This window comes from Papaver somniferum, chromosome 1 (assembly GCF_003573695.1).
Source record: "Papaver somniferum cultivar HN1 chromosome 1, ASM357369v1, whole genome shotgun sequence".
NCBI lineage: Eukaryota > Viridiplantae > Streptophyta > Magnoliopsida > Ranunculales > Papaveraceae > Papaver > Papaver somniferum.
This window is the reverse complement of record NC_039358.1, coordinates 66,169,856-66,241,944: the sequence shown is the minus strand read 5'-3', so window position 1 is coordinate 66,241,944 and position 72,089 is coordinate 66,169,856. Positions and strand designations below refer to the sequence as shown.

Below are 72,089 nucleotides of genomic sequence, written 5' to 3'. Positions count from 1 at the left end.
AGTCAGGCTTCTGAGATGTGCACGCAGCTAGACACATGGTGGAACCTGAAACATTACAAACAATGGGTCAATTTTTTTCTTCCAGATTAGTTGGGTTCTCTTCTGAAAGAATATCGAGATTGATGTATGTATTGCTACAGTTATCAAAATCAATATTTTCACCAAGAAGTGCAACACTTGATTTCTCGTCTTTATTAGAATCATAATTGTCAGACATTTCATCAAGAGTTGCAGCAAGACCTTTGTTCCCGGTGTATTTTCTACGATTTGGGCACTCGTTTGCAAAATGACCAAATCCCTTACACTTAAAGCATTGAGGCATATCCTCATCACCAGTTTCATCGGTTTTCCTGTTTTTAGGAGGAATACGATTATGAGGTTTAACTGATGCTTTAGGCTTATCTCTGGAGAACCGTTTACTTCTCTTCAACAGAAGATCCCTAAACTGTCTTGTGATCATCGAGACTGACTTGTCAAGATATTCATCTGATGAATCTGTCTCATAGTGATCATCTTCAGAGATATACACTTTTTTTACTCTTATCAAGTAATTTAGTGTCCTTTTGTGCTTTGAACGCAACATCCTTAGTTTTGGATGAATGTTCATGATCAAAGATTTTAAGCTTCCCAACCAGCGTATTTCTGGAGAGATTATCAAGGTTATTTACCTCAATGATGGCATGGTTCTTAGAGTCATATTTAGATGACAGCGATCTGAGAATTTTCATCACAATGTCCTTTTCAGGAATAGTCTTACCCAATGCAAAAGATGCATTAATAATTTCAGACACTTTGTGATTAAATTCATCAAATGTATCTTCATCTGCCATATGAAGGTTTTCCTAATCGGAATTAAGGTTTTGAAGCCTAGCTTCCTTTTCACTGGAGTTACCTTCGAATATGGTTTCTAAGATATCCCACGCATCTTTAGACCTCGTGCAATTTGACACATGGTGTTGAAGATTTGGGGTAATAGCATGTATAATGGCATTCAAACCGTCGGAATTTTGCTTTGCAGCATTTATCTTGGCAGGGGTGTATTCGCCAATATCCTTGGGAATGTTTACATCTCCATCTGCCACGACGGGAGTATTATAGCTATTAACAACATATACCCATGATTGAAAATCACGTGCTTGAAGAAAAGCTCGCGTAGAAATTTTCCACCACAAGTAATTAGAGCCATCGAAGATTGGTGGTACGTTAATTGAGATAGAACCTTTGTCCATAGAGTCAGATCGCTATAAACACAGACTTGTAAGGTCTTTAACGTGTTTGCCTGCTCTGATACCAATTGAAAAGGTGGGGGTATGTAACACCCTGTGTTTTTAGCATGGCGCATGCTAAAAGATGCGCCATGTCCTAAGATGAAGCTTCATCCAAAGCTTCTGTTGCGTAGGAAAAGGAACATTGGACCTTGGCCGATGTGTTGACAATGTTCAACCAACATGGCTGCACATCAGGCTGGCAGCAGACAGCCAATATGGCTGGACACCGAGATGGTAATGTACAACCAACATGGATGGACACCGAGTTGGCAGCGGACAGCCAACATGGATGGACACCGAGCTGGTAATGTACATCCAACATGGTTGGACATCGGTTGACAGTGGAAAGCCAACATGGATGCACATCGGGTTGGCAGCGGAAAACCAACATGGCTGGAAAATGGGTTGGCAGCTGACAGCCAACATGGCTGCACATCGGGCTGGCAGCGGACAGCCAACATGGTCGGGTATATGGAAACGACCATGAATAGTAAAAGTGGGGAGTTGATGAATGATTTTTCCTCCCCTAATCAAAGTTGTAAAAATGTTAAGTTAACATATATAGGTAGGGGTACTTGGTTGAAGGTGCATATACGGACCATGCACAAAGTAAGATAGCCTTAGAGATGTACATACATCACGGATGGACATTGGAATGGCCTATGGGCCAAAGACGGAAGTACAGCTATCACGGCCCTTCACGGGTCCTAGCTCAGGAAATGTTCAGCCGTCATGGCCGGACATTAGAACTAACCTGTGATACGGAATTGAATGTACAGCCATTACGGCCGTACATTGCAGTTGGTCAGGGTGGTAAGGTGCACCCATCACGGCCTGGGGAGTTGATGAATGATTTTTGCTCCCCCAATCTAAGTTGTAAAAATGTCTTTAAAACATATATAGGGAGGGATAGTTGGTTGAAGGTACATATGCGGACCATGTACCAAGTAAGCTTCATACCTTAGCCGGAAGAGTATAAATGATGCTTAGGCCTCATTTATAGATATGTAGCCTTACCAATGGAGCGTGTTCAGCATGGGCATCACTATGCCATGCCGCAGACCAAGTATTCATCACTTGGATGCATTTTGACGGAACGGCCTATACGGACTAGGCCATTACCTTTATTGCTTGGCCACGGCCTGGCAAACGAGTTGGTTTAAGTTCTTGTCCCTTCGTTGATGAACTACGGTCTGTGCTTGATCCCTTTAGAGTACGGAAGGGTACGTAGGCGGCCGCAATGAGTTGCAGCATTGTCGGTCAAGCACTTTGTCGCTCATATCATCTAATTGGGAGATGATTGCGATATTTTGTCCCCTCATATCTATGCTCGGTAGATCGATGCAAGAGATGAGTGTGGCCAGACTTGATGAGGCTAGTTGCATTTCATTCCTTGGATGCTCATACTTCCTATCAAGGTGTTCGACATAGGATAAAAACCCGAGTGTCATAATTTAGCTCAAGAGGAGTCCATTTTGATGGGAAACGTCCCAAAGATCAAGACATGTCGATCTATAGATCCATGGTCACTAGAATTTAGCCAAATTCCTTCGTTTGGGGCCTCAAAAGGCCGTTTTTGCAGTATTAAGAAAGTTTTTATTTTCTTAATAAAACCTTTGTGGAACAAGGGTAAGTTGGAACGGTGTGGAAGCTTAAGTAGCTGCATCATGCTATATGAGCATGCCTGTGAGGGCAAATGAGCATGAATTTTCCAAGCTTTAAGGCCCGAACCGTAACTTCATCATGGCGCATCGGGGAAGTTACGGCCTGCGGGGCAACGCGCCAAAGGCGTAATTTTCCGGTCCGTCACAGGGTACAACAATCACACCGAATATTTCGCTTAGCAATTTGTATGGACAAACTCCAATATAATTTCTAGAGAATCAAGTAGACAGTCAGACTCAATCTAGATAAAAAGTATATCAAAGAGTTTATACCTCAATCTCTCGATTTGATATATACTCAAGCAAATAGAAATCTGCGAGTCTTTATCAAATACTAGAGGGATAACTTGGATGGTACCAAAGACCAATATCCAAGTGTCAATCAATTTAAATCAACAACCAAAAGGTCGGATATTCTAATTGATTGAACAAAGAACAACCTGTGATATTTCAATTATATAACAAAATATAATGAGGAAAAAAAGTAACATAGACACCAGAATTTTGTTAACGAGGAAACCGTAAATGCAGAAAAACCCCTGGACCTAGTCCAGATTGAACTCACACTATATTAAGCCGCTACATACACTATCCTACTCCAAATTAACTTCGGTCTAGTTGAACCTCAATCAATCTCACACTGATCCAAGGTACAGTTATGCTCCCACGTCTCTGATCCCGGCAGGATGTTATGTACTTGATTCCCTTAGCTGATCTCACCCACAACTAAGAGTTGCTACGACCCAAAGTCGAAGACTTTAATAAACAAATCTGTATCACACAGAAAAGTCTACGGTAATAGATAAATCCGTCTCCCACGAATATACCTACGAGTTTTGTTCCGCCTTTTGATAAATCAAGGTGAACAGGAACCAATTGATAAACCGGACTTATATTCCCGAAGAACAACCTAGTATTATCAATCACCTCACAATAATCTTAATCGACGCAGCGACAAAAGATATTGTGGAATCACAAACGATGAGACGAAGTTTTTGTGATTTCTTTTATATCTTGCCTATCGGAGATATGAATCTCAAGCCAATTATTACAATTGTACTCGTACGATAGAAACATCAAGACCATATCACACAACTAAAAGAAAGTAGTATCGGTCTGGCTTCACAATCCCAATGAAGTCTTTAAGTCGTTAACCTAGTTTAGAAGAAGAAACCAAAGGTTAAAAGAGAATTGACTCTAGCTTAGCATAACTAGTATCACACAGAAGGTGTGGGGTTTAAGTTTCCCAGTTGCTAGAGTTCTCCCTTATATAGTCTTTCAAATCAGAGTTTGCAATCAATGTTAGCTTGGTAACAAAGCATTCAATATTCACCGTTAGATGAAAACCTGATTAGATTCAAGATAATATCTTTCAACCGTTAGATCGAAAACTAGCTTGTTACACACACATGAAATGCACGTTTATAGGCTTGTGTAACCGTACCCAAACTTGTACATTTGTTGGTTCAACAATATTCAACCAAATGGTTAGCCATATGATCACTTTTATATCAACCATATTCTTCTTCACCATAACTAGTTCAAGTGACTCAAATGAACTAGCTAGAGAGTTGTTCAATTGCAAGGAAATCTTATGTAACTACACAAGACACAATTGAAGAAAAAATGATTTGATTCACTCGAATCGGTTCATGAACTATACAGCCACGGTTTGCAATTTGCATTCCTTAGTTTATATAAGAATAAGTTCACAAACATCGTTTTTAGATATAACCTACTCTAGTTCGCGGACTGGGTCGGACTTAAGTTCCCGGACGGAGTTCACAAACTCCAGCAGAATTTCTCGGGATGAGAACTTCCGCCAGTTCGCGGACTTGGCTCACGCAACCATTCCAGTTCTCTTAATCAACAAAGTTCGCAAACTTCGGTTCAAGGAATAAGGACTTATACATATATGTGTTTCCACAACAATGGTTATGTAATCTAAACTCTTATTTCAATCATTGAAATATTCTTAGATGATGTTGATATTTTATAGTTGTTATTCACAAACTATTTTTCGTCAAAGTAAGCAATTTTCAAAGTGATTGAAACTTGTCATGACTTTCGTCACTAGGTAAAGATGAACTTGGCTAAAGTGAAAGCTTACCAACACATATTTCGAGAAATAGATATACGAGATAAACACGACTCGAAATAGCAAATGTGTATAATCTAAGTCTATATAGCAAAACGACTTTTGTCTCAAGATAGGAGATAAATAGACTTTTGAGTGATAGATAAGTTCAAGTATCCACATACCTTTTAGTCGATGAAGATCCACTAGTTCCTTGAGTAGTCCTTCGTCTTGTATGATGATTGTCATGGAGTTCTTGAGCTCAACTACACTTTCTATCCTAGTCCGATACCTTAGCTATAGTAGACTAGAAATCAAGACTTATAGTTTTGATCACTAACATTGACAAACATGCTTGAGATAGCAATGCATGCGAGTTCGACCGAGCAATGCTCTAACAGTGACCTTAGGCCTTCCAAGGTATGAATACACATTTTCCTACTTGATAAGTATGCGTACCAGTATGCATACTACAAAATCCAGCAGAAATTTTCGGAATTAAAGTACGCGTACCCGTTTGCATACTTATTGTCTTCGGTATTCGATAAAAAGCTTGTTTTAGGCACAACTTCTTCATACGAACTCGGAATGACCTTATTATTTTTGCATTATTTTTATCTTTCAATTCTATTTAAGATGATGATGAGAAATCCTTAATTTGAATGAGTTAAGATCGGTCTTTGTCCCTTCTCTTGATTTTGAGCGCTTTGCTCCTTTTCGTCGCGCTTCTTCCACTTCTCTTGGACTTAGGCACTTGGATACTTGGAATACTTCTCTTCCTAGGTCTTTTCATTAATTTGTATCTCCTTTTTGGATGGTTCACCTAATAGAGGCAAATAAGAGAAAACAAGAGTAACAATACGAGAATATGCCAGAATAATAGCTAAAACAAGTATGGAATGGACACTAAAATCATATGAATTATGCACTTATCAATCACCCTACAAAAATGATACAACAATACTCTAAAAAGATACAATAAAACATGATACAACAATCTTCATGAAAAAATCATAAACCTTACTAAAGATCAACATGATATAACCACCAGCAAAACTGAAGAAACTCATACTTCAATCAAATGAACCAAAATATATAAAGAGAAAAACAAACAAGTAATAGGTTTAGAAATTATACATGAATCTTCAAAGATTTGTACTTGAAACTTTTATACTTGCGCTTCAATCTTCTTCTGAAAGTGTCAAACACAAGATAAGAAAGAAATCAAAATTCTAGGGTTTACTTATTTCAAAAGAAACAAAATAGGGTTAAAAAATCAAAGTTATTTTGAATTCCTCAATAGGGGTTTTTCATACCCGATAGAACTTCTATAAAATTGATTCTACGACTTCAATCTTCTTCTTCTGATAGTTGAAAATCAATTTATAGATTTCTATAAAGTAGGTTTTCTATCAATTTAGGTTTACAAAATCAAAATCAATTTGTAATTTTTCAATCAATATAGAGCAGTTGATCTCTGGATGTCTCTCAATCTCTCTCTGAATTTTTTAGTTACTGCTAACCACTGAAGAAGAGGAGAAAGAAAGAGTAGGGAACTGCAACCGAAGATAAAAAAAAAAAAAAAAAAAAAAAAAAAAAAAAAAAAGTGAAGTGAAGTGAATAAGCGGTGATCTAACAACCACACCCAATATTTTTCTTAGCAATATGTATGGACTAACTTCCATATACTTTCAAGAGAATCAACTAGACAGTCAGACTCAATATTTAAGAAAAGTATATCAAAGAGTTATATCTCAATTTCTCAATTCAATCCGCAATCAAACAAATAGGAATTAGCGAGCCCGATTAAATATAAGAATTAACTTGGACGGTATCAAAAACCAATATCCAAGTGTCAATCAATTTAATCAACAACTAAAGGTTGGATTCACAATTTATTGAACTTACGCACAACCTGTGATATTTCAATTATATAAAGAAATATAATGGGGAAAACAAATAACACAAACACCAGAAGTTTTGTTAAAGAGGAAACCGCAAATGCTAAAAAAACCCGGTACCTAGTCCAGATTTGAACACCACACTGTATTATGCCGCTAAAGACACTAGCCTACTCCAAGTTAACTTCATACTGGAATTTAGTTGAGCCTTAACCAATCTCACACTGATCAAGGTACAGTTGCGTTCCTTACGTCTTTGAATCCCAGCAGGACTCTATGCACTTGATTCCCTTAGTTGATCTCACCCACAACTAAGAGTTGCTACGACCCAAAGTCGAAGACTTGATAAACCAATATGTCTCACACAGAAAAGTCTATTGAATAGATAAATCTGTCTCCCATAGATAAACGTATGAGTTTTGATAAATCAAGGTGAACAGGAACCAATTGATATAACAAACTTATATTTCCGAAGAACAGCCTAGAAATATCAATCACCTCACAATAATCTTAATCGTATGGTAGCGAAACAAGATATTATGGGATCACAAACGATGAGACGAAGGTGTTTGTGACTACTTTTTATCTTGCCTACCGGAGATTAAATCTCGAGCATATCTTAGAGATGATAGTACTCAATCACGACAGAAAACAACAATATCATAACACGCAACTACAGAGAAAATAGTTGGATCTAGCTTCACAGTCCCAATGAAGTATTCAAGTCGTTAACCTACAAGGCTTTGGAGAAAACCTAAGGTTAAAGGACAATCGACTCTAGTCGCAACTAGTACCACACATGAGGTATGGGGATTCCAAGTTGCTAGAGTTCTCCTTTATACTGATTTCAAATCAGGGTTTGCAATAAATGTTACTTTTGTAACAGAATATTCAATATTCGCCGTTAGATGAAAAACTGATTTGACTCAAGCTAATATCTTTCAACCGTTAGATCGAACTTAGCTTGTTACACACAAATGAAAAGTGACTTCATTTAGATATGGGTAACCGTATCTAAACATGTACACCTTGTTGGCTCAACAATAGTTAACCGAAGTTAGCCATATGAACACTTTCATATCAACCATATTCATCTTAACCATAACTAGTTCAAATGACTCAAATGAAACTAGTTCTAGAGTTGTTCAATTGTCTATATTCTCATAGAAGTATACAAGACACAATTGAAGCAAAGTCGATTTTGATTCATTCGAATCAAGTCATGAATATTATATCCACGATTTGCAAAAGATTGCATTCCTTATTATATAAATGTATTAGTTCATGAACAAACCGATTTTAGAACTTAACTTAGTCAAGTATGCATACTGGTACGCATACCTAAGTAGCCGGACTAAGTTTAGGTTCGCCAGTATGCGAATGGGTACGAATATGAACCAATCTCAGAAAAAAAATCTGGAACTAGAACGTACGCCAGTACGCATACTGGTATGCATACTATAGTTCCAGACTTTCATTAACCAACCAGTATGCATACGGGTATGCATACTATGGTTCCCGGACTTGGATTACACATATGCAAGTACGCATACTGTGTTTATTATCCAATCATGGTTAAGTGTTCTAAACTCTTATTTCAATAATTCAAACATTCTTGGAAGACGACAATAGCTGTCTCACCCAAACTATTAGCTTCAAAGCAATTTTCAAGTGATCGAATGATCAATACGAAACATTCCGAGTCTACATCAAATGACTGTCTCAAACAAATCATGTAAGATGTTACCATGCGATTTTCACATGATCATCTTTCGACTTTCGTCAAGAATATAAGATAAACTTGGTTAACGTGAAAGCTTACCAACACATATTTCGAGAAATATGTAAGCGATTTAAACTCAGCTCGAAATATCAAATGTGTATAATTGAATATAGCTATACGATTTTTGTCTCAAATAGGAGATAGAGTAGATATACTTTTGAGTGATAGATGAGTTCAAGTCTCCACATACCTTTTGTTGATGAAGTTCCACAAGATCCCCTTAGTAGTTCTTCGTCTTCAATCGATGAACGCCGTGAATTCTAATGATCAACTACACTTTCTATCATAATCTGAGACTTAGATATAAGTAGGCTAGAAAGCAAGACTTATAGTTTTGGAAACTAAACTTGACAAACAAGCTTGAGATAGGAACGCTTGCGAGTTCCACCGAGAAGTGCTCTAACAATCTCCCCCTTTGTCAATTTCAGTGACAAAAATATCAATACATATGGATTACAAAATAAATAAGCTTTGTAGCTTCTCATCCAAATGCTTGATCTCCTTGGTTCTTCAACATTACTCGAAATCTTTGTCATTTCCAAGTACTCCAATGATTCTGAACGTGTTCCACTCAGTATCATAGTTGTTGAAGATCCATAGCCATAATAATGAGAAAACAGTAACTCTCAATCATTGTTATACAGTGTCATAGTATTATTACACATCATCAAAGTTCAATTGTATCACAACTTTGACAACAATACTATGGTCATATGGTTCACTCCCCCTTAGTAAATACTTCATCTCACATGAAAACCACTCCCCCTTACATAATGATCCATAAACCATATGTATTTGTAGTGTGAAATACACATTAATTCTCTCCCTTTTTGTCAATATAAATTGGCAAATCTATGAAAACTAGTGGGATCCTAATGAAATTTTCATAGAGACTCTTCATGACTAAAAGAGAACATATCAACTTTGTTTAGATGCAATCATATAGTTGAAACTAAATGCATTCATCAAGGAGTTTACAAAGATACAAGATAACTCCTACAATATTCCACAGCCGCACTCCCCCACAAAGATTTGGCAATTGTAGGATCAGAATCTCGCAGCAATAATTCCTCAACGAAATTATTAACAACACATCGCAGAATAACTTCATAAACGAAATAATAAACGACATCAACTAAATGCGATGGTCCTGCGAAAATTAAAGAGTTTGCGAGATTAACATTTGTAAGTATGCGAGAATGTCGCAAGTCATATCCGAAAATAAAGTACAGATTAGTTGTCATCCACTATGTAATTCCCTATAAATAGCCGCTCAGTTGTAAAGGAAGGGAGAGATCTTTTCTGATTGAGAAGCAAGTAAATAGGAGAGAGAAAATCTAGAGTAGTGGTTATTCTTGATTCCTTTATCTTTTCTTGTAAGATTATTCAAAGATTCATCAATAAAATTACGATTCTTAATCTAAAATGAGTTGAATGTTAATGAAATCTTGTGAGGGGTGTAGTGTAGGATTTCCTGCAACTACATAATGGCGCTAGAAATAGGGAGAGATTGACGATTATTCTAGAAAAAATTAAAGATTAATATTGAGATTTGTGAAGATTTGGAGTAATTGGTTAAGAATTTTACATAATCTCTTGTAATTCGTTAACATTGAAGAAATGGCTAGAAGAAGAAATACATCATAACAACCAACTACTGTTAGAAGAAGCAAGAAAATTGCTGGAAGGAAAAGAAGTGAAATGGGAGAATCTACTAGAATGAGAAATAATGGAGAAAATCAAATTCAACCACCAGTTCAACAAACACTAATACAAGGAAGGAATACAGATTATGATAGGGTGAGTATACACACTTGGCAATCAAATTCAGCAGAAGAAGTAGAAGAAGAGCAGCAAATCAGAAACCATAGACATGTAGAGAGAAATCAAGAAGCAGATGAAGGAATAATTCATGGAGATGAGGAAATTGGAGCGTTAGAAACGTTGAGACGAAGAATACATGAAGAAAGAAGAGCTGAGGCAGAAGAACGTGCAAATCTAACAAGGCAAAATCACGAATTGAGGATGGAAAATATGAGACTACAGAGTAGAAGATCGAGAAGTATTTCAAAATCATATTCAAGATCGACTAGAAGAGAGATGAGGCGAAACTCACCCACAATTAATGCTGGAAATAATATTCAAGAAGAAATATCAAATCCTAATGAAGAACATCGCGAAAATAGAGAAAGGACTGATGATCGTTATGTTCCACAAATGAAACTTTTGATGATAGGAAAAATGATATAAATAAAGAGAATGGACAACGTCAGGGACGAAATAATCAAGATGGCGAAGGGAATCGAGAGGAAGGAAGGAGAATTTTACATGAGAGAGAAGCTCAAAGAAATCAACAAACGATTGAAGAAGAAATTGAAAGACATTATGTTGAACAAGCACGTTTAATTTGCGAACGTGAAAGATTGAGAGCGAAAATGGAAGAACAAGAGCTTCAGGAGACAATTCGCCATAATAATCACGACAATCGAGAAAGAAGGCGTACACAAAACCGGAATAACGGTAATATCAATGAAGAGTATGATAGAGTACAGAGGATGGCTGAAAGACAGCGAATGGAATTGATAAGAAATGAACAAAATCATGGAGGGGAAAATGAGAGACATCATCATATACGAATTCAAGATAGAGATGAAGAAGAGAATCGCAGAAGAAGACGAGATGAAGATGATGAAGAAGAAATGCAAAATTTCGCGAGAGAAAAAGATATGAAGCAGAAGAAGGGAGGTGAAATTAAAAAGACCAATGGATCAAAATTCAGGTGTAAATAAACAAATCTTAAAAGAATTAGAAGAAATGAGAGGAATGCTAAATAATAGAGGAGAAGTAGGCAGATGACAATCAGATGAAGCTATAAAAGAAGCTGCGAAAACTCCATTTACAAGGGAAGTACAACTAGGAGGAATACCTCAGAAATGCAATTTGCCCGCATTAACCAGCATTTTTGAAGGAACAACTTGTGCAATTCAACACATTAAAGCCTACGTGAGGTGCATGTTACAATGGGAAAATCATGATGCCGTATTATGCAAGTATTTTTCATCCAGCTTAACAGGGGAGGCGTTAAAATGGTTCGAAGGTCTACCAAAGAATACAATAACATCCTTCAATCATTTGCAGACTACATTCCTGGGGGCATATATAAGTAATAATTCTTCGCGACCTGGTATTGAAGACGTGTTTGGATTAAAACAAAGGATTGACGAAAGTTTGAAGCACCTAACTAAAAGATGGAGTACTATGTGTAGCGAAATGGCTGGCCGTGTGGATGAGAGATATCTTATCTTATCATTTATCAATGCTATGTTTGCAACCAACCTATTGTATATCCAAATTTTCAGATTCAAGAATACAATCACAATGACTGAATTGCGAGAACTTCAGGAAGAATATATTGCTCTAGAGGAAACGCAAAATGAAATGGAATCATATCCGGTTGCGAACACCAGTTCACAAACAGCAAATGCAAGCTTATTACCCAAATTAATAAACGCAGTGGCGAGCACTTCGCAAGTACAACAAGAAAAGGTGACGGGCAACAATCAACGAAAACTGGTGGCTATAGGAAGCCGAGATCAAGAGGAGTATGAAAGAGAAAGAAATTTATACAATCGTGGTGGAAATAACAAAATTCAAAGACTCGATCAGCCGCAAGAAACTTATGGAGGTCAAAGACAAAACTATAATAGAGGACAAGGAGGTCACAAGGTGGTATGGGAAGAAATCAAGATGCCACCTCTAAATGCAAGTGTGGAGAAAATATGGGAAGCTATAATTTTGATGGAGAATATACCAACACCATGGAACATGGGAACGGAACCACCTCCAAACCACAAAAGTCATGAGTTTTGTTCTTATCATCATTTTCATGGACATACTACAAATGATTGCAGAAATGTAAAAAGAATTATTCTGAGAATGATATATCAAGGAAAACTAAACCACTTTTTGGTGGGGCACCCACAATCTCAACCATTGCCACCACCACCAGAGCATCACAAAGTAAACACGATGAAAAGGAAGGAAACATTCTTCATAGAAGTTGGTGCAAAATCAAAGAATCTATTCTGTCACTCTATCGTACATTCATACAAGACAATTGAAGATTTTCATGACAATATTTTGAGTAGAGTGTTCGCAAGAGATAATGATGGAAGAGAAATTATGAATATTGCGAAAATCTCGCCACTAGAGGAATGGCAAAAACAGATTATTTCTTTTACCGTAGAAGAAATCCCCGAAGGTGAAGAGGTACATGATACTCCATTGGTAGTAAAATTAGAAATTAATCCAAAACCGAAAGAAGATGAGGATGATGAAGTTGAAGATTCATGGGAAATTAATAAGATTCTAACCGATACTGGAAGCTCTGTGAACATCTTATTTTATCATACTTATAAAACTATGGGAGGAAGATATGATGATCTTATACCATCAACATATAAGATATATGGTTTTAATGGTACTGCCAACAAGCCTAAAGGGGAGGTTACTATGTGAATCCCATTGAAGGGAATATCTTCTGAAATCCTATCATGTGTCGTTGATGTAGAATCACCCTACAATACATTAATTGGTCGCGCCTCCTTGAAGGGGCAACCAGGGGGAGATAAGGCGGCACCCTCCATTAGGGAGCTGATAAGTGTCTTAAGACGCAAATGTCATGAGGCTTTTTACTCGCAAGGGTATTAAGGCTTGTCATATTTGTGCAACAATCCTGAAGAGGCAATAATACTAAAAAAAAAAAGACGAGATCAATGGGTTTTCGCATGAAAGTGCGAAGACGTCCTGCGATTTCGTCGCAAGACGGAATGTAATGGGGCTTTATTTTGCAAGAATATTTAGGCCTGTCATATTGTCGCAACATTCCTGAAGAGGCCATAATACAAAGAAAAAGTTAAGGCAAGATCAATGGGTTTTTGCATGAAAGTGCAAGGACGTCCTGCGATTTTGTCGCAATGACAAGAGGTGGCATAATAAGGCCTTTAACTAGGAAAGCAAAATAAGACCACACAGGGATGAGATTTTGAAAAGAATCAAAATTCACTTTGCATATGATTGCGAAATTATACATAAACAACTGCGAAGTTGAGGCACAAAATAAGAAAAATCTGCAAAATCTCTCATTTGGATACAAATAACAGAGGCAAGTATGGGAATGAATGAAATTAGAAAATGTTATTTGTCTCCACATGATAGATTTACCCAAAAATTAAAAAATTAATGATTATATTGATTAACCATATTGCAAGGAAGAATTGTTTTAATGAATGCAGGTCAAAATGAAAGAAACTCATATATTAAGGAATATAGAGAACCAAAAGAATTCGCAAATATACAGAAAGAAGGAATAAATGTACAAGTATTACAGAAGATTAAAGAAAGAAACAAAGACTACTTCTTAGTTGACCCTTCGTCATCTTCATCAGACTTGTTCCCTTCTTCGTCTGCATCAGAACTTTTATCTCCATCAGAACCTTCATCACCATCAGATTCTTCATCATCATCTTCGCTATCAGAAATAGTCAGACTAGGAATGTTCTTTGGGATCTCCTCCAAGAGACAAGGATAATCAGAATGAGGAATACTATGGTCATCACAAACCATTTGAATAGTTTGATTGCGAAAATGCAGAGCATCGTTCTTAAAGTTCGCAATAGTGATCTTGATTTGATTCTTCAATCTAGAATACTTATCGCTGCGAGAAGAATTCTTTGCGAGTTCCTCTTTTTCCGCTTCAAGTTCCTCAATTATTTCGCGATATCTACTTTCCGAATCTGTGAGCCAAAGGAAATCAATTAATAACTTGATGAAAATTCATAAGAAACAAAATATTAGTGAAGAAGAACAGTTAATAACCTTCTCTGTCAGAAATCATATCTATAATCAAGGATGTATGCTCAACTTGGAGACTAACATTTACACCAAATTCTTTTCTGGCATCGTCTAAGATTTTCTCAGCCCAAGCGAATTCATCCTCATTATTTATAAGGAGACGAGAACGAATTTGGTTTTCTCTTTCGCAGAGCTCGGTATTCTTGCGGTTAGCTTCATCTCGTTCAAGTTGAACTTCAAGAAGGGTCTCTTGGAATTTCGCCAAAGCCTTAGCACCTTGATCAAAGATGCGATCCTTATCATCTATGAGACCGCTAATTTTAGTTCTTAGCTCATTGATTTTCTCTTTAGAATTAAGAAAGAAACGCTTAAATCGGTTGGCTAAACCTAAACTAGATATATGGTCAATCTCTAAGAGGCGAAATTTGGATCTCAATTCATTCAGAGAAAGAGATGAAATTTGATCATTTGAGAAACTATTTAAATATTTATTAAGACGCTCAAGAAGGGTATCATTATCCAAGGCATTAGGAAATGAACGAAGAATGGTAGCTTCATCAGAAAGACCATAAATGTCTGCAAAAAGGATCAATCAAATAAGATAAAAAAACATGATGAATGAATGAAGTGAAAGGAGAAAAATAACATACCATAGAGTTGATTATTAGCTTGCTGAAGACTAGAGATTTTATTCTTGTACGAAGAAGAATCAATTTCTAGTTGTTTGTTCTTCTCGCGAAGACCTTTGACTTCAATTTCCAATTTCTCATTCTTTGCACGAAATTGAAGATTCTTATTTTCAAGAATTTCGCATCTCCTCTCCAGATCTGAGGCAACAGCGAAAGAAGCTTTTCCAGCCTGCGAGAAAATGTAAAAAGTATTAAAATATAAAGAGATTTTGAGTTACAGTAATGAAGAAGTAAAAAGACGAAAGCATACCAAACTATTAAGAGAATGCAGGAAGTTGGGAGTAACCGATCTAGAAACTCCGCGAAGAGAATTATCACCATCCAGTAAAAAAACATCGCAAATCGTAGCGAGAGCTTTGCAGGTATTAGCGAATTGATTATCTCCCATTCCTTTCCAAGAATCAGAAAAGAGACCAGAGGGCTTATCCATAGAAGATTCAGATGGAGAATCTTCATTTGCAGCAAGGTCATCATTATCCTCATCATCCTCATCACTCTCGGAGTTTTCATGAGAAGGAATACTTTAAGGAGAGGAATAACGGATTTTTCTCTTCTTTGAATGAGGAGAAGTTGATTTTTCCATGCGAAGGGCACCTTTGCCTTTATCACCAGTCTTCGCAACATTGGCGGACTCTTCTATTTCAGTGATAATCTTCACACACAGATATAAATAAGAAATAGAGGCAACAGTATAATGTTTAAAATCATAAGAGAATATTTCTTACCTCATATGTGCATGAGCGAAGAGCTAACAAGGTACTAGCCTTCCCAGTCCTGTGATAGCTATCTTTCAGTTTCTGGATCTGTAGAATGTCGCAAGAATCAGCGAACAAAAGAATAAAGACAAATAAAGAAATATAAAGTGGGTGAAACTGGAAGAGACATACCTCTTTCTTCTTCTCAGGCCAAGAGAATACCCAAGGTTGATAAGAAGCAAGATTCTCAGGAAGAACATTTGACCCAGCAATGTAAGGTCCTTTCAGCATCAAGGGAAAAACACACCATTTATCATCTTTGGATTGGCGAGGAGTTGTGTTCTTACCAGAGTGTCAATCAATGTCTTGCATGAGTATTTTAGCTTCATCAATATTATCTTTCTTTTTCAAGCGAATACCCCAGCGAGTATTCTCTTTCTTCATGGAGATCAATTCATAATTGTCAAAGAAACTCGCTACTGTGTATTTTTCAGCAATTATCTCCAAATCTGCGAATTTAGGATCCCTAAGTTCTTTAGAGTAAAGAGATCCTTTAACAGCACCACGGTTAGCGAACTCCAACATCAGACGGATGCAATCCCCACTCAATTGGAAGATAGCTCGCGAAAATCCCGAGTGAGCGAGAATTTCATAGAACAGAGGAATATCTGGGTCATAAAGGGGAATGGGGAGACCTGCGAGAATTTTACCTAGCGAAACTATGATTGATTGATCATCACAATGTTGATCAGAGAAAAGTTTGATAGAAAGAATTGACTTGGCACTTTCACCAAGAATGGTAGAAAGTGTGAAACCTTTCTCAGCAAGATCTTTTTGGACGTCTTTTAAGTTTTTCTCACGTTTGTGGCCACTTGGAGGCATATCTGAATATAGAGTATGCGAATGGATAAAAAGTAAGAAGATTGAAGAGGGAAGAATTACAGTAGCAGAACTTACGGAAGAATAATAGAGTTGCAGAGATGAGAGAATAAAAAGAGAAGAGAAAGTAAAAAGAAAATGGAAAGAAGAGTAAGAAGAATATATAAAGAAGATTTTTTTTACTCGAAGAAATAAACACCATTAATGCGAAAAGACGTGAGAGGTTGAAAAGCAGAGGTTACAGAAGACGTGTCAAGAAATAGATGGAAGAAAGAATACGTGTGATAAATGCAGAATATGAAGAGATGAACAGCTGCGGCATTTCTCACATCATTCTCTATTTCGTAGAGAAGATATGAGAAGAGGCAAGATGTAGGATCAGAATCTCGCAGCAATAATGCCTCAGCGAAATTATTAACAACACAACACAACAGCGTCGCAGAATAACTTCAGAAACGAAATAATAAACGACGTCAGCTAAATCATGAGAAAAATGTGATGGTCCTGCGAAAATTAAAGAGTTTGCGAGATTAATATTTGTAAGGATACGAGAATGTCGCAAGTCATATCCGAAAATAAAGGACAGATTAGCTGTCATCCACTATGTAATTCCCTATAAATAGCCGCTCAGTTGTAAATGAAGGGAGAGATCTTTTCTGATTGAGAAACAAGTAAATAGGAGAGAGAAAATCTAGAGTAGTGGTTATTTTTGATTCCTTTATCTTTTCTTGTAAGATTGTTCAAAGATTCATCAATAAAATTAAGATTGTTAATCTAAAATGAGTTGAATGTTAATGAAATCTTGTGAGGGGTGTAGTGTAGGATTTCCTGCAGCTATAGCAATTAAGCACAAGTTCAATTAAGAACTCTCCCCCCTAAAATGTCATTCCCGAGAGAACAACAAGATCGACCTTACTTTCACAAGAAAAGAAGGATTTCTTTGAACATTAACAAATCACATGAAACATTAATTTGTATCCAAAATACCACAAGAAAACCCATGATTAATTTAACCGGAAATGCTCAACATAAGAGAACTTATGGAGCCACACAGTACTTACACAAGAAGTGGATCAGGGAAAGATCAATACTGCGGAATATTCAAAGATTCATTCTATTTTTCATCAATATTTGTATAGAGACATGTAATAGACTTAATTTTTGTAAACAAAAGTTCATCCTATCTTCCATAAATATTTGTATAATGACATAACAGGCTTAACTTATGTTGTCAAAAGTTCATTCTATCTTTTATCAACAAAGACCTATGATGGACGTAACTTTTGAGCATATATGGGATAATCATAGTTCACGGACGCAAACACATATATCCCATAAAAAGTTGCAATATATAAAATCATAAATATTAATACTGCAAAATCATCTTCCAAATAGACTTTAGAATTTAAATAAATAAATCTACAAACATTGCAAGATGAAAATCGTAGACAATAGCTATGTGTACTCACAATAATTGCTATTCCAAACCCTAGTTATCCTTCTTAAAACACAAGAATAAATTCTCATAAGAGTTTCGTAGACAAAAAAAGAAATTTAACTCCTAGGAAGAATGCAACCGAATATCATCAGACATGACCAGCAACCAGAGATCGAACATAGGCAAGTTCAGCAGTTGCTTTCTTCAGTTCGTTTTTCAGAAATTCAAGATTCTTTATTGCAATTACAAGTTGTTCACGTACGACATCAAAATCTTGAAGAAAATTTCCTACCAATTGAGATGACATATGAACTGGAAGTTTGTTTTCATGATCAACAACATGATAGCAAGTTATGAAAACAGGATTCTCGTGAAACTCAAAAACCTTGCCCTTTTCAATTTTGTCTTCCTTTTTGCATCCATCCATTGTGCACGCCACAAAAATTCAGGAGAACTTTTGACGTTACAGAACGTATATGTATCAGGAGAAGAGTAAAAAACATGATACATATATATGAGTGCTTCATAGGGAAACCCCTAGGGTTACTCGTTTACGTTCGGTAAGAGTCAGGTGCACATACACTTATGGTTGCGAACCAAGTTCAAAACCAAGAGAGTAATGGAGCTTAATTTAGAACTAGTTTTGATTAAAAAAATCAAAGACAAATTCTAAACATATTGACAGACAATCTTAGCTCAAAAGAACATAAGATAATTGTTGAAAAACAACAACTCACCAATGGGAAGAAAACAAGATTTTTCAAGGTAAGCAACAAAGAGAGAATTCTCAAGAGTTATTGATCAAATATATCACAATATGTAATAATATACTGGAGAAGGGCTAAGATGATCATTTAAAAAAAATAATAATAATAATAATACAACAAAAACCACTTTCTCAAGACAAAAGAACTTCTTGAGAATCATGAGCATCCTCACACAGGTTCAAGGAGGATGCTACTTTGAGCAGTCAAGTTGTATTTTGAGCATGCTGCTCATGAAGAATATTGACATTTTCCCTTTTAGTTTCCTGAAGATCTTCAGAAAAAACAATAGGGTTAGTCAAAAGAGAATTAACAAGAGGAGGACAAGAGATACCTGAGACTGCCGCCTTCATTGCCTTCTTAATGTTACGTTTGAGTCTGTTTACACTCGTCTTGAGCTCCGAGACACGATTATTGATGTGAATGTAATCTTGAGCGGACATTTTAGATTCAAGACTTTCTTCAGTGAGAGGCAAGGAGCTTGAATATCCGATGACTTTTTCTCTTCACAAAGTAATTTGAAGAGTCAGTTGTCCATATGACATTCTTCCCTTTACAATTGTAGACAGGTTTTGTGTCATAATTACAATCAAGAATTGGCTCATCACAACAGTTTTCTTGATTGCAGACAAGAACTTTTATCCCGGCAAAATGAGAAGCAGGTTTGATTACTTCTTTAGACATCCATACAAGAATGTTATGAAGTTTTTCATTCCGCAGTCGAAAAAGACATCTCCTTTCAAGATGACCTTTGTTCCCGTAATAATAACGGTTGTAGGGATTGTTTTTAATTGTTCTCATATGAGCTGTTTACGAAGGAGGACAATCTTTGTTCCTAGGAACATCAGCTGCTGAAGGAAGTTTTTCACTTTTGATGTATTGAGATTTTCACTTAGAAACTTGTCCTTAGCACAGACAAAATTGATCTTACTAGTACTTGGAGCGTCTATTCTTTTATAACCCAGACCACGTGTATTACGATGTTCTTTACATGCTACCAGCATAGAGGATAATTTTATAGAGCTAACATTGAATCTTTTCAGATTCTCTTCCAGTGATTTGACCTTATCAAGAGCAGCATCTAGATCAGCCTCCAATTGTTTTTCTCTGGCGAGAAGCCTGATTTCTCTGTCGTTAAAACATTTTTGTTAAGAGTCATGTCTTGCTTCAGATTCTGCAAGTCTTTCTTTCAACAGAAAGAGATTTCGACAAAGATTATCACATTTAGTTTTTTTTAACGCACATCTTCTTCACGATCTTTAATATTAGATTGTAAGAGTTTGTAACCATAATCATATCCCTTAAAGATTTTTTCTCAATTTCCTGTTTTCTTGACATAGAGGTGTCAGATATTCATTCAAGCAAGTTGTTTACTTCTTTTTCTTTAAGATATGGTCAAAAAGATTGATATATTGTGAGACTTTCTCATCAACACCTTGTCCCTCGTCTGAATCACTTTCATCTGAAAGATCATCCAACTGTTCATCTAGGCATTTTTCCCAGTTGAACACAATTTCAGTCAAAGGACAAGATATGAGAGATTTCCCAAGAGAATCAAGACTTTGAACCAAATCAGAGTGCTTCTGAACTAGTGTAGCGTTGTCAGAGATACACTATTGTCCATAGAGTTAGATCGCTATAAACACAGACTTATAAGGTCTTAAACGTGTTTGCCTGCTCTGATATCAATTGAAAAGGCGGGGGTCTAACAACCTGTTTATGGGTGAAAACTATTTCTGCTGGTTTTGGTAATTTTGGTGTGTGTGTGGATGAGAAATGAATCTAAACCCTAAACAAATGCACTGCACGGGAGTGCTTTCTGATTCGAGAGATCAATCTGTACAATTCTGGCCTAAAACAAGAAATGGATATTCCATACTTGCTTCGGTCAAGGAGATGGGGTTGATCTTAGGGAGGGAAGCGAAGAAGGTGTTGAGATTGTGAAGGTGTTAGATGTTTATGACTTGTATCAAAATACCGAACTGGCTTGCAAGATGTAAGCAATCAGCTCTGTGTGTTTGAATACGAATTGTATCAACACTTGGTTTCTGACTTGTCGTCCTGGAAATAGGGAGGAGAACCTATTTATACAAGTCATTGAGCCTAACCCAATCTCTCGTGGGAAGTGGAGGAAGTGGAGTGATGGAGTAGTGAAGTCGTGTTAGTGATTGTCACACGATCAAGTATGAGTCCACTCCTCCCATCATCACTAACCGTCCATGTCTTCCTGACACGTTCTTGTGATGGTGCATTGCACGCTGCACGCTGTAAACCGCCAGACCAATACCCCAATATGTATCCCCCAATTTGTGACAAGCTTGATGTCTCGATTGTGTGGATCCTGGGACCCACAAAAGGTAGCATACGGTGCTAGGTTAAATAACTAAGTTATTTAGGAAGTCGATATTTATGAAATATCGTGTGTATTCTATACATGTAACGCATCGAATATAATCAATGTGTATGAAGCATCGTTGTTTTAAGGCTTAATGGAGTAAGTCGCGGACTAAGCGTCTTAGAACAGATGCATGCGTAGCTATCTTCAAACGATAGTTTGGAGGTTGCACAGGCAAGCCCTCCCTTGGCCGATCACATGATGTGGCAGGGTAACGGATGGTAATCACCACGACACCTTATTGGCCATTTAACTCCTAGCCTGGGCTGCCTAACCAAGTTGGTAGAGTTGGACGGATGAGATGATATATGACGCTCATCTGCGACCGTTGATGAAGTTTTAGGGTTTTGAAGAGGTGCAAGCATCACTCTTCAGCTTGGTCGAAACCAAGCATGGGAGGTGTTCTTGGCAGGACCGACCGGGCAGGCGTGTAGACGACCTGTCGGTGTGCATGTCCATACCTCACTGCCCCATGAAGATGCGATCTAGGCCACTCAAGTTTACCGGTAAAGAGGAGTGGCTGAGATCGATTTGCGACAGGAATCCTGTGCTGTAAATGATTTCCAAAGGGGCGTCTGGTCCTGCCTTGCTCTGTTCGGTCGGACATAGAGGTAGACGGGCCCACGGTGATCATGTAGATACTCTCTGGACCTCCTTAGTCTATTCCTGCACCCTTCATCCAGGATGGCGAAGATGGACACTCGTGATCGATTTATGACACATGTAATATGCCGCAAACCCTAATTAGGGTTTTATGTTGGTCGCGCGCATGCTACTTTGGCCGGACGAATTCGCATGTTATGCTCTTCGTTTGGATTGGCCGACCACGTGGGACCCACATTGGGCCGGTGGTGAACATGGTGATACCTGAATGATGGTCATAGGCCTGATCTAAGCCATCCAAACATGCTGGTGAAGTTGGATGGTCGTGATCAATCTGAGACCCTTAGTGGAATTTCCTGCGACCCTTTAAGCCTCACGCCGGCCCATCTTCAGGCAACCGCACGTCATTCCATGGCTAAGTCAGGGGAGGATCGATTATGCAGGTAGGAAGGGGGCCCGTTGGTGTACACCACGGTACTTGTCTGACCGGACTTGGAACAATCTACGCCGTCCAACCATGCCGGCGAAGTTGGACGGCCATGACTGTTTTTAAGTCTGGTTTGGCCGGCCCTTGTCGCACGATCCTTTTTAGCTGCTCCACACCAGCCTGGACATCCAACTATGTGTTGGCGTTTGGTGGCCATTTGAAGGGCGTGGTATGTATTCGACCAGCCAGGGCATAACCGGCCCCGCTGGTGGTCATTGTGGTGATAGCCTGCTCCTACTGAGGATTGTCTAGGCTATCGAATCATGTGGCCAACCTGCGTGGCCATGATTATTTATGAGACCGGCACGGGCAGTCCAGATTATACTCAATCGGGCTAGTATAACACACCGAGAGGAATGCTCATTCGGGCTAGTATAACACATCGAGAGACTTTACTCAATCGGGATAGTATAACACACCGAGAGAGATAGCCTGTACGGGCATTTCGTGCATGCCTCACTATTCGTGTTACCCTGTTAGGAGCAACACTCAGTCCTCGTGCCGCATCAACAGTGAGGGTTCCCGGGAACAGCACAGGAAATACAAGGCTAATAAAGCATTAATTAATAATGCTATAAATCCACAGAAGATCGGGATTGTTGCTACATGCTCCGTTCTGGGTGTATTTAATTCACATGGATTGTTGCCACATGCTCCATTCTGGGTGAATTAATAAAGTGAAGAAGTATTCATCACTCAAATGGATTTATCCTTTACAGAATGTCAGCCTATTAAAATTCGGCTTTTACAATTTTAGCCTTAAAAAAAATCCACCATCAACATTAAGTCCCCTGCCTAGCACACAATGGTTACACTATTGCGGGGAAGGCATGAGATGGTGACAATTTACATATCGAAATGACCAAGCTAAAGTAAATATATATTTATCGCGTGAGAGAAGACTGTCATATGCCCCAACCGTCCCGGAGCTGGTTGAGTCGTTCCTCCTCAACAGTATTTTCCGATCTTAATTAGGATTTGGAAGAGAGTACGACTTGGTTAGTCGAGCCGCTTTGACTTTCTTTGAGTGCCTCCGCATATCCCTGGACGGAACTCGACCCGTTTCTTGGACAGGGTGTGCTTACTCTCATTATACGGCAGCTTCTCCCAAACACGTCCGACAAGCATTGTATATCTGATAAGTATTGTTGATCACTATCCCGGATCAGTGGCCTTTATAGGTGGGAAGCAAAGACTCCTTTTTCTCCTGGGATCTTGTTGGATCGTAAAATATAAAGAAGACTCAAAGGACCTTCTTCCTATCAAGTAATCACTTTCTTCGATATCTCAAGTACTGCTCCGTGTCTATCTGATCCTCTGATTGACCATGATGATTTTTTTGACATGCAACTGTAACCTCTTTTTTGCGGTACATCATGGAAGCAGTTGGTGATGACCACTCTGCAACTTCTCCAGAAAAAAGTTTCAAAGTCAACAAACCTGAGGCTAATGCGCACGAGGAGGTGATGGCTAAAATCGACCTCCCACTTCGCGAAGTTGGTCGTGCTATACAAGGGATGTCCATTCTGCATCTACATATTGCCAGGGGACGTATTTGTGCCCTTTAAGATGCAATCAATATGGAGGAGCAATGGAGGCATGATGAAGCGTCGCGAGTACCAGTGAGCGCGAGAGCTAAGAGGTTTGCAGCACGGTTAAAGAGGCGGAGGGTTGAACACAAACGACCTCCAGGTGATGCAAAGTGTGATTATCCAATCCACGACGGTGTGATAATCCTTGATTCCGACACATATGAGCCCGAACGTCTGAAAGTGATTGGCACAATCTCCAATGTTGCAGTGAGTTCTGAGGAAGGTACAGAGGATGTCCCTGCTGAGGATGTTGAAGTGGAGAATGTTGCTGTAGAAATATCCGAAAAGAAGAGAGAAGCGTCTCCGAAGGAAGTGACCCACAGTGATGGTGTTGAAGCGGGTTCTAATGGCGGTGAAGACACGATCAATCTTCTTGATGACTAGATCTCCCTGTTCTTTTTTTTTCAAATATATTCCCGTAACTTGCGAACATTTTCCTTGCACTCAGTGGCGGCTGAGTTTAAGGTCCTTTTTTGCTTGCTTAATTGAATAAGGGTTTCACACAGTTTCTTGATGTAAATCTTCCAACATGGCTATATCGGGTGCGATCATATGTTTTTCTTGCAATGAAAAAGAGAATGCCATAATGAAATACCACAGACATGTCAATGCTCCCGACGCGAGATCTCCCTGGTCTTGCTGGGGTAAACGGCCCAAAACGCCTTCCTTCTTCTGCACATATCCTGTTTCCCGGACATCTTCCAGGGAATGCAAAATGTTTTTTTAGGGTTTCCTTCCAGGCATGCTCTAGTGGGTAATGATGATTTAGGCTGACTCAGAATTTTGTTTCTTCTTTTAGGGGTAAAGAAATTCTTGAGCTCGGAACCTTTTAATGTATGTTGATGGGGTCTCTCCGGGAAGTTGCATCACACTAGTAAGCTGCAGATACTGCAACAGACAGTCTTCTTCAGGTTCAGACCGCTTGTTGGAGATTCTTTCGGGTATCGAAACCGGTAAAGGACGCGTCCCCAACACTGCTTCGTTGTCGTGTATCCATGGGCGTCCCAGGACCATGTCGTAATTCGAACATTCCTTGACTATGTAAAATTTGGCATGTGTTGGAGCATCATAGATTCTGACGTCAAGATCAATGCATCCATAGGCGTCCATGAATTCTCCTTCTGAGCTCCTGATCACGGTCGGACTACAGGTAGCTTCTTGCTTTGAAATTTTTGCGGCCCTCAAAGTATTGACAGTGATGATGTTGAATTCGGAGGCTGCATCGATCAATGTGCTATCGAACTTGACGTCTTTCAAATGAGTGATGGTCAAGAGTCCCCAGTTTCCCTTGCTGGAGGTGTCTTCCGGAAAAGACCGAGGTTCCAAGACAGCTTCCTTTTCTGGATATAAACGCCTGCCTGATACAATGTGATTGAGGACTGCGAATATATCCTGATGTTGTGCCTTGGGGAGATATAATATTTCGCACAAATGCTCCATTATAGACTGTACAGTCTTGCGAACAGAGTCCCCAGAAATCATGCAACTCCTGATGGGAAGAGGATCTCTATGAACACCTTCGTTCCCCAGCTGTAGTTCTCCTGCCTCTATTTTTTCTCTGAAGATTTTTTTCAACTTGTTGCAGTCCTTGGTCGGGTGATTGACAAACCTATGATAGCGGCAGTACATGGGGTCCGTCATGTCCTTATCTGTCGGCGGGCGCCTGACAGGGGGAAGCTTGATAGCGTCTTCCTGAATCCATGCCTCCAAGAGTTCCATTACCTCATTCATCGGAAATGGGAAGCCTGTATCTTCAGCGTCTTGCGCAGGAGTTTTGCCCATTCTTTTTAGAGACTAAGTTGTGTGCGTTGGAGCCGCACGCTTGGGTTGTTGTTCGTTTGCCGGAGCTTCCCTTTTTCCGCCTTCACCCACCACGCTCACAGAAGGACCAGTGTTATATTTCTTGTTGATAAGACGCTTGCTTCCTCGATTCTCACGTGGATCCTCGCTTCGAACAACTCTGGTTCTTTCCAACAACGCTGGGGCGGTTGTGGCTGAACACTTGACAGCTTCATGGAGCTCAGAGAATGTCTGGAAACCCAGGTTTTCTAACAAGGCACGATATATGGGTACCATCTCGTTAATGCAAAGCTCCACCAACTGTCATTCGGTAACATTCAGATCATGACAATCCAAAGCTTGAGTCTTGAATCTCTTAGCGAAGTCGTTCGGATGTTCATTGTTCTGCTGAGAGACCCTCCTTAGATCTGAAAAGGTGATCTGCTCAGACACAAAGAAATATTTCTTGTAGAAAACGCTGACCATCTCTCCCCAATTGGATATGTTGTTAGGTGCAATGTTGTTGTACCAGGTGTACGCCCTTCCCGTAAGTGATTTCGAGAACTCTTTCAGGCGGAGAACATGATTGTATTCGTGTTCCCCCAAGGATTCCAAAAATCGATAGATGTGTTCACGAGCGTTACCAGTACCGTCGTAAAGGGTGAATTGAGGGGAGGTGTATCCCTTGGGAAGAGGAATCCGTTGCACGTCTTGGGGGTATGGAGGTTGATGTTGGTGCATGTCCATCAGATTTCCCTTGCCACGATTTTGGAGGAATCTCTCCAAGTCCTCACGTGTGATGAAGCTGGATGGATGGTCCTTTTCCCTAGAACGCTCCTGGCCCCTCTCTCTTGTATTCTCAGTAGTAACACGAGCTTCTTCGTCCATGTGGGCATGAGCCGCCGGGGTACGCTCTTGGTCCCTTTCTCTCAGACGTTCAGGAGCAACACGAGCTTCTTCGTCCATGTAGCCTGCGCTGCTGAGGTACCCGCTCCAGGCATGCTGAATGCACCTCTTGTTGGCCCCTAGATCTGTCTCGAATCTTGTGAAAACCGATCAGCTAGTGTCTTAATAAAAGTGAGTACCTCTTTCTGAGTTGTAGCCATGTCTGTCTGCGCCTTAGCGATGATTTCTTGTCTCTCCATTAAATCTACCATGGTAATAGAGTGTTGTCCAACTCTGGCTCCTCCGGCCCCTCGTCCTGAGGGAGGAGTGGTAGTCGCCCTGGTGACAGATGGAGGCGTCATACTCGAGGAAATGCCGGAATTTGCAGCTGCTCTGGCTCTGGTGATAGGAGGCGTCACACCTAATGGAATATCTTCTCCTGCTCCGCTGGTGCCGTGGTAGAGGACATAATTCCACGAGATACATTGATTGTACTTGCGGGCTGCACGGTAACACCATCAATCGGGATATCGACGCCAAGAGTGTTGTCGGCGCTAGCTCCGTCAGGATTGGTTGCTGATCCAGACCTAAGATCCACCATTGTTGAAATCAGAAAAATTGAATTGGTATTGAAGAAATTGACTTCACAACCGAGAGATTAATCTCCCACTGTGGTCGCCAATTTTTTATGGGTGAAAACTATTTCTGCTGGTTTTGGTAATTTTTGGGGTGTGTGTGGATGAGAAATGAATCTAAACCCTAAACAAATGTACTGCACGGGAGTGATTTCTGATTCGCGAGATCAATATGTACAATTCTGGCCTAAACCAAGAAATTGTCGTTCCAGACTTGTTTCGGTCACAAAGTGAAGGAGATGGGGTTGATCTTAGGGAGGGAAGCGAAGAAGGTGTTGAGATTGTGAAGGTGTTGGTTGTTTATGACTTGTATCAGAATACTGAACTGGCTTGCAAGATGTAAGCAATCAGTTCTGTGTGTTTGAATACGAATTGTATTAACACTTGGTTTCTGTCTTGTCTGTCCTGGAAATAGGGAGGAGAACCTATTTATACAAGTCATTGAGCCTAACCCATGTCTCTCGTGGGAAGTGGAGTGATGGAGTAGTGGTGTCGTGTTAGTGATTGTCACACGATCAGGTATGATCCCACTTCTCACATCATCACTAACCGTCCATGTCTTCCTGACACGTTCTTGTGATGGAGAGTTGTATGCTGCATGCTATAAACCGCCAGACCAATACCTTAGTATGTATCCCCCAATTTGTGACATGCTTGATGTCTCGATTGTGTGGATCGTGGGACCCACAGAAGGTAGCATACGGTGCTAGGTTAAATAACTAAGTTATTTAGGAAGTCGATATTCATGAAATATCGTGTGTATTATATACATGTAACGCATCGAATATAATCAATGTGTATGAAGCATCGTTATGTTAAGGCTTAATGGAGTAAGTCGCGGATTAAGCGTCTTAGAACATATGCATGCTTAGCTATCTTCGAATGATAGTTTGGAGGTTGCACATGCAAGCCCTCCCTTGGCCGATCACATGATGTGGTAAGGTGACGGATGGTAATCACCACGACACCTTATTGGCCATTTAACTCCTAGCCTGGGCTGCCTAACCAAGCTGGTAGAGTTGGACGGATGAGATGATATATGACGCTCATCTACGACCGTTGATGAAGTTTTAGGGTTTTGAAGAGGTGCAAGCATCACTCTTCAGCTTGGTCGAAACCAAGCATGGGAGGTGTTCTTGGCAGGACCGACCGGGCAGGCGTGTAGACGGCTTGCCGGTGTGCATGTCCATACCTCACTACCCCATGAAGATGCGATCTAGGACACTCAAGTTTACCGGTAAAGAGGAGTGTCTGAGATCGATTTGCGACAGGAATCCTGTGCCGTAAATGATTTCCAAGGGGCGCGGCATGCCATCTTCATGGCGCATGAACCGAGGCGTCTGGTCCTGCCTTGCTCTGGTCAGTCGGACATAGAGGTAGACGGGCCCACGGTGATCATGTAGATACTCTCTTGACCTCCCTAGTATATTCCTGCACCCTTCATCCAGGATGGCGAAGATGGACACTCGTGATCGATTTACGACACATATAATATGCCGCAAACCCTAATTAGGGTTTTATATTGGTCGCGCGCATGCTACTTTGGACGGACGAATTTGCATGCTATGCCCTTCGTTTGGATTGGCCGACCACGTGGGACCCACATTGGGCCGGTGGTGAACATGGTGATACCTGACTGATGGTCATAGGCCTGATCTATGCCATCCAAACATGCTGGTGAAGTTGGATGGTCATGATCAATCTGAGACCCTTATTGGAATTTCCTGCGACCCTTTAGCCTCACGCCGACCCAACTTCAGGCAACCGCAGGTCATTCTGTGGCTAAGTCAGGGGAGGATCGATTATGCAGGTAGGAAGGGGGCCCGTTGGTGTACACCACGGTACTTGTCTGACCAGACTTGGAACAATCTACGCCGTCCAACCGTGCCGACGAAGTTGGACGACCATGACAGTTTTTAAGTCTGGTTTGGCCGGCCCTTGTCGCGCGATCCTTTTTAGCTTCTCCACACCTGCCTGTACATCCAACTCTAAGCTGGCGTTCGGTGGCCATTTGAAAGGCGTGGTATGTATTCGACCAGCCAGGGCATAACCGGGCCGCTGGTGGTCATTGTGGTGATAGCCTTCTCCTACGGAGGATCGTCTAGGCTATCGAATCATGCGGCCAACCTGCGTGGCCATGATTATTTCTGAGACTGGCACGAGCAACCCAGATTATACTCAATCGGGCTAGTATAACACACCGAGAGAGATAGCCTGTACGGGCATTTCGTGCATGCCTCACTATTGACACTCGGAGATTCGTGTTACCCTGTTAGGAGCAACACTCAGTCCTAATGCCGCATCAACAGTGAGGGTTCCCGGGAACAGCACAGGAAATACAAGGCTAATAAAGCATTAATTAATAATGCTATAAATCCACAGAAAAATCGGGATTGTTGCTACATGCTCCGTTCTGGGTGTATTTAATTCACAGGGATTGTTGCCACATGCTCCATTCTGGGTGAATTAATAAACTGAAGAAGTATTCATCACTTAAATGGCTTTATCCTTCAGAGAATGGCAGCCTATTAAAATTCCGCTTTTACAATTTTAGCCTTAAACAAAAATCCACCATCAACACAACCACACCCAATATTTCGATTAGCAATCTGTATGGACTAACTCCAATATACTTTCAAGAGAATCAACTAGACAGTCAGACTCAATCTTTAATAAAATTATATCAAAAACTTATATCTCAATTTCTCAATTCAATCCACAATCAAACAAATAGGAATTTGCGAGCCCGATTGAATATAAGAAATAACTTGGACTGTATCAAAAACCAATATCCAAGTGTCAATAAATTTAATCAACAACCAAAAGTTGGATTCACAATTGATTGAACTTACGCACAACCTGTGCTATTTCAATTATATAAACAAATATAATGCGGAAAAGAAATAACACACACAAAGAAGTTTTGTTAACGTGGAAACCGCAAATGCAGAAAAACCCCGGGAACTAGTCTATATTTGACCACACTGTATTAAGCCGCTACAGACACTAGCCTGCTCCAAGTTAACTTCAGACTGGAATTTAGTGGAGCCCTAACCAATCTCATATTGATCAAGGTACAGTCGCGTTCCTTACGTCTCTGAATCCCGGCAGGACTCTACGCACTTAATTCCCTTAGCTGATCTCATCCATAACTAAGAGTTGTTGTGACCCAAAGTCGAAGACTTGATAAACCAATCTGTCTTACATAGAAAAGTCTATTGAGTATATAAATATGTCTCCCACGGATAAACCTACGAGTTTTATTTCGTCCTTTGATAAACCAAGGTGAACAGGAACCAATTGATATACGGACTTATACTCCCGAAGAACAACCTAGAAATATCAATCACCTCACAATAATCTTAATTGTATGGTAGCGAGACAAGATATTGTGAAATCACAAACGATGAGACGAAGATGTTTGTGACTACTTTTTATCTTGCCTATCGGAGATTAAATCTCAAGCAAATATTAGAGAAGATAGTACTCAATCACGATAGAGAATCATATTTTGGAATCATATAGCTGTCAAAAGTGAGTGACTGCTCAGCCGAACTGTTATAGTATGAATACTCATAAGTCCGATACCATTGATGTCCAATAGCTTTGATAGTAAAAACAGCAAGATCAGAACACGCAACTACAAAGAAAATGGTTGGGTCTGGCTTCACAATCCCAATGAAGTCTTCAAGTCGTTAACCTGAATCGACTCTAGTCGCAACTAGTATCACATAGGAGGTGTGGAGATTAGGTTTCCCAGTTGCTAGAGTTCTCCTTTACATAGATTTCAAATTAGGGTTTGCAATCAATGTTACCTTGGTAACAAAGCATTCAATATTCACCATTAGATGAAAAACTGATTTGAATCAAGCTAATATCTTTCAACCATTAGATCGAACTTAGCTTGTTACACGCAAATGAAAAGTGACTTCATTTAGATATTGGTAATCGTATCTAAACGTTTACACCTTTTCATAGTTAACCGAAGTTATCCATATGAACACTTTCATATCAACCATATTCATTTTAACCATAACTAGTTCAAATGACTCAAATGAAACTAGTTTTAGAGTTGTTCAATTGTTTATATTCTCATAGAATTGTACAAGACACAATTGGAGCAGAATCGATTTTGATTCACTCGAATCAAGTCATGAACATTATAGCCACGGTTTGCAAAAGATTGCATTCCTTATTATATAAATGTATTAGTTCATGAACAAACCGATTTTACAACTTAACTTACTCAAGTATGCATACCTAAGTAGCCGGACTAAGTTTGGGTTCGCCAGTATGCGAACGTGTACGCATACCACTAAATATAAACCAAACTCAGTAGAAAATTCCGGAACCAGTACGCATACCGGTATGCATACTATAGTTCCAAGACTTTCATTAACCAACCAGTATTAATACGAGTATGCATACTATGGTTCCCGAACTTGGATTACACATATGCAAGTACGCACACTGTGCTTATTATCCAATCATGGTTAAGTGTTATAAACTCTTATTTCAATCATTTAAACATTCTTGAAAGACTACAATAGTTGTCTCACGCAAACTATTAGCTTCAAAGCAATTTTCAAGTGATCGAATGATGGATACGAAACACTCCGAGTCTACATCAAATGACTGTCTCACACAAATCATGTAAGATGTTACCAGACGATTTTCACATGATCATCTTTCGACTTTCGTCAAGAATATAAGATGGACTTGGTTAAAGCGAAAGCTTACCAACACATATTTCGAGAAATATGTAAGCGAGTTAAACTCAGCTCGAAATATCAAATGTGTACAATTGAAGTCTATATAGCTATACGAATTTTGGCTCAAATAGGAGATAGAGTAGATAGACTTTTGAGTGATAGATGAGTTCAAGTCTCCACATACCTTTTGTTGATGAATTTCCACAAGCTCCCCCCTTAGTATCTCTTCGTCTTCAATCGATGAGCGTCGTGAAGTCTAATGCTTAACTACACTTTGTATCATAATCTGAGACTTAGCTATAAGTAGATTAGAAATCAAGACTTATAGTTTTGGCAACTAAACTTGACAAACAAGCTTGAGATAGCGACACTTGCGAGTTCGACCGAGCAGTGCTCTAACAAGAAGAGATAAATATAATTAAGGAAAAAAAATATTTTTTTTTCTCTTTGTCTTAAAGGAAATAATTTAATTGTGAGATATTTTTTTTTGTCTAAATAATTGGGGGGAAACTTGAAATAAATGGGGGGAAGTGAATTGTTGATGAACTTTAATTCAAATGATTTTGGTGTGAGATAAACATGTGAAGGGAAATTTGAGGGGGAAATTAATGTGAAAGAAAGAATTTTTTTTGGGGAAAGTTTGGTTTTGGAGGGAAATAAGATAGAAATTGAAATAATAATAATAGATTAAATATGTATTAAAGTTATAAAATTATAAATTTACAAAGTATGCAATATTTCGAGACACGTATGTAATATTTCGATACACGTATCAAAGTAGTAGAAAAATCAGAATTAAAGCAACTCATATAGTTGATTTGAAACTCTTATAAGAGTGCAATCACTAAAGACCTTTATATGTGTCTCGAACCAAAAAATCAATATGTCTCAAATCGGTCCATATGGTGTAGTGATCATAGCTTCACAACTAGGGTGTTCCGGGGGATGTATGCTACATGAAAAAGCGGGGGTCTAACAACCACACCCAATATTTCGCTTAGCAATCTGTATGGACAAACTCTAATATACTTTTAAGAGAATCAACTAGACAGTCAGACTTAATCTTAATAAAAGTATATCAAAGAGTTATATCTCACTTTCTTGATTCAATACTTACTTAAGCAAATAGAAATCTGCGAGTCTAATTGAATACAAGAGAAACTACTTGAACTGTACCAAAGACCAATGTTCAAGGATCAATCAATTTCAATCAACAACCAAAGGTTGGATTTCCCAATTGATCGATTCAACGCACAACCTGTGATATTTCAATTATGTAGCAAAATATAATGCGGAAAAGAAATAACACAGACACCAGAATTTTTGCTAACGAGGAAACCGCAAATGCAAAAAAAAACTGGGACCTAGTCCATATTTGAACAACACCACACTGTATTAAGCCGCTACAGACACTAGCCTACTACAAACTAACTTCAGTCTGGACTGTTGTTGAACCCCAATCAATCTCACACTGATCCAAGGTACAGTTGCGCTCCTTACCTCTCTGGTTCCAGCAGGATACTACGCACTTGATTCCCTTAGATGATCTCACCCACAACTAAGAGTTGCTACGACCCAAAGTCGAAGACTTTAATACACAATATTGTATCACACGGAAAAGTCTACGGTAATAGATAAATCAGTCACCCACAGAAATACCTACGAGTTTTTGTTACGCCTTTTGATAAATCAAGGTGAACATGAACCAATTGATAACCCGGACTTATATTCCCGAAGAACAACCTAGAATTATCAATCACCTCACAATAATCTTAATCAACTAGCGAAAGAAGATATTGCGGAATCAAAAACGATGAGACGAAGGTGTTTGTGACTTCTTTTATATCTTGCATATTGGAGAAATCAATCCCAAACCAATCTTACGATTGTACTCAAATACGATAGAAACAACAAGATCAGATCACGCAACTACAGAGAAAATAGTTGGGTCTGGCTTCACAATCCCATTGAAGTCTTCAAGTCGTTAACCTACATGGTCTCGAGAAAAAACCTAAGGTTAAAGGAGAATCGACTCTAGTTAATACAACTAGTATCACACGGAAGGTGTGGGGATTAGATTTCCCAGTTGCTAGAGTTCTCCTTTATATAGACTTTCAAATCAGGGTTTGCAATCAATGTTAGCTTAATAACAAAGCATTCAATATTCACCGTCAGATGAAAACCTGATTAGATTCAAGTTAATATCTTTCAACCGTTAGATCTAACTTAGCTTGTTACACACAAATGAAATTCACGTTTATTTAGATTTTTGTAACCGTACCCAAACATGTACACTTAGTTGGTTCAACAGTAGTTAACCAAATGGTTAGCCATATGAGCACTTCCATATGAACCATATTCTTCTTTACCACAACTAGTTCAAATGATTCAAATGAACTAGTTAGACAGTTGTTCAATTGCTTAGATCTTATAGAAGTATACAAGACACATCGAAGCAAAAACGATTTGATTCACTCGAATCACTTCATGAATTGTATAACCACGATTTTCAATTATGCATTCCTTAGTTTATATAAGTTTAAGTTCACGAATAATCGTTTTTAGAAAATAACCAACCTAAGTACGCGGACTGGTACGCGGACTTAAGTACCCGGAATGAGTTTGTTTTCGGTTCACAAACTCCAACAGATTTTCACGGGACGTGAACTTCCGATGGTGCATGTACTGGTATGCGGACTTTAGTTCCGGTTTTTCTGAGCATCAAAGTACGCATACTTTGGTTCAAGGAATAAGGACTTATACACATGTGTTACTACACAATGTTTATATCCTTCCAAGGTTATATATTCTAAACTCTCATTTCAATCATTGAAACATTCTTAGAGGACGTTATATGATTGTTATTCACAAACCATTTTTCGTCAAAGCCATTTTCAAGTAATTGAAACTTAATATTAGTAAAGATGAACTTGGCCAAGGCGAAAGCTTACCAACACATATTTCGAGAAATAGATACGCGAGATAAACTCTGCTCGAAATAGCAAATGTGTATAATCAAAGTATATATAGCAATACGACTTTTGTCTCAAGATATGAGATAGAGTAGATATACTTTTGAGTGATAGATAAGTTCAAGTCTCCACATACCTTTTAGTCGACGAAGTTCCACAAGTTCCTTGAGTAGTTCTTCGCCTTTGTATGATGATCGCCATGGAGTCTTGAGCATAACTACACTTTATATCCTAGTCCGAGACTTAGCTATAAGTAGACAAGAAATCAAGACTTATAGTTTCCATCACTAACATTGACAAACATGCTTGAGATAGCAACGCATGCGAGTTCGACCGAGCAGTGCTCTAACAATCTCCCCCTTTGTCAATTTTAATGACAAAACTATCAATACACATGTCATACAAAATAAATAATAAACTTTGTAGCTTCTCTTCCACATGCCTGACCTTCTTGGTTCTTCAACATTACTCAAAATCTTCGTAACTTCCAAGTACTCCAATGATTCCAAAGGTTGTAAGTTTAACATCATCGTTGTTGAAAATCTGTAGCTATAACAATGAGAAAACAAGAATTCTCAATCATTGTTAACATTTTCATAGTATTAGTACACAACATCAAAGTTCAATTGTATCACAACTTCGACAACAATACTATGGTGATATGTGTCACTCCCCCTTAGTCAATACTCCATTTCACATGGAAACCACTCCTCCTTACATAATGATCTGAAAACCATATGTATTTGTAGTGTGGACTATGGTAGGCTAGGAAAGATGACAGAAAATAAAAGCAAGATAAATCCTACATGTTAAACCGCAAGTGCACGGTGTCGTGTTGTATAATGTGCAAATACGGGTCGATCCAACAGGGACTAGTGTGTGTGTTTGAAGCTAGAGAAGTTCCTAAAACTGTTTTCTAAGCTTAACAGAGAACAAAGGCAGTAACCAAAGGCAAGGCAGTAAACAAGTGGTGAAGTAAAATGCAAGACAGTAAAAGTAAGAGCAACAACAACAAAAAGAGGCAGTAACACAGGCAGTAAGCAAGTTAAACAGAGAGATGAGTGAACTGAGGTTAGCAAATCCACCACTAATCTTGTATTATGCCTTCCACTGACTGCACCATTCTTGTCCCTATAGCAGAAAAGGGGTAAGATCCTAGTCTGCCCTATATCTGAGGGGTTTCCCCACTAGAAAGACCAAGCACAACTAAGGATTTTCTCCAAAGTACTAATTTTCTAAGTTAAGTACAACTAGTCTAAGGATCAAAGATGACCTGTTTGAGCATGAGTTGTAGTTCAATCATCATGGTGTAAACCTAACTACAAAGTATGCATGACATACAATGTGAGAGCAAGATGATGATGCACTAAGTTGAATCTTTCATAAGAATTGTAAACATCCAAGAGCAATACTATCAAAATGAACACACATCAATATTAAGGTTTCATTGAAACCTCAGCAAGCAAATTAGAACATATTGTAACTAACTGATAACTGAAATAGAGAGTTGAACATTAACACTACATGGAACATCAACAGGACAGTAACATTGAGGGCACTGGCTAGTCCAGGCCTCTAATGGCTTTGCTCTGGCTAACCCAGGCTTCCCCCAACAACACTAACCCCCATCTCTATTTATACCCCAAAATACAAAATTAGGGTTCTTACAAATCCCCAAATGGAAACAGTAAACTAGGGTTACAATTTTTACTTGATTGGATGGGATAATCCTTACCTATAGCGTCGACCCATTATTTCTCTGTTCTTCCTGCTCCCTCTCCTGTCTTCAATCACTTCTATAGACTCACCTATTTTACCAATTTCCCACCTAGGGTTTCAGAGATGGATAGAGGGGAAATTGGTGAAATAAATGGCTAGAGATATAGGGTAAGGTGGTGTTTCGTTAGAGTGGTTATGGAAGTCGTAGGGTGGCTGTGGCAGAGGTGGTGGTGATGGCAGAGGTGGTGTCTGCGGCAGAGACAGTGGTGATGACAGAGGTGGTGTCTGCGGCAGAGACAGGGTATGGGATGAAGATGGAGAAATTTGGGAAGAAGAGGAGAAGTCGATGGTTTTGGGAGAAGATATTTGGTGCTAGGGTGTTGAACGGGTGTAGCAAATTCGATGTCCAGCGAAGATGATACGTTGGATGATCACATCTGGATTGAATCGAACGGCTAAGATGGAACAAGCTTGCAGCGACCATTGGATGCGTGATACAACAATTCTGACGGCTTAGATTGGAGTTAGGTACTATGATGTTTGACAGGAGCTTCAAGATTTGATGCTCGGTGATGAGGCGAACGTTGGATGATGTGATGGATCCAATCTGACGGCTCTCATGGAAATGTGTATGGGTATTGGAAATGGATTTGGGTAAGGGTTTTGGGCCTTGGGTATGCCAAGACCATATCTTCTTTAAGGACAATTCTTCCTCTTCAAGCCCACTTCTAGTTGATCCGACTCTTGCAAACATCATTCTTCGCTGCCTTTCTGCGGGAGTCTTTGCCGTTTCTTTGCTCTTTTCGCTCCGTGAGTTAACCAGACTTTATTTAGTACCTAAAAATGCAAAATTAATTGAGAAAAGTACTTATTCTTGAAAACAACGAAAACACAGAATATGGGATAAAATGGAGCGTTAGTGCACAAATGATGAGTTAAATGCCAATAAAAAGGTGCAAATATATACAATATTTGGCACTCATAAAATACCCCCAAACCTGAATTTTACTTGTCCTCAAGTAAAACAAAACTAAGGAAATCCTACCTATACCACTGTCGCTGGTCTCTCGATTGCATTTAGAGAATGCAATAAGCCTTTTAAACCACTAAGTGTCCCTAGTGGATGAGTTGAAGTCTCGTGAAGGTTTGCTTAGAACATACCTACAAAGTTCTAGGACAAAATATAAGCTCAGATTCCATCAAATGTGACATGTGCAAGACAGTTGAAGCTCACAGCAAAATGGAGATGTCAATCTAGCTATCAAAGGCACAATCCTAGCACTGATAACAAATAAATACATGTGATAAGAGTGTAAAGTGTATCTACACATGTGTAAAGAAAGATCGGATGTTATGACTACTAATCACCAAGAGATAGTTTCTCAGGCTAAGAACCGAGGTCGAAATCTAGCTAGCTGTCCGGACTTTACGAGAATTGTGAATGAGTTGGAGGTATTTCACAATTACTCGCGTTGTACATCAATGGCATACACCCTTCCTTGCTTATAACACAAAAACACAAAAGATGACTCTTATTTACATTGACTACTCTCTTTTATTTTTGGAACAAGAGAGGATGGAATTGATAAATACTTGACTTTTTTTTTATTGAAAAAATATTTACAACATGGTAACTCTTTTGATACATAAGCAAAAAGAAACAAAAAATTACATGACACTTTGCAAGAGGTAGCCATTTTTGATGCACCCAGTTAAATTCGATGGTTGTCTTTCTTAGTGTAACCTCCACCTTCTATCCCAACCAACCAAAAACAAGCTAGTCAAGTTTCGTTCAGTATTCTAAAGTGATTGGCAATCGTGACTTCCGATAGAACACCTCAAGGATGAGGCTATACATGTATTGGTAGATCATGCGCGTGCAAGTTTCTTATCACTATGTGAATTGTGCTAGAATCAGGGTGCCTAAATATCTAGACTAAGAATCCTTATGTTTACATACATGCACAAGAGTCAACATTTCAAGGTAAATGAGCTCCATTTTTATATTTTTTTCGAATTTTTTAATTTTTAATTTTGATTTTTTTAATTTTTTTTTTTTCAAAAAGAAAGAGTTTTGTTTTCAATTATATCATGTTATCAAAGTATCTACTTTTCACCCCCAAACCTAAACTAAACATTTTCCTCAATGTTTCAAAAGATAAACATGATTATAACACATACCATGAGAACGATGCTAAGTGTAGAAAAAGGAAAGAGATTACCGGATATTGGCGAAAGCAAGTTTTGAACTCCATTATTCAAGGCAACCAACATCAACTGAATTTGGGTTAGCACAATATACAAGAAACATATGATTCCACTAAACATTACCTACCAGATTATATACAAACAATTCACTATATACATACAGTCTAAAGAGTTGAGGATCAACCCAAAAGACAAAGTGTTGAAACATAGACAGTTTCAAACACTAAAATTGGACTGAAATGGAGTGAGAGTGAAAAACCAATGAATCACCCCTAAACCTAATTTTTCAACAGTTTATTTTAAGCACAAAATTTCTAATTTTAGGGGTTCAGGATTCACAAGGTCTAACTCAAAATGGACTTTTTGGGATGGTCAGAGAAATTAATTCCAACTGTGGCTCTTAAAATGTTGTATTTTGATGCAAAATAGTCCAAAAGGACTTGGGAGGCACACAGTTCCAATCCTAGGTTGGGAATTTTCAGAAAAGTTGGTTTAAAAGTTTTGTTACAAACCAAATCTAGGTTGGGTGGAATAATCTCAATATGCGATTTAGGTAAGAAAGTTGGTACTTCTAAGTTATTTTCATGGATAATCAATAGTACCAACACATACTTCCCCTAAATCATAAATTGGTAAATCATGCTCACATTCATCGACAAAACATCAAGACCTAAATCGGTATCATGATTGTCCGTAGTACTCAAATCAACATCGGAAGAAATAACATTTTGTGACTTAGGCAAGGAATCAGACACATCAAATTTGTTTTCATGCATATTAACATTAGTGTCTACAAGATTCAACTATTCCTATGTCATGCTCATCTTCGAAGAACAATTGTACAAGTACCATATCAATATCAAAATCATATGATTTGCTATGAGTATTAGAAGAAACAACATTCATGAAGGTCGAGGGCGAGAAGCCATATGTTATTGAACCAAAAGGTTCCACAATATTTTCATGTTCTTCTAACATAACATCATTATCATCATAATCTTCATAATCATCATCATGGTAACATGCATATTGGTCCTCATTAACAGTGGTGGTGTCATTAGTCGATTCATGTTCCTCTAAATTAGGTTCATATTCAACATCATTTACATGAATGGGACTAGACACTTCATTAGGGACAACATACATTTCCTCATGAATTTCCTCCTTTTGTAGGTGAAGCAAAATCTGATCTAAATATGCCTGAATTCGTGATGTAGATCTAGCAAAGTTTTGCTCACTGAGTCTGAAAGCTTCTGTGGTGGAGTCTAAATTCATGGGAGTACAAAATTCTTCATGTTCAAATTGTGGTGAATGGTACATGTGTGCATGGTCATTAGGGTTTATAAAAGATTGATCGCAACCCTCAAAGGATTGATTATGGTCCAATGACTACCAGCCTCACAATTTGTGGGCATTTCATAATTTGGATTTTCATGGGATTCTCTAAATTGCCTATAATCATGCAAAATATAGCAATATTTATCAGGGTGTTCTAAACCACCACATAAGGTACATGCATATATTTCAGGTCGTCTATGTGAACTAGATGCTACAGATTTCTCATGTGTTTGCATTTCTAAAGCAGTGATCCGAGCCTCTAACTGATTCACAAGTGACGAATGTGTGAGTTGGATATTGTCTAAATGTTCATTTTCACTCATTGGTGGATGATACATGTGTGAATAGTCATTAGGGTTTGCATATTGAGGTTCATGACCTACAGAAGGTCCATAATAATAATCCCTATAACTATTGACATCATGGTCTGTGGGAGGCTCATAAGGTGAATCTTGCCCGTAAGCTTCTCTAATAGATTTATTCCCAGTGGCAGACCAAAATCCAGACATGTTATGTTTATCAAACAATCACACAATTCAAAAAGAGAAATAAGGCCCACACTTTTCAGTTATGGGTTTCAAAAATTTGGTTTTTAGGCTTTAAAGGTAAAGCCTATTTGGGATTTTTGGTTAAAAAGAGGGAGAAAAATTTTGGTTTTTGAATGGGAGAAAACTTTTGGTTTTAATTGGGAGACAAAAACTTTGGTTTTAAAATTGGGAGCAAGCCCACATTGGTGGAGCAAAGCTTTGGTTTTGAATTAGGAGCAAAATTTTGGTTTGAATATGGGAGAAATTTTTGGTTTTGTTGGGTTTTGAAAAGAAAATTTGGTTTGAATGTGGGAGAAAATTTTTGGTTATTGGGAGAAAACCCACATTGGTGGGAGAATGCAATTTGGTTTTTTTAGTTGGGTTTTGAAAACTCCTTTTAGTTTTAATGGGATAAGGCCCAGCTAACTGGTTCAAATTTTCCGTGGGACAAGCCCAGCGAACGACCTAGATATTTGAGTACACGGCCCAACTAACGAGTTCAGTGAACAAGCCCAGAAATGCAAGAGACCCAGCTGGGTATTTGATTTTTGGGCTCTCAGTTAGCCAAAATACGAGGCCCACTTGAGCTTAAAAACGTTTTACAAATTATGAGTTGGGTTCAAGCCCAGAGTTCAGAAACAAAGTGCACTTGGGTTCAAGAGTTTCAGAATCAATTTACAAGGCCCGGAATTTCAGTTTTTAAAGCAAGCTCACACAGTTATTGGGTTTAGGCTTACTCTTTTTAGCACAGCCCAGCTGCTCTGTTGTTCTAGTTGCACAGCCCAGTTGGGCTTTGGTTCACAACAGCAATAGCACCAGCAGCAACAGCTCAGCAGCAGCAACACAGCAACAGCAACAACACACCATCTCCACAGCACCATAGCAGCAACAAAATTTGCAAAGTCAATGAAATGCAATGAGATGCACAACAAGAAGGCAGAGATTATGTGAATGCAGGAGGCAGTAAGATTAATTGAAAGACGCAAGTTATGATACAGAACAGTATGCAAATATAAATGCAAGAACAATATGCAGTGAATATGCAAAATGCAAATGCTACTAGAGCAGAGAAGATGCAGATGTAGTGATGATGCAAATGAACAGCAAGAGAAAAAGCTAAAAGATAAATGCAAGTACAGCTAAGAAAGTGCAAGAATAGCTAAGATACAGTCCAAGAAACTTCAACACACAACGCCAAGTCCCCGGCAACGGCGCCAAAAACTTGGTAGGCTAGGAAAGATGACAGAAAATAAAAGCAAGATAAAGCCTACATGTTAAACCACAAGTGCACGATGTCGTGTTGTAGAATGTGCAAATACGGGTCGATCCAACAGGGACTAGTGTGTGTGTTTGAAGCTAGAGAAGTTCCTAAACTGTTTTCTAAGCTTAACAGAAAACAAAGGAAGTAACCAAAGGCAAGGCAGTAAACAAGTGGTGAAGTAAAATGCAAGACAGTAAAAGTAAGAGCAACAACAACAAAAAGAGGCAGTAACACAGGCAGTAAGCAAGTTAAACAGAGAGATGAGTGAACTGAGGTTAGCAAATCCACCACTAATCTTGTACTATGCCTTCCACTGACTGCACCATTCATGTCCCTATAGCAGATAAGGGGTAAGATCCTAGTCTGCCCTATATCTGAGGGGTTTCCCCACTAGAAAGACCAAGCACAACTAAGGCTTTTCTCCAAAGTACTAATTGTCTAAGTCAAGTACAATTAGTCTAAGGATCAAAGATGACCTGTTTGAGCATGAGTTGTAGTTCAATCATCATGGTGTAAACCTAACTACAAGGTATGCATGACATACAATGTGAGAGCAAGATGATGATGCACTAAGTTGAATCTTTCATAAGAATTGTAAACATCCAAGAGCAATACTATCAAAATGAACACACATCAATATTAGGGTTTCATTGAAACCTCAGCAAACAAATTAGAACATATTGTAACTAACTGATAACTGAAATAGAGAGTTGAACATTAACACTACATGGAACATCAACATGACAGTAACATTGAGGGCACTGGCTAGTCCAGGCCTCTAATGGCTTTGCTCTGGCTAACCCAGGCTTCCCCCAACAACACTAACCCCCATCTCTATTTATACCCCAAAATACAAAATTAGGGTTCTTACAAATCCCCAAATGGAAACAGTAAACTAGGGTTACAATTTTTACCTGATTGGATGGGATAATCCTTACCTATAGCGTCGACCCATTCTTTCTCTGTTCTTCCTGCTCCCTCTCCTGTCTTCAATCACTTTTATAGACTCACCTATTTTACCAATTTCCCACCTAGGGTTTCAGAGATGGATAGAGGGGAAATTGGTGAAATAAGTGGCTAGAGATATAAGGTAAGGTGGTGTTTCGTTAGAGTGGTTATGGAAGTCGTAGGGTGGCTGTGGCAGAGGTGGTGTCTGAGGCAGAGACAATGGTGATGAGAGAGGTGGTGTTTGCGGCAGAGACAGGGTATGGGATGAAGATGGAGAAATTTGGGAAGAAGAGGAGAAGTCGATGGTTTTGGGAGAAGATATTTGGTGCTAGCGTGTTGAGCGGGTGTTTTTAATCGCAACTCAACTCAATGAAATACTTATTTAAAGATTATGGTCTCAAGGATAGTCGAAAAGAGTTAAAAGATATTTGCTTATTATGCCTGGTTAAAAATTGAAGAACACATATTGACACACCTTAAAAGATGAAAAAACAACAACAAACTAGACTATGCTATCTTTTGATCAAATTTCATCACAAAATGTTAACGGAATCAGGCAAATAGGAGCTTAATCTAATGCCATGTCTATTATCTTTAACCTCGTAAAACCCAAACCTTTTAAACCATGTAAATCACTAACAAAATTCACTTCAAATCCATGATGGAAGCACACCCCAAGAAAAAAAAAGCAAAAACAAGCCTAAAAGAGCCTCTTTCATTTCACCCACAATCTAGTCCATCCAACGGACAATTTCTTAAAAACCATAAACGGTCAAGATTGGTATTTTGAAAATGTTAGCGATCCGCATGAGGTATAAACAACCAATCACATCCCAGAACTCCTGTGTACTAGGATCGCAATCCGAAACACTCTTAAACAACCAATCAGATACCAGAATCTCATTTGTAACGTCAAACTCTAAACTTATTATAAATACCCACCCATCGAATTGACAAAATTTCACACCCAAACTTTCTGCACTAATCAATTCTTCTCATAGAGAGCAAAAAAAAAAAAAAATCTTCAAATAATTTTTAATAGTTTCAAGAGAAAATGTCTGAACAACAACAACAAGTAGAAGATCTGAACGCAGCACCAGCAATGGAGGAGGTAGTTGAACAACAACAACAACCACAACCAGAAGAAGAAGCACCTGTTGCAACCGAAGGTGCTGAGAAACCAGAGAAATCAGTGAAAGAGAAGAAACCCAGAGCTCCTAAGACTGCTCCTTCACATCCAAGTTATTTTGAGGTAAAACCATTAACTCTGGAATCTTATTTCATTTTTGGTATTTTTTTGTTTTAATCTAGGGTTTGTTTTTAATTTGGGGATTTTGTGTGTTTATGATGTAGATGATTAAGGAAGCTTTGGTAGCGTTGAATGAGAAGAGTGGATCTAGTCCTCATGCTATTGCTAAGTTCATTTCAGAGAAACACAAAGATTTGCCATCAAATTTTAACAAGATGTTGGGGGTTCAATTGAAAAACTGTACTGCTAATGGGAAATTGACTAAGGTTAAGGCTTCTTTCAAACTTTCTGATGGTGCAAAGAAAGCTGTGAAATCTGCTGGTGCTGAGAAGAAGAAACCAGTCAAAGCTAAATCATCTACTGCTGCTGTTTCCAAATCTAGAGGTGGTGTTAAGAAAGCTGCATCTAAGAAAGTTGCTGCTTCTTTGAAGAAGAAAACTGCTGCTGGAGTTAAACCTAAGCAGGTGAAATCAATCAAATCTGCATCTGCAAAGGCTGTTCCAAAGGGGAAGAAACCAGTATCTGCTAAGGCTTCTGATCCTTCTCATCCTACTTACTTTCAGGTATAAAATCATAACCCTAGAAATTTTGTCTCAGTTTTGATGTTCTATTATTATTTACAGATAGATCTTTGTGGTATTGAAATCTGAATTAATTTTTGGGGGTTTTGTTTGCAGATGATCAAGGAAGCTATTCTGGCTTTGAAAGAGAGATCTGGGTCAAGTCCAATTGCAATTGCTAAGTACATGGAAGAGAAACACAGTAAAATTTTGCCTGAAAACTATAAGAAGCTTTTGGCTGTTCAATTGAAGAAATGTGTTGCTAGTGAGAAATTGATTAAGGTTAAAGCTTCCTTCAAGCTTTCTGATGCAGCAAAGAAAGATGTTAAAGCTGCTCCTAAAGCTGTTGCTGAGAAGAAGAAACCAGAAACTAAACCTAAAACTGCTGCTGCTGTTGTTCCAAAAGCCAAGGCTGGAAAGAAATCTGCATCCACTGCTGCTCCAACAAAGAAGAAGGCTGCAACTGCTGTAGCTAAGAAAGATGGTTTGAAGAAGCCTGCAGCTGCTGTTGCAAAGAAAGCTGGTTTGAAAAAGAAGCCTGCTAGTGTTGTTACTAAGAAAGCAGCAGCTGTGAAGAAGCCTGCTGGTGTTGTTGCTAAGAAAGCAGGTTTGAAGAAGCCTGCTGCTGTTGCTGCAAAGAAAGTTGGTCTTAAGAGGAAGGCAAATGCAGCTACTCCTGTTAAACCTAAGCAACCCAAGTCCATCAAATCTCCTGCAGCTAAGAGAGCTAGAAGAGCTTAAATCAGATTGTTAAGTGTTCTTAGTTTTTAGTCTGTGGTTGTAGATGTCAAATACATATATGTTAGTCTGTTTTCGTCCTTATTGTTGTGTAGTCCTGCAACTCTTGTTTAGTATTAATGGAAGAAGGTAAACAATTTTCAAGATTCTGTTTACAGTGTTACATTTCAATGGAAATATTCAAATAACGAAAGATCTGCATTCCAATTGAAGTCACCAACTGTTAATGGAAATATTTTGTTCACCATAACTATGAGATTTTGATGACATTTCTCACTACTTGAGGCTGCAAAACAACTTGATAGCACCAGCAAACAAGCAATGCATAAACCTTGAAATCTCTTATATGAATTTCCAATGTGTTGTCACATTGCTTTGCCAGGATTTAGTAGTGTCCTGTAACTCTTGTTTTTGTATTAATGGAAAAAAGAAACATTTTTCAAGATTTTGGTTAGGATTCTTCATTTACTGCCATTACCTATTGTAAGTAAGATCACAATCAAGGAGTAATTATTAGTAAAAGATATGCTGCTTATCAATTCAAGTATCCAAGAAAATAATGATGCAGCAGCAAGCAACAAAAATAGTTCCAACTTCCAACAACAACCCAACAATGGACACATTCAATACAATATCCTGTTGGTGCTGCAACAATGGTGATGCCTCATCAGATAATACCAATTCAAGCCACTTGACTGTTGATGGAAATAAGGATATGAAATAACTATGAGATGTTACTGACATTTCTCACTACTTGATATTGAATAACCACAGGGATAGCACCAGCAAACTAGCAATACATTAACCTTGCAATGTATATGAAGTTCCAATCTAATGTCCATTGCTTTGCCAAGAATCTTAATAATCCTGCAACTCTCTTGTTTTGCATAATGGAAGAAAGGAAACATTTTTCAAGATCTTGTTTACGATTTACTGCATTTACTTTTGTAAATAAGATCACAATCAAGGAGTAATTATTAGTTAAAGATATGCAAGTCGAAAAATGAATGATGCAGCAGCAAGTAACAAACATTACTGATCCACAACAGCAACAACAACCACAGCAATGGATACATCCAATGCAATATCCTGGTGGTGCTGCAACAATGGAGATCCCTCATCAGATGATACCTCAACATTATCCGACTCATTTTATGGGGTTCCCTCATCAACAACAGCAACAACATATTGAAGAACTTTTTTCTTCTTCAGAAGAGAATAAAACAATTTGGAATGATGACCTTCATTATTTGATGGATGAGAATCATGTTCATACTGGGAAGGTTATCAACATTAAGGTAACCCGTAGTAAGCAGACTTCAATGTCGAGGAATTGTTGAATTCGCCACCCGTGCCACAGCTGAATAGGTGTTGCAGGACTACAGTGGCACACCAGAACAGCCCCTCCGCTTGAACTGGGCATCTTTTAGCATGGGCGACAAGCATTCAGATGCAAGTTCTGACAAGTCTATATTTGTTGGTGGTTTGGCTTCAGATGTTACTGATACAGTATTGCAGGAGACTTTTGCCTCTAGACGCATTGATGCAAATACAGCAGGTATTTTGAAAGGTTATGGATTTGTGAGATTAGGTGATGATAGTGAGACGACAAGTGCCATGAATGAAATGAACAACGTGTATTGTTCAAGTAGAGCGATATGCATAGGTCCGCAACCTCAAGGAAGTAAGCTGCTTATCAACATCAATAGTCTTCACAAGGTGGTTATGCTTCAAATGGTGCATCAGACCATGATGGTGATTCTACTAACATAACGATATTCGTTCGGGGCTTGATTCCACCATCACTGATGAAGACCTAACACAAACCATTTCTCAGTATGGTTAGATTACATCTGTTAAAAATCTTAGGATATCTCTTGGCGAAGGATGTGGATTCGTACGGTTCGCTAATAGAAACAATGCTGAGGAAGCAGTGCTGCATTGGGAAAGTTGAATGGAAGGCAAACAGACTGTTTGTCTTTCTTGGGATTGTAATCCAGCAAACAAGCATATGAGAGCTGATCCTAGTGGCCAGTAGTGGTGCAGCATACAATGGAGAACAAGTATATGACTGCAGACATGCTGCACCTGGGTGGCTCAGGACTTAAGCATATACACTGCTGTTCCCGCAGCATATGGGTCATATCCAGTGTCAACCAACAAGAAGTAAGCTGAGGAAGCAAATAGAGTAGATAAGAGTGAGTTGTGATTGTGGAAGGTGGTGGTCATCCAACAAGAGTTACAAGACCACTCCAAGAGGATTTATGTAAAAGATTAGCTATATTAGCTATAATATCTAGCTTGTTGAGTGTTGCTGAAGCGCAGTGAGTGGGAGGTAATACTCTCTTGGCCGGTGTCCATAATCGAATTTTGACTCATCTAAGTCATCTTTGGCCCCTGGATTACTGTTAGGATTTTATCAAAACCTTATCTGAATTTAAAGAGCTTGACAGATATGGTGTCCTTTATTTTTTGTGGGTAGGTTTTTTGTATCTGGCATATAGAGCAGCTGCAGAAAAGCAGTATCAGTAGTTGATTTATCCTGGACAAGTTAGCTCTTTCTTGTCAAAAAGAAAAGAAAAGAAGAGTAGTATGGATAATTTTGATTTCACCTAAAAAATTAATTCAAGTATGTAGAACTTTCAATGAAAAATTTAGATGCGAATAATGACTTGTTGCCAACAGTTTTCATTACTTGCAACAGCATACCAACCCGGGATAACACCATCAAAATAGCATTACGTACACACAACTTACGCAAAAATTGTACCTGGGGTTTTCATTTATGTCCATTCCACTGCCAAGGCTTCATTTTGAGTGGTGGTCATTCAATAAGACCACTCCAAGTGGATTTATCTACAAGATTAGCTATATGATCTATAATATCTAGCTTGTTGAGTGTTAGTGAAACACCGTGAGGTAATACTCTCATGGTTTCTATAATCAAATTTTGAATCATCTATGGCCACTGGGTAGAGCTCGTCAGAGATATATGGTGTCATATATTTCTTTTTCTGTGTTTGGTGAATAATGCATATAGAGAAGCTGCAGAAAAGCAGTAGTAATAGTTGATTGATCCTGGATATCCAATGTAGTTATGTGGTAAGTTAAATGTTAGAATTAAGTAAGAAGACTAGTATGGATAATATTGATTTCACTTAAAAAAGAATAACTTAAAAAACGTTAATGGAAAAATTGGATACGATTATCAACGATTTGTTGCCAACATTTCTCATTACTTGCAACTGCATAAGCACCAGCAAAATAGCATTACATACACGCAAGCCTTGAAATTGTACATATGGTTCTCATATATGTCCATTCCATTGCCAAGGCTTCATTTTGAGCGATTCTCTATGTCTTGCTAGTATCTTTTAGTTCATACAACAGGGGATGGTGTGACAGGAACCCCATTGCTTTCTTCCGAACACCAAGGTTCCAATTGCAATGAGCACCTGCAAACCCCACTCTTTGAGAAAACTAAAATGACATGAAGAATAGTCGGAACGAGTGATGGGCTTGTAGCTTCCACAGGCTCAAACTTCAGTTACCCCTTATTAGTAGAAGCCCAATAATTTGTTACACAGTTAATAGGAAGTTGTCGGTTTTCAGCAGCCGACAGCTTACAAATTATAAACAACAATTGATGCTATTCTGATTCCTTTTAGATCCCTTCAGTTGGTCGGTTACCTGAGCTCGACAATAATTGTACCCAAAAAGAAACCAGAGAAAACACAAATACTCCTTATCTTTGTTTGTTAGAGTTCACGATCCGCACGAATACAAAACCAACCAATGAGAGCGCAGAATTCAGAGCATACAGATTTTGTGTTTTCTCTCAAACCAGAACCAATCCCACGTCGGTAAATACATCTCCACCGCCTTGACCACGTTTTGGTTAAAAAACTACTAATATAAATACCAACAAGTACCACCTCCTATCATCCACAAAAAAAGATTAGAAACCCCTAATTTCTCATCTCTCTTCCTTTTCAAAAAAATTGTCAGATCTCCTTTTCGTTTCATCAATGGCTCGTACTAAGCAGACCGCTCGTAAGTCTACCGGAGGTAAAGCTCCCAGGAAGCAACTCGCCACCAAGGTGAATTCATCTCTTCATCTCTTCTCCTCTAGATCTTTCTGATTTTGAATCTGAATCTGTTTTTTTATTTTCTGATTCGGCTTTCTTTTGTTAGATTTAGGGTTTTCTGTTCTAGTTTTTGATTTGATTTGTTTTTTGAGGTCTATTATTTTGATTTGATTTGTTTTTTGAGGTATATTGATTTGATTTGTTTTGATTTTGATTAGGCTGCAAGGAAATCAGCACCAACAACTGGAGGTGTTAAGAAGCCTCATCGTTACCGTCCCGGAACTGTTGCTCTTCGTGAGATCAGGAAATACCAGAAGAGTACTGAACTTTTGATCAGGAAGTTGCCTTTCCAGAGGTTGGTTCGTGAGATTGCTCAGGATTTCAAGACAGATCTTCGATTCCAGAGTCATGCTGTTCTTGCTCTTCAAGAGGCTGCTGAAGCTTATCTTGTTGGATTGTTCGAGGATACTAACTTGTGTGCAATTCACGCTAAGAGAGTCACAATCATGCCTAAAGACATCCAGTTAGCAAGGCGTATTCGTGGTGAAAGGGCTTAAGTTCTTTAATTGTTCTGTTTTCTAGGGTTTAATTTTTTAGGGTTATGGAGAATTTGTTTTTGCTTTGTAAATAAAGCAATTTACTCTTAATCAAGACAATCTTTTGTTTCATGAATTTTAAGATGTAGTTTGGGGTATGAATTTTTCATTATAATCAATGAAATCTATTCATTACTGATAATTTTTCTTTCAGATTTACTTTTATTGCTTTACTCGGTTATTATTTGTTGAATTAGTTGTTGAATTAGTTGAATGAGATGATTCTGTCTTTGCTTGGAGAAAGATTGATTGTGATAATCTTGAATTCAATTTGACCAAGTTATAGGATGGGTTTTTGCAGTATTGCTCTGCATATTACCCAAACAATCTGTGAAATGTTGATTGTTTAGACTTGTATGTGTTGTTGATTGTTTAGATATATTGTGTGTTCTGAAGCTGTGAATGATGAACATGTAGGTTTTCTGCATTTTCTCTTTGATGTAATTGGGCAGTATAACCTATTAATAACATGTCAATGCTGCATATTTTGTTGAATGCTGAATTCATTGTGGTTGAACTATGGATTGGTTTTCAGGGAAGGCTTAAGCTAGGATAAGACTCGAGTCTGTGAATGATATTCAGTTGTATTTTGATCCTGATTTCTCAGCATTCTGTAGTTCCTCAAGACTATTTCCCTAATTCAATTGCCTTCTGGGACAATAATCCCTACTAGGTGGTGTGTAACCAAGGCAAGCCTCTAGCATGTCAATGCTGCTATGTGAATGCTGATTTCATTACCTTTCATTGTTCAATGCTCAGATGCTGCTTTCATTACCTTCTGCCACTCATTGCCAGTTCATTTGTGGGGAACTCTGAAAAGGTTATTTGCCAGTTCATATGATCTTTTCCACAGCAATTTGTTCATAAGTTACATAGTATTATTACAATTTGTTGAATTGGATGAATGAGATTATTTTGTCTTTGCTCAACGATTGATTGCTACAATCCAATTTGATTAGGAATCATACTGGATGCGTTTTTGCAATTTTGCTCTGCATTATACTACACAATTTACATGCCCTTTTTAGATGAATCCCAATGCTCAGCAATCTGTAAAATGTATGTCTGTGTCAGAGTCCCAGTTGTATCGGGGGTTCTGAAGTTAATGAACTTGAATTTCATCTTCAATATTTTCTTGATACAATTGGGTTTTGGGAGGGTGCAGTGTAACCTGTCATTAACTTGTCAATGCAATGTTATTCTCAACTTATATTGTCGAATGCTGGAGAAAGGGCTTCAGTTATGAATTGGTTTACGTACTGTGAATAACATACGAGGAAGTTAACATTTCAATTTTGCCCTGCATGCTGTAGTGTAACCAAGGCCAGCCTTTAGCATGTCAAAGTTGGTTTATGCAAGTTTCTACTATTCAATGTCTGGGTGCTGGTAAACATGTGAATGCTGTTTTCATTACCTTCCATTGTTCCACTTGTTCAATGCTCACCTGCTGATTTTTTCATTGCCTTTTACTGTTCAATACTGTGCTCATTTGCGGTTCATTTGCTCGGAAAAGTTTTGAGCCAGGGTTGCTCTAAACAGACTCGGTTTGTTTAGACTTTTTAATCATTTGGGTGGTACATTTTTTTTTATCTTTGTGCCAATCCCTTGAAGAGAAGTCTTTTTCACAGCAATTTGCTTATAAGTTAGAGAGCAGCAGGGGGATGTCGAGATTGCAGTAAATTTTTTCTTCAAATTCTCTTTCCTTGAGAATCATTTTGATCCCATAACTATCCAGCTACAAGTAGGTCACAGATATCCCATTGCTCATAAGTCATACCACCCCCTATTCCATAATGACATAATCTATTACTCTTCTACCACCACAAGAACCAACCTAAAGATAACAGCAATAAGTACTTCACCACTTCCAATTGTTACAGTGAGTGTATTTTTATGGACCCCTTAGGGGGTGTCATTGACCTTGGAAAAGCTTCACGTCCTGTGTGAACGCATACATTTTTGAAAGTAGTATGAAACAGAAACTGCAAGTAGGAAAAGCTTAAGATCCTAATAAAAACATACATCTCACCCATGCTCATCCCCATAATAAAAAATGCATACCCTTTAAAGGAATCATAAGTACCACTGCTGCCAGTGTGTTGTTTGGTTGATCCATAGCTGCCTAGGCGTGCCCTTGTTTTGTGGTTTAACTGAACTCTTGATATAATAAAGACTCAATCAATCTAAACCTTTTTTTTCCCGGTTCTTGAAAAAGATTTGTTTGTTATTACCTACCATACCTGGTAGTAGTACAGACAATGATCAAAACATGCTCTGCTTCCTAATCAAGAAACCTGTTTTGAGTCATACTCATTTTTTTGGAGGCATACTCATTCATTATACTATCTAGGGTGGGTTTATAAGGGGTGTCTAAAGGTACTACAATTACCTATATATCCTTAAACAATTTAAGTTATTAGAGTGCCCTTATCATCAAAAACCTAAAATCAAAAATCAAAATAAACTTTAAACTCAAACATCTTGGACTCAAATTCAATCAAGAAATTGATCTAGCAAAACAAACACGAATCAAAGTGAGCGATGTTGGAGTGCGAAATCCAAATCTCAATTGCTTTTATATGTATTTTGGAATGTATGTGTAACAAACCCATCTTGTTTTTGATTGATTTTATTTTGTTTGATCGATAGAATATGATTTCAAAGATGAAATTAGGGTTTTCAGAAGATCAGTTCGACTGATCTTGGAGTATCAATTTTGAGCCGAACCTAGTGTATGATTTAGAGAAACACTATGTTCGGCTAATGCGACTTTGCTAGATTTTGTTCGAATCAGCCGAACCAAAATTCGTCAGTTACAGAGTGAAGTTCGGCTGATAACTTTTCAGCCGAACCTCAGTTTTTTGAAAATATATCTAGGTTCGGCTGATAACTTTCCAGTCGAACCTCAGTTTTTTGAAAATATACCTAGGTTCGGCTGATAACTTGTCTGCTGAACCTAGGTATATTTTCAAAAAACTGAGGTTCGGCTGAAAAGTTATCAGCCGAACTGTTCATCTGGTCAGTAGATCTGGGTTTTAAAAATTAAATATTTTGACAGATTCAACTTATAAAAGAAATTAAACCTCGTATAGAAGTCTACCTATGATTTGAATCACACATTTTGGTCACTTCTAATTAGGGCTGTCAATGGGTACCCATTACCCGGAACTGGAACCGGATCCGGTGGATTTGGGTCCGGTTCCGGGTCCTAAAGTTAGACCCATTAGCAACTTAGGACCCGACGGGTAATTACCCGATTGGACCCGAATCTAAACGGGTCCAAACGGGTAATACCGTTGGGTACCCGCGGGTATCGGGTACCCGTTTATTCGTACTTTTATTCATGTTTTTGCTAGTTTTAGCTCTGATATTTTACTCGTTTTAAATTTTTCTCTTACATTTAATCTTTATTTAGTACATTAATAAGAAATAATAATAAATTTTATAAAAGTTATTTAAATCCAAGACAAAAAGAGACAAATATTAAGTTTTTGAGGTTTTCTTAATAGTTTTCTTAAGACCCAATGGGTATCCGGGACCGGCGGGTACCCGGGTATTTAAACGGGTCCGGTTATGGGTCCACAAGTGTAGGAACCGGACCCGGAACCGTTAGGATCCGGATCCGACCTTTATAAGTAGGGTCTGGATTCGGGTCTAGTGATACACGGGAGGACCCGAACCCGTTGACACCCCTACTTCTAATCATTAAAATCTCAAAATTCAAAACCCAAGTTTTTTTCACTTCTTCTTCTTCCTCTCAAGAATCCCAACTCTCTCACATAAATTTGATTTATCTACTAATTCACCACTGACAATATATTTTTTAATCAATCCTTAAAATTCCTAACTAATCAAATCTAATCATAATCATTAACACTAATTATGTAAGGGTAGTTATGCTATTATCAAAAAAGATGGATAAGAGATGATGTGATTTTTTATTTGATGATCCTATTTTGGCATTATTTAGTATGCTTCAAAAATTTCAGTACGCCTCAAAACAGATTTCCTAATCAATCATAACTTGCACAAGCACGTATAAGAGCCCGCCTGACAACCTCGAACCTAATGTCTCAGGCCCAATGAAAGTCAGTTTCAATGTTGATAGGTTTTGTTGGTCACGCGGAGGGAGCATACGTGTCATACTATTGTTGTTTGTTCACTTGCCAATTAATCTTGACCACCGACACGGGCCCTCCCTGCGAAATTTACAAAGATCACGACTTGTTTTCCGTGACCCCAACATTTGTATCTTATATTCAATCAGTCAATCAATCCATACCTTTCCTCTCTCTCACGCTCAGAAATCTCACTCTTGATTATCATTTTAATGTTCCAAATGATGTCCTAAACATATCTTGTTTGGGGGACTGCGATGTCTATTCACTTTGTACCATATGGTTCTCGCTTTGAATGTTGAAATTTTTGTTAAAAAATGATATGATTGAACCACATCTGGTAGTTGGATGTGAAGGCTGGTAAACACTGAAACATGTCTTTTATGGGGAACTCAAAGCCGATGGAAACCATCATACATGATTTGCGTCACTTCAACATCTACGGATCTTAATTTTAACTTTTTAACGACTGATATTTAAAGGGATAGATGGTGGTGTTATATGTCTCAAATTGTGCTCATTTTTGGTAGGAATGTAGAGTCTTATAAGAGAAACGTATCATCAAAATATTAGATTCAAATTCATTATCATTTGGGTTTTGCGGTGAAAATGACGCAAATCATGTATGATAGTGTCCATCTAAAAGTGGCCACGGATCCTCCTTCTTTAAAGCCAGTCTTAAAGATACTGGCCAAATTGGGGTATACCCCGAGTTTAAGTGGACTCTTTTTAAGGGCCAAGGGGGGTGTCCTAATGGGTGAAGTCACAAAACCCATTATAATTCTTATTACCCTAATCAGTTTTTTCAACTCATTTTCATTTCATCTTCTCCTCTTCCATCTTCTCCTCTACCATACCAGCTTCTCCCACCACACCTCAATCGAAAACTCGTCGATTCGAAAATTCTATCGTCGATTAATCTTCAAACATGAAGCCGCGTGTTAAATAAACTTATAGAAGACCTAGTAATGAAGACCATGGATTCGGAAAAGTAATTCAACACAAACGGAATACAAAAACTGCTGAAGAAGAAGAAAGCACCGACGCTGCTGAAACCAAAGAAATGACGTGATTGAGAAAGTAAGGGCCTACTTAAACTTACTCCAGTACTTTAATTTTATGTTTGCATGTCAAATTAGGTCAGAAAAATCGAATTTGTGAATCTGCAGTTATGTAGCCGACAAGGTGTTTGTTCCACGACCTTGCCGACTTTTCATGTCTAGATGTAGTCGTTGTCTTTCTAGGTTGAATACCATGCCGACTTTTCATATTTGGAAATGCCATTTACAAGGTCGGCGCGATATTCAACCTTAATACCATGCCGACTAAATGTGGTTTTAATAGTCGTTGGTTTTTGAAATTCCTATCCTGCCGACTAATGCTTTGAAAATGTTTGTGTTTCCTGAGTACATATATATAGTTAATAGTCGGCATGGTATTTGAATACCACCCTGCCGACTTAGTATTAGTCGGCACTATATGGATCATCGACCCTGCCGACTAATTGTGTGGAAAATCCTTGTATTTCCTGTGTTCCATTTTATTATTGGCCGACATGGTATTTGAACACTTCCCTGCCGACTATTATTTAGTCGTCATAAATTATATTGTCGTCCCTGCCGACTAAGACTATTTGTTACTTGGTCGTTACTTGTTCAAATATCGACCCTGACGACTAGTTGATTTTTTGTTTCATTGTTCTTGTTTAGGTTGCAAAAGGGAAAGAAGAAAAGTGTTACTCCTCCTTCAAGACCTCCTCGCTTCGGTGACAAACTCTTCACTGCAACACATCGATGGGCATTCGTCGAGCCGGGAACGCTCAAGATCCGTGAACAGAATGATTCTCAACCACCACCGGAACCAAGTGATTCAGATGAAACTCCAGATGAGGACCAATCAATTCCATCTGGCAGAAGAGGTAATAATGATGATGATGTTGAAAGAACTACGGCTGCTGGAGGAGATAACGATGATGATGATGATCAAGACATGCCACCTGTTGGAGGAGGTAATAATGATGGAGATAAAGATAATGATGGACAAGGTGAAATTGTTGAATAGAAAGAGGATAAAGAAGAGGAAGAAGAAGAAGGTGGAGAAGAAACATGTAATGATCAACAAACTCGAGATGCAACTGCAACCGTAAGACCCAAGAGGGTTATCACTAAACTAGCTGATTCCCACATCCCCCCTCACTTGAAGAAGGAACTTAAAGATGGTGAGCCTCCACAAGGGACCTCAGATGATGGTGGACATGTTATTTTTGGATACAAAGACTCATGAGCATGTGAAATCCATAATACTATCGCAGGGGCGGAGCCAGCCCAGTGCAAGGGTGTGCACTTGTACCCCCAGCCCAGCTGGCTCCAAAGCCTATTTAGGCCCAATTAGATTTTTCTATTTTTTTTTACATATAAGCCTATTTTTGCATTTTTGCACCCCCTAAGAAATTTTTTTGCACCCCATAACAAATTTTGCACCCCCATTCCATGATTCTTGGTCCCGCCTCTGTACTATAGTAAGTAATCTCAATCCAACTTTGTTTTTTATTTAAGTGTATCTATCTTAAATTTGCTTCAAGTGTTTGTATTTCTTTAAATTTTGTGTTTTTGGTATTTAGGATCACAAGCATGCCATCTGTCTTTTGAGGCGCAAGCTTCAAACACTATGATGAAGAAATGGCCACCTCACAAAGAATGTGACGAGGTGAAAGCGATTGTCAAGAACTCCGGGCCGTGGCATGTGGTGAAGAGTTCAATTGTTCAGTATGACAAAGTTATCGTATCTGCATTCTGTGAGAGGTTCTACGGAGAGACTGATACAATGTTATTCCCACTCGGTGAGATGAAGATAACTCCCGATGGCGCTTATCAATTTCTAGGCCTCGAGGTTGAGGGAAAAGCAATCAAATATGGCTACGATGATGACATTTCTTGGGAGAATCTCTTCAAATTGACCAAGATCTTGTTCGGTTGGGATGAGAAGCAATCAGAGTCTATGTTTGTGATGAAGGATGGTTATATAAGAAGGAAGTTAAGTCTGAAGATGTTGAGGGCCACATACTCTGGGACCCAGAAAGTCTATAATGAGGAAGGAAGTGTGGACTTGGTGCGAATCAATGCTATTGCGCCAGCTTATTTTCCATACGTCCTGGGAAAATGTATCTTCCCTAACAGTTCCGGAAGCTTGGTCAACGACAAATATCTTCAACTATTGCATCCATTTGATCTGATGCATATGTATTATTAGGGTATTGCGGTGGTTGCCTTCTTGAATGCAGAGTTGACAAAGGCTTCAAGGGCACTCACTAAGCAAGTTAACGGAAATCTATGTCTCTTCCAGGTAATTCTATCGTCTAAATCATTTATATTTGCAAAATGCTTATAAGATAAGATTATTACTAAACTTTGTGTTTGCATAGGTTTGGATATATGAGCACTTCCCTTCTTTGGGGAAAGCCAACCCCCACATCAAAGTGAATACTAAGCTTGCGAGTCACAAGCCAAGAGGACGTCGATACAATTTTACTGGTGGTTAGGAGAAGGATATGCCACATCAGTTTATCAAGATGCGAGTCGCCTTGGACAAAATGACTGCAGATGAGGTAATATTTGATCCGTGTCGAGATGATAGAAACGTGAGAATAATCCTAAGGAGAAATGATGTTGCATTCTACTGCGTTCCCTTGTTTTACCCCCAAGGATCTTCAATGTACGATCCACAACGGGTAACACGACAAGTGGGTTACGTCCGAGATTTTTTTTGATGGCGACGAAATCCGAAGGGGGCATGGGGGACAAATGATATGTTGACACATGTCTTTGATTCCCATGAATTATGTTTCCATAATATAAAAGAAATGTATTTTTGGATAGAAAAATTGTTTTCTTAATTGCTATTGGTATTTTTGGAAACAGAATTCATGGGAATCAAAGACATGTGTCAACATATCATTTGTCCCCCATGCCCCCTTCGGATTTCTCCCCGATCAAAAATTTTCTCGTTACGTTCAAGGAGTACCTCATCTTAGTGATGACCCGTTCTATGAAGTGGTAAGGGAGAAGTGCAACACGTCCCAAAAAACTATTGACGTCCATTTTGTCAACCACCAGAGATTTCTTATTGAGAAGAAAGACGTGACCACAAAATCGATTTGACTCTTTTGGACGAGGTGACCGAAGGTCATGAAGATTACATGCCGTGGTACAACGGTTTTGCTCGTCCTACTGTGATTAGGGAAGAGATTGTTGAACAACCGTCCATAAAAGTAAGAACACCGCGAAATACCCAACAACAAGTCTTAAAATCTTTGTAAGTATTTTAGAGTTGCTCGTATTATTTTAAGATTACATTATCGAATCCGTTTATTAATTGTTTGTTGTTTAAATGAAAATAGAAGGAGCACTGGAAGACCCTCGTGAAGATGATGTGTTGTGCGAGAGATACATGAAAGCCTTTGTCGATTGAAAAGCAAACTAAGCACATTGACTATGCTAAGAATGCTGCCAATGAGGATGCCACCGAAATGTTCCAGCAAGCTAATGCTGAAATAAAGAGGAATGCTAAATAAAAGAGTCCTTGTAATAGTTGTGGTGATAGTGGTCGTGAAAATACTAAATGGGACCGTGGTGGTGGTAGTGGTAGTGATCGTGGTCGTGAATGAATGAATTTCTAGTTTGTTTCCTTATGTGTTAGACATTATGTTAAGGTTAATGGTTGGACAAATATTTTTTCTAAAGTTTACGGGACATATATTTTCTTATTTTGGACAAATGTTGGATCTCTAGTTGTTGAATGAATGGTTTGTTTAGCTATGTTAAGTTTCAATAATTTAGCCGGCAGGGTCTTGAATGAATGGTTTGTTAAGTTACAGTGCGGACTAAACCAGAGCGGACAAGGTTATAAACCGGCAGACTGCCGACCCTGACAACAGAAATGGTGCAGTTACCAGGGTCGACAGTGTAAGAAAATTACGACCTTGCCGACTATATGTTAGTCGGCATTCTAATAAAAAAATACCTTGCCGACTATATACATCAGAATATGACCTTCAGCTGTTTTTGGAAATTCTATTAGTCGGTAGGGTAAGAAAATAACGACCTTGCCGACTGCATGTTAGTCAACATTTTAATAAACAAATACCATGCCGATTATATGCAACAGATTATAACCTTCTCATGTATTATAAAATTCTATTAGACGGCAGGGTAAGAAAATTACGACCCTTACGACTAAAATGGTTGGCATATTAGGGAAACAAAAACCTAGCCAACGAGTTCAAAATTCAAAATTTTGCAAGTAAAACTGCATTGATTGACTACCCTAACGGCCAGATTTGGGCACCATCCTATAAATACACTAGTCTCTCTACAAAACAACACAAACCTATTTGTATATACTCTCCAAATATCATATCATCATATACTCTTTGTAACTCTCCAAATACCTTTACGTACAATAATGGCATCATTTGATTCAAATGAAGATCTATCCATCACCAAAGCATGGTACGCCGAAACTCAAATTAAAAATCAGTCCTCCGTAAGGGTAAATGCCGAAACCTTTTGGACAAAGGTATATAACAAATATAGGCAAGATTTTGGGAATCCAAATGGAAGAAGTGTTCAACAAATCCATGATAGGCAACAAGTCATAGAAAATGGATACTTGCTTATTTAGATACCCAACATCGGATTTTGAACGCTAGCCACTGTAACTTGTCCATTGAAAAATTTGTAAGTATTTTACGTAATCCATGTTGTTTGATCTTCCTATTAAACACCACTAACAAAGTAAGTTTGTTTTTTGTTTTTGTAGCATGAAGTTGTGAAAGCGTGCTACTTGGAGGAAAAAGGGAAAGCATTCGCATTTGATGCAAGCTACCACTTCATGGTATCCAAAATCCCAGAGTATGTTCCGGAGTTGATGGTGGGTGAATCGGACTCGGATTACTCTGACGAAGATTGATGGTTTTAGAAGTTTTTGTGTAGGTTTCGTGGGTAGATCTCTATCTAAATCCTCACGAGACTATAACTCGTCCACCAGGGTCGCCTAGGGGTTCAAAGGCTTGATGCACGTGTTAAGTGCATCCGTTATTCCTACGACAAGGAGTTAGATTTTATGTTTCAACATCAATGTAGTAACAAAAATTGCATGAATAAAGGAGATTACTTCTTTATAGATTCTGTTTTCTGTTGGGTATAACTAAAGGTCGACAAGGTTGTAAACTGCACATCGTGCCGGATAATCCAGGTTCGTTTTGTTCCAAGATTACTTCAGTGCTGACTATATACTAGCCGACATGGTGAGAAATTAATAAAATGCTGACTATACGTTAGCTGACAGGGTGAGAAAATAATAAAATGCCGACTAATGAAGCATTGACAACACATATCCTGTGTGTAAAAAAGAATAAAGTCGTCATCTATATTTATTACAAGTACACCGACTACCTAAACTCAACATCTTTCAAATTTTTCGACCCTGCCGACTTTTCATACTTTCAGAACTGAAAGTGTTGATTTCTTCTTTAACTTTGAGTATGAAATCGCTCAATAGTTTTTGCAATCCCCCTTTTAGAAGTGTTTGGCTAGTGTACTTTCACTTCCGTTGTAAAAACAATTCTCCAAAAAGAAAAAAATTCCTCAAAAATCATAACCCATAATCCATGAAATCAATCTAAATAAAACCTTTTCAGAATTTTAATCATCTAATTAACTAACTGAATTAATTAATCTAATCATTTTTTGGTGTTAATTAACCTGGCCAAATTGGGGTATACCCAGATTAATTGGGGTATACCCAAATTTAAATGGACCTAGTGCCCATGCTAAGGGGTGGTCAAATGGGTTGAAGTTGCTTTAGTACCCCTGCACTAATTAACCTAAAAACTAAACCCTAAACTTAAAAACTAAAAACCGTTTAATCTTCTTCTAATCTATCTTCTCCAATCCCTCTGCTATTCTCCTTACTTCATCTTATTCCATCAACCTAAAAAACCAAAAATTTCAATTTTGATTCTCTACAAAAAATGGTTGATTCTAAACGATCAAGTAGCAATAGAGATTCAACAGGTAACATCAAAAGATCCAAATCAGGGGAAAAAGGTAAGGGAAAAGTTGGAATGAGTAAACCCGAGAATGCAATCCCTGAGAATGTTGAGAAGAACCCTCCACCGGCGAAAAAAAGACTGTAAGTGATTTCTAAACTCAAACCCATTATTTGTTTTGTGTTTTTTGATTGTTATATTAGGTTAGAAATCGAAAACTATGAATTTCAGGGTTTTTAGTCGGCAGGGTTTTTTGAAAAATAGGATGCCGACATTAAGATTTTAGTGTTAGTCAGCAAGGTCGTAACACGAAGATCATGCCACTTTTTCATAACAGCCATGGCGACTGTGAAACATTAACCAGGGCCGACATGACAATCAATAACCAACCCTGCCGACTTTCCTCTAGTCGGCATACTCTTAAAATTGTACCGTTCCGAATTTATGTCACAGAAACCTGATTTTCCTGAGTTAACAATCAGCATATTTCTTGAATAGGACCCTACCGACTGTGTGTTAGTCGGCGTGGTAGATGATTACAACCATGCCGACTAAGTATTAGTCGGCAATGATTAGATTCTCGACCTTGCCGACTAGGTGACCAGAACCATGTTTCAATGCGTATAATTTTCATATCTTTTATTTGTGTATTGTTTAGGTTTCCAGAGGGAAAAATAAAAGATATCCCTTATCTTGTTAGCAATGCAGATGAGCTTTTGGAATTTATTGACAAGATTTATCCTTCTTTAGAAGATCCTAAATATGAAACTGAAGCGAATTTCCATGTGAGAAAGTTACTTCTGATGGGTAAGAAAGATCTTGAAGAATTTCTAAGGTTTATGGAGAGTCATAGCAATCCCCTCAACTACGAAGAATTTCTAAGGTGTATTCGAATTTAGTCGGCACTATACAGAATTCAAAGCATGACGGCGGCTTAACAGTCGGCACTTAAGAGATTATTAACCTTGCCGACGAATGTATAGTCGGCAAGATTGTCCTCATAAACCCTGACGACTACAATGGGTGACGAACATCCAGGAACAATATTTTTTGTCTGTTTTGGTCGGCAAGGTTGTCCTCATAAACCCTGCCGACCACAAATTAGTCGGCACTGTATGAGGGCAATAACCTTGCCGACTGTTCCAGGCCTTTTTTCCTTTGCTGTCCTGCATGTACAGTCGGCAACCTGACGAAATCAAAACCTGCCGACCCTGGGACAGTCGGCAAGGTCGTGTGATAAATACAATGCCGACCAAAGGAGTTGACACCAAAAAAACACATCCATTTCATTCATTTGTAGTACTCCAAAGTACATTACACAAAACATGAATGCGATTACAAAAGTACTCCAAAAAGATTTCTTATTTCCTAATCATAGTCACTCATCACTCATATCTATTGGAGGGAGTTCATTCAAATCTATTGAACCTCCTTTAGTCAAATCTATGGGACATTCCTTAGACTCATCTAAAGCATTCCAAAGGTGCATGTTTTCCTCATAAAGTTTCATCCATTCCTTGCTCTTGTTGAATATGAACTTTCCCCCAAAACTAAACCTACAAAGAGGAGGTAATGGACATTCCTTGTTTAGTTGTAGACCAATAAAATTATTATTATCCACCAAAGCAATAACAATTCTTCTATGCTCGAGATGCTCCACACAAACCGCATGTTTCGGTGCAAATGCTACATTTAGTCCTTTACTAAAAAATGTACTACGCATGACCACGTATCCGCGAATAGATGGTCACACTCCGGTATTCTCAACCAGTTCTCCCATTTGATCGGTGCATTTCCCTCTGGGACTTTAACACTAGTAAGCAATTCTTTAAAAGTCGTTTTTTTGTCCTCCATCGAACCTTCTAGCATCATTGAGATATAAAACTTGGTAGGTTCGGAAACCTACAATAAAATACTGCAAGTGCACAATTGTCTAACTAGTAGAACAATGGCAAGTACAGGTCGTTCCCACAGGGAGTGTGAAACACTCTACCAACTAATACCAAGAATAACTAAGTAACAAGATGATGTTTTAAAGAGTTTTCAGAAATTCGAAACAAAATGAAATAATAGCAAGTCTAACAATGAATAAAATGGAAATGGGTTGTTAGGATTTTCGGTTTCCACCAATTAATTATGCAAGCTCTACTAGTCGTTAAAAATATATTTCATGCTTTTTCAAATACTGTTTCTCCGCTGTAATTATCTTCGCTTCATGGGTAGTGATTCTAAAGCATTATTTATCAATCCTAAAGCATATCACGTCAAGGGATTTTACCAAAGTACGAAATATCAATTGAAAAGCATAAATAATCAACAAAATCACATAAACAATTAGATACCAAGCTCTTGTGAAGATAAATTACTAGTTATTTAATTCATTATTAAGCATATATATGTAGAGTTTTCATAATAAAATTGGGTTCTACCTAAACCCTAACATGGAATTAGCTAGGCATGGCTTTCTTAAAAACCATAAACAAATATGAATATAAAATCCTAGATAATCAAAATGGAGAAAATAAGCCTCAAACCCTAATCTCCTCTGCGGCTCTCTTCAACTGCCTGTAGCCGCGCCTCCTCCTGTCCGTTTTCCTTCTTCTGTTTACGGCCTCTTCTCGGCTCTGCGGCCGGTCGTCTCTCCTCCTCTTATGTTCTTCTCTGTAGAATTATATACTCTGAAAGAAACCCCCTAATCGGACCGAGAAAGTCATCTGCTAAAGGCCCATTCAATCACTGCCTGACTCACAAGTTGAGACCCATTAACACTTCTAATATCTGTCCGTCTAGCCACCGGGAGCAACTATCACAATCGACTGCACGGAACCCATCTCCCATTCAGCTTTACAAATCAACAACCAATCACTTTCATAGCACCAACATCATACACTTCTGCTTGCTGTCGTCCTTCTGTCCCAAATCGGCAGACAACCACCACTTCAATCTCGTGAGAACATCCATACTCCAATGGCAGTAGCAGTAACTCGTCTTCCCTGTACATAACACTCGAGCCAGCACCAACATCTTTATCAAATTGTTTTCAGCCAATTCATTCTCAGTCTAGCTGAGCATCACTGCATCAATCACACACATTAATTTAGTAAAACAACAGCAACAACACTCTATCTCCTCTGTCACCTCCATACAGCCTCTTTGTGTGTTCGACAATCACCGCCTGAAATTGTTGCCACCACCAAGAACCATTGATCCTCTAACACAACTTCATAATCAACTCAAGAGCTTATTCTTCCTGTATATTTCCACGAATCCATTACTCCCAAACACAGACCCATCACACAAAATCCATCTCTTTGTAGTGTGCGATTAATTCCGTCTTCAAGTACTGATGTTGAAATACGCCAGGAGTTGGTATGAAGTAGAGAAAACTCTAGTTTTCGAACTTCAAATGTTAAGAAGAAAATGCTCACGTATTCCACCAGCCCATGTGTCACTTAAATGGTTTAGAGAGTATCATCCCTTAGGTGCACAACATGCACTAAATGTGCTGGCCAAGAATAGTTAACCTTGGTAGCCAATAATAATTAAGCTCTCCCCAGAAGGTTCCGTAAGTGATGGTTGTCGCAAACTCCATTTAGTGGATCAGGCCATGTCCAAGTTTAAACCTTTTAGCTCACGACACCATTTCGACTCCCTTATGTTGTCATGGTAACTAGACTGGTTGCTGATATATGGAAATACCCGGCCAACCTCTTTTGATCATTATGGTTGCTGATACATGGAGATACCAGGCCAACCCGGTTGCTGATACATGGAGATACAAGGCCAACCCCATTTCATCATTGTGGTTGCTGATACATGGAGATATCAGGCCAACCCGGCTGCTGATACATGGAAATACCAGGCCAGCATAATAAGTGCTGCTGATATATAGAAATACCAGGCCAGCATAATAAGTGCTGCTGATATATAGAAATACCAGGCCAGCATATTTGATCATTGTGGTTGCTGATATATGGAAGTACCAGGCCAACCACATTTTGTCATTTTCGTCACAAACACCATTAAGTCTCACATTTTGCTGTTTATTCGCTGGATGATCGAATTCACTTGTACTTTCTACAAAAGCACTAAAATAGTATTGTTAGCCAAAATATCGGGTCCTAACTAATATAAATATGGGTATAAAATGTAGCATTTACATGCTTATCAAAACTCCTTGTCTTTTTCAAGTTGGGCGGCCATCTTATTTCTTATGTATTGACATTGAGTGAGATGTCCCAATTTTTGCGAGGCAACATGAAACCCACAATTTCCATCCTTTGGGACGTCGTCGGTACCAAGAAAGAACTCTTTAATAATTTCAGGGAGTTGTACACGATACTCTTCCAATACCGGTTTTACTACCTTCCTCAGACGACCTCTTTTCTTCACAACATCTCCTTCACTTGATTGACTCTCATTAGGTGTAATCTTTGGCTCCATGGGTTTTTCTATTGGTGTAGTTGTATCCTTCCTTGTCCGACCCCTTTTATTTCCAACAAATTCCACACTTGCTTGACTCTCAAGAGGTGGAGAGCTATTTGGATTCAAGTTTGACACCATTGGTGTAGTTTTTTCTTTCCTCGGACGACCACTTTTCTTTTTAGCCGGCTCCTCTTTGTATTGCGCCTCGGTATAATCATTTCCGGATGGATCACATTTTGTACTCAAATATTCTTTAATTTGTTGCCTTTCTTCCGCCCTTGTCTTTGTGGTAGGTGGTTGTAAGGATCCTCAAGCTCGTCAACGTTATTAGACCAGTCAAGAGACGATTTAACCTCTAATGACTCGATTAGTTAACGTAGAATTTAATTAGTAGAAATTAATCTGTCAATAATTCAGATATGAACTAGTATCACTAGATAGATCTCAAAAATTTACGCGAATTAGACTACTCGAGCGTGTCATTAGGACATCATACGAAGAAGGAAGCATCTAAGTTGTACGATGGGAAAAAAACTATCATTTTCCAGTTAAACCGCTTGGCTGCCCGTATCAATCTTCTGGGTGCCTAAAGTATTTTTCTTTGGCCTTATCATCACCTAAGGCGTGTCGAGAGAAACTCATTTCTTCTCTTCGCTTCTTCTTTCTTCTTCCCTGTTCTTGCTCTCTTCCCCTCTGTAAATTTCGAGCTCATAGATTGAGCCTCTTATGCCGAGAAATTCTTATAAACCTTGTTAGCTTGATGAACTGAATGAGGATATGATGATGATGCTGTCGATGGAGTTTTTGGAAGAAACAGAAGTTAGGGATTCATCTGATTTTAAGGTTGTGTAGAACTGACGATGATTTAGTGTTGCTCATTGACGAAAAACAAAAGGGTTGTGATTGAATTGATGATCTGAAGTTGTTCTAATGATGAATTAAAGCTAGGGTTTCATGTTCTTAACAAATTGGGTAAATTAGGGTTATTTTGAATTGAAGATTAAATCGAGTGTTTTGGATTGATTAATTGGGTTATTAAAGATGGGTTTTTGTTAGGTAAGAAGTAGAATTGTCTATTTGAGTTCATTTTTGATTTCATAGAGAATTAGGATTTCCTGAGTTGATTTGGAGTCACTGATTTTAGACTTTTTAGGAAAGAAATTAAATTAGGGATTTAATGAAGTTATGGAATTGGGGGAAGAATAAAGAAATTCAGAGAATAGAAGTTGATGAAATCCCAGTTGTAGGCAATGAAGAGGTTGAAGTAAGGATTGTATTGATATTGAAATGGTTGCTGAGTTGGTTTGAATTGTGATAATGATGATGTTGGTGAAGTTGAGTTTTTGGTAGTGTTCTAGATGAATGTTAGGTGTTTGCGTTGATGGAGGTAGTCTTATTTGAGGTTGTAGATCTGTTAAAGAATGAGGAATTGAAGGATGTTCTTGAACTACAGATTTGGTGGTTGTATTGAAATCGGTTGGTGATGGAATTGCCGTTGGTGGTGGTGGTTTAGTAAAGCACATGAATTTGGAAATGGTGTTGATACTAGTTTGGTTACTGATGCAGGACATGGCAGGGTAGTTGATGCTGAACTGGTGGAGTTGCACATAGTTTGTTAGGTGTAGGGAAGAGTCGGGTTGGTGATGAATTTGTGAAAGACAACATTGGAGTAAAGATTGTTCGGTGTTGATGCAATGGAAATCGTAGTCGAGTCAGTAAGGCAGTTACATATAATACCAAGAAGGTTGAGCAAGATAAATTTATATCATTGTTAGAAGTTTAAATGATTTGTGTGGCTGGAGCTAAAGGTATCTGAGATGAGGTTAGATTGTGGCAGAGTTGAGGATGAAATGGTTATGTAAACTGAATCTAGTGGGTGTGCAATGTGAAGTTGGGTTGGTAATGATGTTGTTGTGAAGGTAAAATGGGTTGATCAATACAAGGTTTTGGGTATGAGGATGTTAAATCTGCAGGATGAAGGTTTAAGTTACTATGACGGGTTGCATGAGCTTTTGAAGTGAAGCCTGGTGCTTTTGTTGTCAGTATTGGGAATTGCAAGGTGAAAGGAAATGAACTGGAAGTGGAGATGTTTGAATCTGTCAAGAAGAAATAAAGCTAATGATATTATTGTTGAAATATTAGTTGAAATGAAGATGAAAGTTAGACATAACTTATAGAATTGTGTACAGTTAGAAATGCATCTTTTGTTCTTGGCATATTTTGTTTGTGTGCATTAGATGTTTAGACCTGTTAGTCATCCCTTGCAGTTATCTGACTGATTCTGTTCTTAGATGACTCAGTTTGTATGACCAAGATGAATCGGTGTTAACTCACCGAGTTTTCCTATTTTGACCCGAGCTGACTCAGTTGACCGATTCCATTTTTGACTCAGAGTATTGACCTGACCTTGACCTTTGGCTGACATTTACCGTTAGTTGACTCTTTTGACTGTCAGTAAACGTTAGTTGACCCAGTTGGGCTAGACCTTGTGTAATGGGCTTGTTTAGTGGACTTCGACTAGTACCATGTATTTGTAGTTTGATATTTGGACCTCTTATGGCTTGATTTGACCTTTGGTTCCTTATACAAAGTTGTAGATACTCATAAGACATATCTAGTGGACTATAGAATCAACCTAATTGGATTAGTAAACTTTAGATATGCTTAAGATAGATAATTAAAAGGTGTACCATCAATGGGTTTAGAACCATTAGATAGACTTGTTATGAACCTTGTACGATCCTTTTGGCTAATTCGTAGAGTGATTGTGTGATTAACAGTTAGTCTTTATTAACAACGATCGATTCAAAGGATGAACCAGTGGATTGAGGATCTCGAGGTAGGCGTGGCTTGTCATCAAATCAGGTGGGAACTCTGAAACCTTCTTGTAATCATTGAGCTTTGTTTCTATCTGCGAGCATGATGTGTTTTTAATATCAGTATGTACAATGTTTGCAATGTATGTAAATATGTGTTGTGTGAATCCCCCTACAAGGAGTGACCGTGTCTCCCCACGGCTTCTTGCTATATTCTATGTAGGCCGGGGACAACCGGTTGAATATTACGCACTTTACATTTCTTAGTAGATCAGGGAAAGCCGGTTAAATATTACGCACTTTACTTTTATATCTTAGTAGACAGGGGAAAGCCGGTTAAATATTACGCACTTTACTTTTATTATGATAGTAGATCGGGGTAAGCCGGTTGAATATTACATAGTAGGTCGGGTTAAGCCGGTTAAATATTATATATATTATTTTATTTTGGGGAAATCACTCGTGTGCATATTATACTTGTTTGTATAACTTTCTGATCTTGATAGCAATATTCTGAATCATGGTTTGTAGGGGCATTCTGTATGGACGATGTTATTATTATTGATTAGGGTTGCTCTCGCGTCGTCTTCTCCAATGAGTTTGGCGAGGTTAGAGTGACACTTGCTTCATGAGGCATACATAAATGAATGAATTGTTTCTTCTTGTTTCTTTCAATTTATATTCATTTAGAACTGTGAAGCATGTTAGTGATTACTTGAGAGTTATTTGTTTCCATTGGGCACCCCTCTGGGATGATGTGCTCACTTGTTCCCACTTCAGTTTTCAGTAATCAGAAGAAATGGAGCGTTTGAAGATATCCGTTCCGTAGCTTAGAGCTTTATCAAATCTAGTGTTGTTGTACATCTTTTACTACACGTATTATTTCTTATTTGAATCCAACACATTAATATATTTATATCACTGGAGGGATTTTCATTTATACAATATTTAGAGAGTTTGGGTTTGATTTTTAGTACTTAAAGTAATTAGGATTGTTAAAATCGGTAATCTAGTTTTGAAGCTTCAATTAGATTGTAATCCTATTAGCTAAGCAGATTTAAGAGTTGGGCGTCACAAGTTGGTATCAGAGCTCATTATTAGATCTTACATGGGGAGAAATAGATGATAGTTAGTATCGGATGGTGAATTAGATTAGTTTAAAACCGGGATGGGTTGTGAGATAAATCTGAATCACTAAAAGCTATCAATAACTAAAGGATTTATTTGGTTGATTGATTGGTTTTGTTTTGGATGTTTGTGTGTACATTTTGTAAAGTAAAAATTGTAGAGTAAACCAATTACCTTATGTTTTGCAAAGCTAATAGAGATTAGAGAATAGTTAGTCTAAAATTTTGAACACGTGATCGACCCAATGCTAAAAATAGATAGATAGATAGATTAGTATATTTGATAGATTCTGAAAGTCATATAAACACTTATTGAGTATCTAAACTTATTTATTTGTTAGAGATTAAATTACTATAGCCGAGGTTGTTTATTTTGAGTGATACATTACAGATTCATATGGAAACTTTATTATAGAGTATCTTCTAATAAACTAAGTAATTTATTGAAGTAGAGAATAGTATATTGAACCTAGAGCCACAAATTTTAGATCTTAGTTATAAAAAGTAAATTAGATTTGTGCTTTCCTTTCTTATTCCCTTGAACTCATTCGAAATGAGTTGAGTCATCGCGCGTTTGTAAGTATGAGCAGTACTTGCATTTTGTCGAGAGTTAATTTTACTATATAAGGTGGGGAGTTTTGAAGACCAAAAGGATGATTCGATTTTCGAGGTCGAAAATATATAAGGTGGGGAGAATGTAAGGATACTCAAGCTCCTCAATGTTATTAGACCAGTCAAGAGACGATTTAACCTCTAATGACTCAATTAGTTAACGTAGATTTTAATTAGTAGAAATTAATCTGTCAATAATTCAGATATGAAACTAGTATCACTAGATAGATCTCGAAAAGTTACGCGAATTAGACTACTCGAGCGTGTCATTAGGACACCGGACGAAGAAGGAAGCATCTAAGTTGTACGATGGGAAAAAAACTATCATTTTCCAGTTAAACCGCTTGGATGCCCGTATCAATCTTCTGGGTGCCTAAAGTATTTTTCTTTGGCCTTATCATCACCTAAGGCGTGTCGAGAGAAACTCATTTCTTCTCTTTGCTTCTTCTTTCTTCTTCCCTGTTCTTGCTCTCTTCCTCTCTGTAAATTTCGAGCTCATAGATTGAGCCTCTTATGCCGAGAAATTCTTATAAACCTTGTTAGCTTGATGAACTGAATGAGGATATGATGATGATGCTGTCGATGGAGTTTTTGGAAGAAACAGAAGTTAGGGATTCATCTGATTTAAGGTTGTGTAGAACTGACGATGATTTAGTGTTGCTCATTGACGAAAAACAAAAGGGTTGTGATTGAATTGATGATCTGAAGTTGTTCTAATGATGAATTAAAGCTAGGGTTTCATGTTCTTAACAAATTGGGTAAATTAGGGTTATTTTGAATTGAAGATTAAATCGAGTGTTTTGGATTGATTAATTGGGTTATTAAAGATGGGTTTTTGTTAGGTAAGAAGTAGAATTGTCTATTTGAGTTCATTTTTGATTTCATAGAGAATTAGGATTTCCTGAGTTGATTTGGAGTCACTGATTTTAGACTTTTTAGGAAAGAAATTAAATTAGGGATTTAATGAAGTTATGGTGGGAAAATAAATTCAGAGAATAGAAGTTGATGAAATCCCAGTTGTAGGCAATGAAGAGGTTGAAGTAAGGATTGTATTGATATTGAAATGGTTGCTGAGTTGGTTTGAATTGTGATAATGATGATGTTGGTGAAGTTGAGTTTTTGGTAGTGTTCTAGATGAATGTTAGGTGTTTGCGTTGATGGTAGTCTTATTTGAGGTTGTAGATCTGTTAAAGAATGAGGAATTGAAGGATGTTCTTGAACTACAGATTTGGTGGTTGTATTGAAATCGGTTGGTGATGGAATTGCCGTTGGTGGTGGTGGTTTAGTAAAGCACATGAATTTGGAAATGGTGTTGATACTAGTTTGGTTACTGATGCAGGACATGGCAGGGTAGTTGATGCTGAACTGGTGGAGTTGCACATAGTTTGTTAGGTGTAGGGAAGAGTCGGGTTGGTGATGAATTTGTGAAAGACAACATTGGAGTAAAGATTGTTCGGTGTTGATGCAATGGAAATCGTAGTCGAGTCAGTAAGGCAGTTACATATAATACCAAGAAGGTTGAGCAAGATAAATTTATATCATTGTTAGAAGTTTAAATGATTTGTGTGGCTGGAGCTAAAGGTATCTGAGATGAGGTTAGATTGTGGCAGAGTTGAGGATGAAATGGTTATGTAAACTGA

At 38.3% G+C, this 72,089-nt stretch overlaps 2 protein-coding genes and 1 pseudogene across 2 annotated transcripts; all 3 read left to right on the top strand.

Moving 5' to 3' along the window:
• The first annotated feature begins 44,045 nt into the window (after nucleotides 1–44,045).
• LOC113289736 (histone H1-like) lies at nucleotides 44,046–45,812 on the top strand. Its single transcript, XM_026539100.1, has 3 exons — nucleotides 44,046–44,324; nucleotides 44,426–44,884; nucleotides 44,999–45,812. The coding sequence occupies exons 1-3, from the start codon at nucleotides 44,127–44,129 to the stop codon at nucleotides 45,620–45,622; spliced, it is 1,281 nt and encodes a 426-aa protein (XP_026394885.1). The 5' UTR covers nucleotides 44,046–44,126; the 3' UTR covers nucleotides 45,623–45,812.
• Nucleotides 45,813–46,629: 817 nt separating this feature from the next.
• On the top strand, nucleotides 46,630–47,657 carry LOC113325946 (annotated as a pseudogene).
• A 1,893-nt stretch (nucleotides 47,658–49,550) lies between these two features.
• On the top strand, nucleotides 49,551–50,456 carry LOC113289728 (histone H3.3). Its single transcript, XM_026539090.1, has 2 exons — nucleotides 49,551–49,719; nucleotides 49,926–50,456. Exons 1-2 carry the CDS (start codon nucleotides 49,648–49,650, stop codon nucleotides 50,262–50,264), a joined length of 411 nt encoding a protein of 136 aa, XP_026394875.1. The 5' UTR covers nucleotides 49,551–49,647; the 3' UTR covers nucleotides 50,265–50,456.
• Nucleotides 50,457–72,089: the final 21,633 nt, after the last annotated feature.

Coding starts and splice junctions, on each gene's coding strand:
- LOC113289736 (XM_026539100.1), top strand. CDS start 44,127: ATGTCTGAACAACAACAACAAGTAGAAGATCTGAACGCAGCACCAGCA. Junction 44,325..44,425: donor CACATCCAAGTTATTTTGAG/GTAAAACCATTA, acceptor TTTATGATGTAG/ATGATTAAGGAAGCTTTGGT. Junction 44,885..44,998: donor CTCATCCTACTTACTTTCAG/GTATAAAATCAT, acceptor TTTTGTTTGCAG/ATGATCAAGGAAGCTATTCT.
- LOC113289728 (XM_026539090.1), top strand. CDS start 49,648: ATGGCTCGTACTAAGCAGACCGCTCGTAAGTCTACCGGAGGTAAAGCT. Junction 49,720..49,925: donor GGAAGCAACTCGCCACCAAG/GTGAATTCATCT, acceptor GATTTTGATTAG/GCTGCAAGGAAATCAGCACC.